The 53,491-nt window shown below is 35.7% G+C and overlaps 1 protein-coding gene across 5 annotated transcripts; it reads left to right on the forward strand.

The window, feature by feature from the left end:
- Window positions 1–4,589: 4,589 nt before the first annotated feature.
- Window positions 4,590–51,368, forward strand: sav (scaffold protein salvador). Of its 5 annotated transcripts, none has more exons than XM_081730861.1 (11): window positions 4,590–4,756; window positions 17,401–17,654; window positions 21,025–21,104; window positions 22,369–22,496; window positions 31,734–31,902; window positions 37,692–37,865; window positions 39,599–39,746; window positions 42,482–42,674; window positions 46,514–46,683; window positions 48,885–49,050; window positions 50,991–51,368. In XM_081730861.1, the coding sequence occupies exons 2-11, from the start codon at window positions 17,564–17,566 to the stop codon at window positions 51,115–51,117; spliced, it is 1,446 nt and encodes a 481-aa protein (XP_081586987.1). In that variant the 5' UTR covers window positions 4,590–4,756; window positions 17,401–17,563; the 3' UTR covers window positions 51,118–51,368. The 5 variants fall into 5 exon arrangements, with proteins under 5 accessions (XP_081586987.1, XP_081586985.1, XP_081586990.1 ...); XM_081730859.1 differs by having other exon boundaries at window positions 4,590–4,752; XM_081730864.1 differs by having other exon boundaries at window positions 4,649–4,667.
- Window positions 51,369–53,491: the final 2,123 nt, after the last annotated feature.

Genomic DNA, 53,491 nt, shown 5'->3' on the forward strand with positions numbered 1-53,491 from the left:
AAAAACAATTGCACGAGACACACGAACTAATGCATCACTCACACACGTGATATACTGCGCTTGGACAAATTGACGAAACACTATTACGATGTTGATCCTTCTTGATTACCCATGACTGAAATCTGTCTGTAGAGAAATGTCCTCATTGTGAAAAATCATCTCCGAGCAGGGAGAAGCCGGTGATACCTCCACTTCCTGGACAGCACTGGGCACTTTAAATGACAACTGCATACTGGTTTAACGTGATCCACATACGTAACAAATGTAGTAAGTACAGGATATGGGGTTATCAAAAATAAAACCAAGACTGGCTACATTAAATAACACATTGAGGAAACGCCAGAGAAAGCGTGTCCGGAGTAAATTCAATGGCATGGAGCTATATACACTTAAATGACATCTTGCTTCATCTTGACTTTTACACTACGTATATGAATGGAACTGTTCAGATTGATTATGAGGTTACAGAGGCATAAGTTGCTATAAGATAAATTCATGGTTTTCATGATGATATGTAGAAAATATACCAATACTGGCTGGTCACTAGACATGTTGCTTTGACTGCTTCCTAAAAACACATTCACAAAATTTAGCTTGTCCCTGTTGTGTTGACAATAAGATCTGTGGACTTCCATAGCAGAAAACAGAATTGAAGTAGGCTGATGATGAAGGCAGATGGAATACTCAACCATTGCGTTACTTCATTGACGACGTGGATGGGTTGGGGGCCCCGCTAATAAAAGCTTAACTGTACATGATAAGATTTATTTTATGCTGCAAACTGAATTTGCGTGCTACTACTGACATAATGACAAATTCACTCCACCAATAGCACACCAGATGTGAGAATATGCTTGTACGAAGCCACTGTACAGGACATGAAAAATTTCCACACAATGCCGACTCACGTGGTGGAATAAAGCGAAGACCTACGTCCCAACACCATTAAAATACTGCTTCAACTTATGCTAATCACATAGACTAAATAGCGAAAATGGTTCTACATAATACAATGTGAATTAAATCAGCTTTTGAAACGCAGATGAGCACCAGTAATAAAGATACACCGAAAATGTGTTGATAGGTATCTATCACTACAACATATTATACTTCCATCTTCTTGCCGGGTACCCAGAATCCTTTGCGCGCGAACGAGAGCATGATGTTTCTACAGGGTTGCAAACTACTATTATGTTACAAGAAGTACTTCGTAAGATACACTAGTATTACAATTCTAGTTTGATTATACGGGGGCGTTACAACAGCACACACCTGTAATGTCAGAATCTAAAAGCAGTTTTATCATGTCGATGTCAATGCCTCCTGCAGTCTGTCCACCCTGACCGCAGTACCTCTGAGTCAGCTAAGTTCATCTTTTTTTTCTTTTTTCTAAAACGTAGATTTTAAAGCGTGCCGCAAAATGTCCTCTGCAATTAGTTTCTTTTTATGTGGTTTCCATAAGAGGCCACGCATCGCTGAACCTTAGGTGGGTAGTAAATGTTAACGATGCATTTTGTGGTTCAATTCTGATACGTTTAGATGGTACGAAATTACTGCTAAACGATGGGTAAACTAAGTGGCGTAGCAAAGCGTAGAAAGAAGAAAGAAAGAGAAGAAGAGGTGAAGAGAAACCCTATGATGATTGATTCTTTTTTTTACGAGTGTTCCAGAAAATACAAGGAGTGATTTTTCATTAGCTTCTAGTAAGTAAAGAATTATACAGAGGAGCGTGTGAGTATGTTAGAGAAAAAGGGTAAATACTTGATGCACTGTCGATGTTGATCCACTGTTCTGGCGGAAGAAAGGTATCAAATCAAGAAAAACGTCCTCTTGAACTTTGGTTAAATGCAACTAGTTTTGGAGTTTCGGAGGTGTCCAAAGCGTGGAACAATGAATTCCAAAGACATATATTTCCAAGGGACTCTTCAAAGGGACTGTCAAATTGACAGTGAATTGATTCTTGGTTCGTCAGTCCCTTTGGGAAATCTCTTGTCCATGCATTGCAGAGTTTTGAAACAAGCATTTACAAGTAGATCAGGTACTACTTTCAGTGTGACGTTTTACTGGACAGCAGTCTCTACACTGGATAGTTTTTGAAATATAGGCTCTGAAATTCATTTCACCACGCTTTCGACACCGTATATCTCCAAAACTAGAGGCATCAACCTAACCAGCATCAAGTTTCCACTGTGACGTTTTCTAATATGGTCACGCGTTCACCCTATCCTTTTAATTGAGATAATCGATAGTTTTTTAAACTGAAACTCAAAAGAACAAAAAGCACAATTAAAGTGAAGTTCTAATTGTTATTGTAACATGAAACCGTTGTTAAACCATGCATATTAAGTTCTCGCTTACACACGTCAAAAGTGTATGTACAAAAGTCATGTTGAAATATTGTGACTTACGTTGTTTCTAAAAGGTATGACGGAGTACGAAAAAATGTATTTTGTCAAGTTCATATTGTAGAAAATAACGTAGATTGTATTAAAACACTCTAATGTATCTATAGCGAACTAGTTCAGTTTGTAGAGCGTTGGCTTCGCATTCGGGAGGTTGTGGGTTCGAATTCCGTTGCTGACTATTCTGATTAGGGTTTTCCTCAGTTCTATCAGTCAAATTCCCGAACGATACCTGTAAATAGGCCCTGGCTGATACCTACCCAAATCCTTTCCTTTGTTGTTACTGTTAAATACCCTGAGTAAAATGGCCATTTAGCTGTATGGGGTGATTGCTAAACAAATACATTTATACTTTGCGATAACTTTTCATCAAAATTTCGTGCAAGGTTAATTATTTCTATGTGTAATAGGATCAAGTTTTTTTTTTTTTTTACAGATCAACGTTCAAACACGAAAAAATCAACTTTGATCCCCCTCTCTAAATTCAGGGTAAAAAATAATTAGTTGTACTAATTTTCGGTGCAAAACTAATGTGAATGGAGTTATAGGATTACTTCTATCAAGTTTTAAGTTATTTCATCCTGCTTGAAAAGTAATTAATTTTAAAAAATCGAAAATTCTTATATTATTTTATTTAAATTTATCTATTCATATGAATTTCCCAGGATTAAGATTATTATCTTTTCTTCTGTCTGGTTAAAAAAAATTACAAACAATATGCAACTTAAAAACTATAAATGTTATTAAAATATGTACCTCAAAAAGGCACTGCTAAATGGTGTACTTGTATGTAAAAAATAAAAAGGTGATTATATGACCAACATTTTATTTTCTGAGGGGGCCCGAAGCAGATATTGGCCAAGGCCACTTGGCCTTATTATGCCACTGCTCTGAGCCCGAATACAATAAGGAACCGCGCACATCAAAGTCACACTACCATAGGGCTAAACAAGAGTTGAGTTGTTTTTGAGTTTAACGTTCCGTTCAGCAGCGAAGCTATATGAAACGTGGATCTGCTGATTAACTTGGAATCCGAACCTCAGGAGCTCCCGCCGGGAATAGAACCCGGGTCTCCCACGCCAAAGGCGCGTACGCTAACCGCTTAGCTACGAGAGTTCGGGCTAAATAAGAGCTCAGTAATACTTTTTATATACAAAATACCTGAGTTAGGATTTACATCTCTGGGCTTTCGGCATCTATGGCCATGTTAGTCCGTCACGTATGAGGGATGACGTCCCTCGGCGAGCGCACTATCCGGGGAAAGGGAAGGAAGGAAGTAGCCTGGAACCTATATGTTAGGTACGATCCGGCATTTGCCTGGTGTGAATGAGGAAAGCCCAGGAAAAACTCATTCAGGATGACTGGCCTGAAAAGCTTTTTATACATTTTTGACTGAGTAACCCCACCGAGAATCAAACCAGAGGCCTCTCGCACCGAAGGCGAGAGCGTTAGCGACTATGCTACAAGATACCTGAATATACATTTTGTTTTTTTAATGTTCTGTATACACACCCGCAGATGATAAAATTTGATGCATATGCTAACGAGAAAGAGCTCAAAAAATTAATATATTATAACTAATATGCTGTATCTTATGTAGGATTAAAGATAGGGGTTCTGGAAAGTAAGTTTTTTGCACATAACTTCAAAATGTTTTTTTTTTTTTTTTACTTTGTCAAAAATACAAAAAAAGCCGTATCATCCGAGTCATAAATGAAAAATACTACAGGTAAGCTGATTCCATTTTTGATATAACTGCACTAAGGGGGGAAACATCGAGTTAAGTCATTATATCATCAGAATTCATTATTCCCCTGCCTATATCATCACAACTCATTATCGTAAATGTTCAACCTTATTTTGATACAATATATGATCGTGTTTATTAGGCATTAGTTAGATTCAACTATCGTTTAAGCTAAGTGTTGTTATTGTGTGATGTTTCGATACTGTCCCGATTGATGTCCGTATTTTCTCGTGAAATGTCTTGAAGCTTGAAAGCTTAAATTATTCACAGCATATGAGATATTAGGAATCTTATTATTCCTATAAATACTATTTTCGAATATTTCTTAAGTGGTTATATGCATAGATTTGCATTTCTTCCTTGCTAAACACCTTAACACTTATGGAAAGTTGCTGTCCCTGTACTGCTCAAACCCTGAAATGACATGTTGACAAGGTCTTTCGTGATCCAATAGGATACTTATCCTCTATTCGTCATATCATTTCTGCTTGTGTCAGATGTTGAGATTGAAAAATGTTGTAGGTGTTTCTATCCTTTCGTCACACAGTATTGCATATGCTTGTCGTGAGATATGAATCCAGTAATTGGCGAAGTATTTACGCAGTATGTAAGACGATTTTTTGATTGTCAATTTGTGATTACAAACAACACATCACTTTCTAATCTGTCCTCCACTTTCATTTACAGTCCAAGGGATAACTTTTGTTATAATTAGCAGCATACCGAATATCATTGTCTTTAATTTATAGATAAGAAACTTATAGCATTTAATTTACATCTTTAAAAATTAGGTTTGAGTTAAATTATCATATTTTAAAGCTACAAATATGTTATTTTGAGTTCTTCCTGAGCACAGTTACAAGATTAAAAACAAAAGGTTAAGAAATACAGCCAATTTACAAGTTTTGTGCATAGTCAATCACACGTTTTACTTTCTAGAAGTGCAATAAAGTAGTAATATGGAATAAAAGTTATATAATCGTATCATCCATTAGAATAAATGCATTTGAATCCATTTATTGACATTGGAGTTTTGATTTAGATTTTATTTAGGAATGTAGTTACATATGAGACAGAGTTACATCTAAGAGGTTACAGCAAAAATGGGTTAAATTACGTTAAGCCCCATCGCGATTACTTATATCATGGTAAACTGAACCTAAACTAAATTATCCTAAACCTAACTTGTGTTTTACAAACAAGTGGGAGATGACGGAATTTGATAAAAATAGTGCACGGCATATATTAAAGTAAGTACTTCAGGTTAGCTTCTGATAGCATATTTTGACATAGAGCCACCTTATTGGAACTTGAATCATGAACTTGTCCGGTGCAGATTAAGAATGCGGGAATATTTTAATTAACATTTACAAGTAAAATATGTTAATTCCAAAAGGAAGAAGAATATTTGGATATTGTATACATGAAGCTGCATCAGTTCCCGAAGGAGCAGGACGCTCATACTTTTAGGGATTATTCATTGAGTATGTACGAACTTACAAGGGGGGTAACAAAGCGACTTTTATTTACTTATCGACTGATACGAAAATAAAAGAGAACGTTCCTGTACTTTATATCTGCATGTGTAGTGCCCTTGTACTTTATGACTGTGTGTGTGGGGGGCGGGGGAATTTAACGCATATCACATGTCTTGTGCACATGGATACTTCTTACTATTGCACTACGTAGAAAATTTATGGTACTTCATGTAGAAGTGGTAATAGAACACAGAAGAAACGCAGATCAGGGGGTTCTCATGTATACTATTACCGAATATTTAAAGAGAATTATGTAGATGGAGAAAATGTATATTGTCTGTGAATTAAAAACAGTATAAAAATGTGGTTCATTACTGTGCGATTGTTTTACAAAACTACCTTGTAGTTCACGTAGCACAGGTTGGTGTTTTTCGGGTAACTCTTTACTTTGGGCAAGGCAGTGATATTATGTCAGTACATAGTATTCTCGAGCGAGCGAAGGCGGGCCAGAGCCCCGCAGGGCACGTTGTTTTCTGTCTTTCCTTCTTGGGAACTGTAACTGTAACTTCAGGAACCGGTTCAGATGAATTGGTTATTGCCACTGCCTTGCCTAAAGTAAAGACTTGCCGTTTTTCGCATTTGACTCGCTGGCGTTTATACAGTTAAGCCCCACCAGCTGATGAACAGAAGTAACATAAAAAATTACAAAATTGCCTGCCACAGACATTGCCAGTTTTGGCTGAAAAGTAAGGTATCATACATTTCGTTCATAGTACTATCCTACTTTAGGGCGGAGAACACTTACATTCATGAAATATTATCATCTCTTACCAACCACGAAATGCGATCTTACTGCCTTAGAAAACGTTTCTAAAGGTGTAGGTGTTGCGTTACACGATGCAGACTCACTTCAGGAGGGCTGAGTATAAAACACGAAGCAACTTGTGCTACATGGCCAATAAAAAGCACAAATGCTATCTAACCCAGTCGGGGCAGGAGCGCAGCGCGGACCGCTTTCCGAGTGGTAGCGGAGGAATGTCTGTAGGGAATAGGTGCGTCAGCCATGGTGGGTATATGCATAAATGGTAACACAGCTTCGTGACACTTCTATGATCACCTTGTACAAGGCTTGTTGGAATCCCCCCTCCTAAAAAAAACGTTTAATTTGAAAAAAGAACACAACTAAAAAAAACTTCAAAAATATACTTGTTGGATTATCTTTAGTGTAATCATAATTAGTGTTTCTCAGTACACGCTTACTTTGAGAATTTGCTTTGAATATGTATTTATCAATATGAGATACCCAACCAGAACAGAATACTATTGAAAAAAATATGTTTGGGCATCATGCCCAACGAACTTATTTTTCGAGTTTGATCAAACTCGCCGTAACGGTGTTCAGCTATAATCTGGGACAAAAAGCAATGGACTACGTTCTTTTGTTTTTGTAGTGCATACTCGCGTATTAGTATAAACGACTAATAGCATATCTTTCACCATGTGTCAGTTAATTACAAATCAAAAATGCTTCATTTAAAAAAGGATTTCTCATCATTATATTTGGATAAGCACGCACACAAAAACCAAGAATAGTTGTATTAAAATGGAGACCTAGAAACTCCCGAATTCACCTTGAATATCTGGTGGAATGTGTGACGTAGGCTATAGTACGATAATCGCGTATTACAAATGTATATATATATATATCATAACTGATACGTCATTCTCTTTAGAATCAAACAAACTTTCAAATGATATTTTCCACATACCTATATGATGTACAAGGAAAATTTGGGGTAAAATAGGGAAATTTTAATCCAAATTACCACTTCCTTGAAATTTGGTGTTCCCTGAAGCGGTCTGGCGTACAGGTACCCTAACATACTGTAGCTTGTAAAATACTGTGGTCTAAGGTGTGTCAAGTTTCATTGCAATATCTACAATTGTTACGAGGGAAAAATATTTCCAAATTTCGTATATAAATAAGGAAGAAGTGGAATATACAAAATAAAATTTCCAAAAACAGGATATTTCTCGGAATACCATGGTTAATACGTCTTTCTCTTCAGAATGAAACAAGCTTTCAAGTGGCACCATGCACATATGTTTATAATATAGAAAAAGGCATACAGGTTTCGTGAGACACTTTGCAGTAGGCACTCGCTTATATTTCGATTTCTAGAAAAGAGGCAGTAGACAGTTTTGTAGAGTGACAAAAAACGTGGGTAATTCTCCTGACTGAAAATTTCTTTAACTTCCATCAAAACATGCTAATCAAATATCAGGATAGTACTTCAAAAGCCAGAATGGCACAAACGCTGACTCATGCACACATCCCGTAGAACCTATACCCATGCTTTAAAACTATTGTTTGTTAGGTCCAGAGCGTTTGGTGTTATAACAAAATGCATATTCCGCTTTTTGCGTTTGAAGGTGTAAAGTAATGACTTCCCTTCAAGTCACCTGTTATGGAGCAACGTAAAAATGTTGCTATCTTTGCTTCACAAAAGTGGAAGGAAAGGGAAGTTTAACAGCATTGTGTGTTGGTACTTTCGGTTCACAGTTCATGCGCATATATTAAGAAATGAACATTATAGCGTTGCATTTTGATTAGTGAATGTTAATTGGGTGATGTAATTGAGTGTAATGCGGGGTATATTAGAAGGGTAAGAATTGTTACTGGGTTCCATTTTCTGATGCTATCTTATTGTATTGTCAAACACAATTAAATTTTTTTCTTCTCGTAACTTCTAGATATTGTAACGAAACTTGGCATACGCATTACGTATAGACCATAATATTTTTCCAAGTAGATTATATTCGGTGCCCGTAGCCGGGACCGTTCCAGTTGGCACCAGATTTCCTATTTATTCCAAAATTCCCTTTTTTCGTACATAGTGAATACATGTGTATGGTACCATTTGAAAGCTTGTTTCATTCTGAAGAGAATGACGTATGAGCCATGATATTCGGATGAATAACACTATGTTTGGAAAGTTTAATTCTTGAAATAAATGAATCAAAGAATTTTGATAGAATTATTGGAATCAAGATTGGAATATTTAAAACAAACAAACATGTTAGGTAGTGAAAAAATCTTTTAAAGCAAAGGATTACCACAACTAACTTCACTTTACCAGAGGTCATACAAAAATGTCGATACCACTTTCTTTTCACTCTAATTTTTATTGGACTTTGCAGCTACTACAAACCAATCATCTACAACTATAGATGTCAACATGAACAAGAACCTTCCGGTAGTTAAAACACTATTTAAATAACTTAAGTCACTCTTGGCATTACTATAACCTAAACCTGTCTTGTACATATATAAGCAACTACCTAGCGAATTACGTACTTCATTTTTTAAACCGTCGTTTTAAATTTAATTACGCTCCTCTTTTGTTTATACATTCTATCTACTAACTTTTAACACTTTGCACCTCCAACATCATCTTGGGTAACACCTAGAAACGAACTGCACCAACTGACTCCCAACAAAACGCAACAATAAAATATTATGTTACAACAAAGAAAGAATACAGATCAAGAAATTGAGTGACAGCGTTTGAAAATTTTGAGTAACATATATTAGCTCGATAAATATCTAAAGAACTATTTGGCATGTGTCATTTCCAACAAAAGCAGTACGGTAGAAATAACACGAATAGTACAGGGTGTCCGGAATGGGATTAACGGTTTTTAAAAGTGGATAGTTTTAATATGGTCAGGGATAGAGAAGAAAGAAAAAAAAACATGCATTTTAAAGGAGAACTCAAAAAGTTTATTTGGTCTTACTTACAAGTTGTTCTAACTCAATGTAAGTCCATGTGAGCTCAATTTGTAACTTTTACAATATCTAGCCCGAACTCAATCTCTCTCCACGTATTCTGTAACACCTGAGGTGTTACTGAAGCAATCGCATTCCTACTACGGTTCTTCAGTTCATCAAGGTTACGCACCTTTTCACCAGAATACACAAGGTCTTTCACATACCCCCATTCTAAGACTGGGGGGTATAGGTCCCCGGCAGGAGCCACACTTGGAGGGCCCCATCTTCTCTTCCCATGTACCATGTAGGAGTCTTACAAAGTGTACTAAGTTTCATAATCTTAATTTTATTTATTCTGATTATTGTAATAACACTCTATTTCCAATGTGGTTTGATAAAATGCTTACTGAAACATTATCAATATAATCTGAAAGTAGAATTAATACTCACAGATCTAGTATTATGAATAGTTATAACGCAAATATGAAGTGGTTGCTTCACGAATGTTGTTTCAGTGGACGCACAAAAGCCTTCAATTATAAGTTGAAATATTTTAAGGTTTTACCTTACAGTCTATATGTCTCTGGGAAACCAAAAGCTGTTATAAGCATACAGGCATATAGTTATTATAAATATTAAAGTATATAAGACATATTATTGAATCATATTATGGCACTACTGGTGACTAAAAAAAAAACACAAGGACCTCTCTAAGTTAACAGTGCAACAAGCCTCCAGTTCTACAGAAGATTCACAGAGCTCTTCTAACACCTTTTCAACATCGATAATCATATTCCATTCTGATTAACATAAACGTTTCCAATATGTCCTGAGACAGGAGAGAGTGCAATTTTGTTTTAATTAATTTCGGTTTTGAGAATAACTCGTTCACAGTACTTCGCAGTGCACTTGCATACCTGGTAATGTTAAGGAATATTTGTAACAGACCGATTACCGGTTTGTTTACATTGGATCCGTATTGTTATGTGTACCGGTTGAAGTCGAAGTTGGTTCCCGCATAATATTACTGTGCCCAGTTTTGTTACGTGTAAGTTTACACTAATTTAATATTAATTCGTTCTGTATTGTTAGTACAAGGCACTTAAACTCATCCGGAAAGTGAAATTAAAACTTTGAGTATTTTTTTTTTAAATCTAGTTTTACCGATTCACTTCAAACCATGTAACCGTTTCTTTACAGTTTATACAGTATTTTGGAACAATTAATATAAGTAAAACTGGATACTACTAAATTTTAGCTTAAAAGCTTACCGAATATTTGATATAGTTGTGTTATTAGATTTCATTCATTTGTGAATTATCTCGACGTTCACTTGTTACACTATATTACTGCTGATATGGCGATCCCTCTGGTTATTGCCGCAAGAGGGCGTTCGAATCGCTATACGTGAAACTAACAGTTTAAAAGATGGCGGCTCGGCAGTGAAAAGAAGTCCTCCGTTGTCATGACAAAACCTAAACAAGTGCCTGAAGAGAATAATCTTTTTTTATTTATTTATTGAATAAGGGTTTTCGGTAAGTTAGATATTAAAAATAGATATAGAGATTCATGATTTTTACGGTTAGGTTCTTGTATTGATATGTATTTATGGTAAAATTGCGCGAATTATAATCAAAGATATAATATTAGAAACCGCGTTTATCAAGGCCTGGCTACGAGTGTAAGATGACGCAGTGAATTGATAGATTTCGGCGCGTAAGAACGATGGTCTAGGTCAGTCTCTTAAAAAGTCAGAAATTTCGCAACTAAAATGCAAATTCGGCCTGCAACCTAGTAAAAATTGTGATTTAGGATAACCCGAAACATTATTTGGAGGAAATAGATATTAAGGAGTTCTGACCGAAGTCAAAATTCGTTAAAACCTTTTTGGATGAAGACCATCGAATGTTACCTCCGCCATCATTAGGAATCTGAAATGATGGGTCAGGAGGTATAAATGGTTGAGATTAGTCTCGTCGACTTGTGGAACGACATCCTACTATGGTAGTATGTGGAGCCAACAATCCGGGTCACTTAAACAGGTTGGATAGTCTAGCCGAACCTGAGGAGTAAACAGGGACTCAGACCTGCTGATAATTGGGTAACATTTTTCCTTATTTTCTATAAACAGTATAGCATTTCAACTAATGGCATCTTTAAGAATCAGGATGGGTAACTAAGTTAAAAGGGCGTTACGCGTCTCTGAACTTATCAATCGTCATCGTCCACTCATATACAAGCATGTATAACTGAATTACTAAATCTTATGTGTGTCTCTACGTAAATTTGAAAATGTTAGGGTAATACTTTACTTTGTACGCACCTTTCGACGGCAATGTACCTTGAAAAGTTTGAATATTTAGGTTAGATAGGTTATGTTAAACGCATTACTGAATTAATTATGTCTTGTGATAATGCCTTATTTTGTGAAACATTTGTTGTAGGTTAGGTTAGGTTTAATTTGTAAATGTGTGATCCATAGTATCTATGTAGGTTAGGTTAGGAGATTTTCTTTTATCCATGTTTCTAAATTTAATACGTGCCTTTTCCATATTGCAAGGTGATATATTTTTTTTGGGGGGAAACCTTTACTATGAACGCACATTCTGTATCTGAGAATTTAAGTGTTTCGTAATTTATTTCATTTGATTCAATATTGCTTCGTGATGTATGTCAATTGTAAACATTATTATGAAATTTCTTTGAGAGTGCTCTAATATATAAATGTGTCCTTTAGTCGTATTTGTAATACGTGCGTGTAGGTTAGCTAAAATTTCGTTTCTTATGTGTAGAACCGGTAACAATTGTGATTTGAGCGTGATTTCCTATATTTTGTCGTGTGTCCCTTTGATATTAATTTTGTAATGTATTTTGTATACGTGCTTGCCATATTTTCTCGTGTGCATATTAAATACGTGTAATGTCGGTAAAATTGTATTTCGAACGTGTCTATTATTCTTATTTTGTCGTATGCCCTTTTATAGTATCTCTTAATACATTAGTAGTTTAAAAATCCTCTTTCGTATGTATGATCACACTGCGTTGCACCAGATATTTAGTTTTGTAGGTTAGGAAAAATTGAACATAACATGTCCTCCGATGTTGATATCGTATTGTGATGAGTGCTAGTAATAGATTTGTGCCGATGCGGGAGAACTTTACTCTGGACATACCTCCGGAGTTCGACATTACTATTGATAAAATATTATTTCGTGCTATGTTTGTTTATTTTCTGTTAGATATATATTTACTTTGAACGTGCCATAGTTACAGTGCAGAATTAAATGTTCGTGTATATATATATATTTGCCTCATCAAAACCAATAACGTTGGAATGTTTTTCAACTTGCTACTCTCACAAGTAGAATATGATTTCTCATGCGTATCCATCCCTCTATGAGTTTAATTAGTTGTAAACAAAGATAATAAGTCAAAAATGATAGTAATTGTTTACGAGGCGTTTCAGTAATTGGACCCTGTCGAGTATATGTAGTTTTGTTTTTTTTTTCGTGTTCGCTAGACATCTGTAAACATATCATTTTCATTAGTAGTAGTGCTTTCACAGTAGACGTATTATGCGAATGATGCATAGGCTAATGTAAAGTAATACATGATGCTACTCATTTTTTTTTTTTAACACGTTCGCTGCTGAGAACGCCCATCGGCATCCAGTACTGAATTTGGCATATGCGCCGGACGCCTCTCGGCGCTTGTCCATGCAGCTGATTCACTTGCACTTGCAACTTGCACCAATACCTGCACTAGCGCTGGCGGGAAAGTGAATCAGCTGCAGGGACAAGCGCCGAGAGGCGTCCGGCGCATATGCCAAATTCTGTACTGGACGCCGATGGGCGTCCTCAGCAGCGAACGTGTTAATTGAAAATGGAATTGTAGTAGCGATGATTCTGCCTATGTCTGCATAATTTGCATGTTGTTTGAGGGATGACAGGGACATTATAAGCAACGAACGCCCAATTAAAAAGAATCCTCTGTAAATACATAAGTAGAAGGGATGGATCGTCAATTCTTTGAATAATAATAATTTCGATATGTACTAACGAAATAAGTTTGAGAATCATGTTGGAGAATCTGGATATGTTAAAGAAATATAACAATATCATTTTATAAAGATGTTAATGAAGTATCATAGAGATACCACGATGGAGGCAAATGTTTAATGACAATTTTTTTTTTGAATCTGTTATAATGTAATCGTTAACTAATGGCACAAATAAACTAGTCTTGAGAATTTGACTTTATGATTTCAAATGCAATTTATAAACTTGAACTTATACAGTTCTAGTTGCTCATTTTTTTTATGTACTAATTAAGCTGAACAATGTTGACTCTTAACTCTTGGTTGGCCACGAAACAAGAATTTGGAAAATCTTCTGATAATAGTAGTAACTTTATTTTTTTTTTTTTTCCTTCTTCTTCTCTAAAGCTAACGCAACCTGAACATTAAGTCTAATATAACCTTGAATTTTATTTTTTTTTCAATACCCTGGGATGGTGTTGTTATATATTTATAGACGACAGAGAGTGGATTTAATGAACTCGTCTGTTGTATAAACTCAAAAAGAATAACTGCTGCAAAGGACAAGCATATGCCACAAGCTATATCAGTTTTCACATTTTCTTGCCCCTCTTTTCTTCGAAGTCTTTATCATTGAAATCTCCGATGCATCCCTGGTTGGTAATTTGTCTTTTTTTGAAGGTTACTACACCACTGATAAAGCTTCGTACATGTTAGCGAATTGTACAAGTTCTTTCGATAGTTGAACCTTATCGAGGTTTAACTTTGCTGCAAGTGCTGCAAATTCGTTCTCTGGAAACCGTTCTTTTATTTCGTTGAAACATTTAGGATCTAGCAACCGCAAATCCTTAAGTAATTCAGAAAGAGGTTCAAACCCTTCTTCCAACTGTTACTGCTAAATTCTAAATCTCATAATGACGTTCCACTTTAAAGATGTCTGATAGAGCTTTAAAGAGTCTTTGCCTCTCTCATCAGACGACTTTTCATCAGTCATTCTTTTCTTCTTCCATAGTGACGAACAGGAAAATCTTCAGTCTCAATGTCAGAATAATATTCCTTTAATTGCAGATTTTGTTGCTTTGCAAAAGTCTTTCGCTTTGTTACATACTTTCGCGTAGCTGTTCACGCAATTTTGCCGCTAAATTCCAAGCATTAGTGTAATTCAGAGCTTGCGAACTGTAAATATTTTGAGACTACGGTTGTTAATGCGAATAGGTCATCGTACACAGCACACATCACAATGGTTCGGAATTCACATCATTTATGCAACGAGACCTGGGCTTGAAACTTCGGTTTTGCATCGAACTGCCTGCTGGTTGTAACGTCGTTCAGGAACAGTAGAAAAGTCAGAAATCGGTTGCTTTGGAAGCCTGTTTCTCCGTGGTCTTTCCCTTGATAAATGTGTGTACCAGTGTGGCTTTTCTTCATAAATCTATCAGCTTCATTTACGCGTGGTAATGGGGCCCCAAGATGGGGACCTGTTCTGTTTCTTTTTTGGTGTTGCAGTAACTTGTCAAACGACTAACAGAGAACCCCAGCAGGACTTCATAAAAGCCAGTCTCGTTTCAACATTCATGGGGCCCCAATACACATTTAGACAGTATGATGCTGGGGCCCTATTCTTCATATTGTTGAAATATATTCTTGCTAGGCCACAAACAAAGGGCCTCAAATAGTACTTTATAATACTGTTAGTTTCATTCCATGATTTCAATAATGAGACCCCAAGACTACATTCAATGCTGGAATAACCGAACTCTGGGAACGGAACAAACTACAACGAATAACTATGTTCCAACAAAGCAGACATGTTTTACCTTACTTTCCATAGAGAGGGCCCCGGTAGGGATCCCTGCCCTCCTGCCCTGGCAGGCCGAGCCTGCATACCCCTACAGGAAGAAGTCCAGGGGGGTAACATCAGGAGAGCGTGGAGGCAACACGCATTGCGCCTTTTCGATTGCCGACGCTATTTCTGTTTATCGGCAATACTAGCGCCGTCACCGGTAGTTGTTCAAGTATGAGAATTCGCTGAACAAAACTTTTTGAGTTGTCCTTCAATATGAGTGGTTTTTTTTTCTTTTTTTTTTCTGTATCTCTGACTATATTAGAACTATATACTTTTAAAAATCGTCAGTCCCATTCCGGACACCCTGTATAATCGCTTCTGTTAAAAGAAAGAAAAAAAAAATCACTCGATTTTACTTCCAAGCAACTAAGTGACCATTGGCCTCCTGTTTGCAAAACAAGAATGATTAATCAAAGTATAAAATCCAGTCCCCTTATTAAAAAGGTGTTTATTGTTTCCAAACAGTTAAAATTTGTATGGATCTTGAAATAGCTATTTGATATAAAAGGGCGCATACGTAATATTTATTTAAAAAAAAAAAACTCAAAACTAATTGTGTACTTACCCAAATTACTAGTTGTGAGCGGCCTTCTTCAGCACAGATCCTTTCAGAAAATTAACATTATCTATAAATTACATGAAGTTCATTATCTTCTTCCGAATATTATTATTTTTTCTTACTTTTAGTAATACATAAAATTTCCCTTGTACCTAATTGCTACTCTTCATGAATACTTACCGATGTCTTATATAGGTGAGTAATAATGGTTAAAGAATCATTGATTCTCAGTCACAGACAATAGTTTTCTGAAAGTATATGTACTGAGGAAGCCAATAACGTTTTTGCCGAAATATTCACAATTAGTTAATTTGTGGTGCTTTTGAAGTAAGTACTTTTTTAATGAATCATGTGAAAAATTCACAGCATGTAGGCTACCTGATCATCTTATAAGTTCTCTCAGCGCATTAGACAGGTATAGCAGAAAGAAAAATAGAAATATATGAAAAACACCACTTAATTTATTGCGTAGGATGTTAAAAATACTCTACACGAATGGTTATTAAAAGTGATCTCTTGCTTTCATGCTTGCCTTCAAATGGCGTGGCCAGTCATCAAACGCAGCATTATGACATTCAAATCTAAATTGTTCACTGCTAGCTTCACTGCACGTGTTAGGTTCTCCAAATTTCGGTGTTTTGGAGAGCAGACATGTCTTCGAAACATCTCACAGTTTGTAATCCGACAGATGCAAGTCGGGTCTTGAGGATGGTCAGTCGGGAACGTTGTCCTTAAGCTACTGTTGCATATGTCCGGCACGATGAGCAGGTGTGGAGTGCTGTTGGAACATCCAGTGCTCATTTCAGAACATTGGTCTACTTAAGGGGGTATCTTTGTGTACTTCACTATTTGAAGAACAACTTGGTGAAGTTTCTTACTGCCGTGGGCGTACACTCTGTAATTTTGCTTTTAGTTTCGCTTTAACCATGAAAACTTTCTAGTAGGTAGGTCCGTAGCCCTAGGTCTTCATTAAAAATCCTGGGCACACTGCTTTTTGAGATTTTCATCTAATATGCCAGCACTTTTTGTTTCCGGGCACCATTTCTACGAGTTCGTACGAGGTTGACCATATCTTTTTCTGTCATCAACAGTATCAAGTTTGTCATGCCGCTTATTGCTTTGATAAAGAAACCTGGTGCTAAAATTAAGTGATTTTAGCAGCTTGAATATTGCGCTTGTGAAGTGATTGGATTTTTCTAACGCAATAATTGCTACTCTGTTCTCTTTTGTAAAATGTGTTCTCCATGATACCACCTCATAGTATTACTGACAACATTGATTATTTCACTTCGGTATTCCTCTCTTAACTTATTAGCGGTATTGGACGGCCTGCGCAGGGTTTGTTTGGTCAGGAATCGGTTAAATAAGCTTCTGACAGAAGTTTTGAGATTACTGCGTGTTGATGTGAAAACATAAAACAGTTTTTTTTCTTCTGTCTGTCTGTTGATGCACATTAGCGAAAGAGCTTATAGTATACTCTTTTAATGTTGTTGTAATGTGATTGTTTCCACTATTTTTGAAGTAATTCGTTATATATGTAATGTATTTATATCTTTACAGGGCGATTGGTTGTTGATGTTCATAAGTAATTTATGGAATAGTTATGGCGTAGTTAGTAATTTCTTTAGCATTACTAGTCAACACAGACAAATGATTTCTACAATGAAGACAAGTGAAGTATCTAGTCATTAGCTGCAGTCACATCTTAGTTAAATATTTCAATATGCTGTCAAGAAAAAACAAGGATCTAAGAACTATAAAGGAGGGCGTAGTGGGCAAATACGTCAAGAAGGAGACACCACCTGAGATGCCAAGTAAGTGAATGAAATTTTAGAATGTTAACAGCACTGATGAAGTCAGAAAAAAAGTCAACTACTTTTTGTGGTAATAATAAAAATAATAATAAAAGCCCAGCACTTGCCTAAGCATGCAAATAACAGTCTGATCACAGGTGTTTGAGCGGTAAATTTTCGCCATATCGTCTTTTCTTTCTTTCTTTCTTTCTTTCTTTCTTGCCTTGCTCGAAGTGCTACAGTTTTGATAAATCATCTTCCCTGTAGAAACAATGATTATCGGTTAGTGGAGCATTGTTCTTGAGTTTCCTTACGTTATAATTTGTGTTGTTTTCCTATTACCTGTATGCAGACTTCAAATGAGTAATGAAAAGACAACAGATTGTAAAGCAAGGAAACTCAAAAGCAACACTTCGAGCAACGTAAAGTTAAAGAATTAAAATAATTTTTTAAAAATCGATGATGGCGAAAATTTATTGCTGAAACATTTTCGATTAGACTCTTACTCGCATGCTTAGGTGAATGTTGAGCTTTAATTATTATCAGAAAAGGTAGTTTTTCAAATAGAGTGAAATATACATTTTCTAAAACCAAGAACAGAATATTATGAAAATTTTATTAAATGTGGTTGTGGCGACTTTGAAGTTAACACTTTAGTACAATTTAGCGGGTATGTTTTCATAATATCTTCAGAGGTACTTCATAAAATGCAATGCTTTGTGTATAATTTGTAGATCTCTAAATGAACATGAACATGTGACTGTAACTGTTCCCTCTTCATGTCAAAACTGTTGAGCTGACTTTAACATAGACATAATATTAAAACGATCAGCGATTTTCACAGTCATTCTGCTCACAGGTAATTGTAATTTCTTAAAGCCCCTTGCGCTACCTAAATTTCGACACAAGAGAAAAAACAATAAAAATACAAGTAAGTAAAAGGAACGGACTCACCAGAGTAGAGCGGTGCGTAGAAACACCTTGTCAAAGCTACTAATTACTCATGTAATGGAGAAGCAGCACGCTGTAAAATGGCGTATGCAGTTTGTATATTCTTTTGTTTAGACGTTGAAGGTTGCCAGCTCATGTAATTTTTCTTTTTATGTCAATATTTTATTTCCCAATTACCACTTCTCATTCCTTACTTAACCAGAGCCTATCTAAATTTAATTTTTAATTTCTTAAGAAGCAAATAAACAGATTTCAAAAAGGAATCTGTTTCACTGTTAGCTCCAAATAAAATTTTTGGATCATCAATATTATGTACTGTTTCTTTCAAATGTTTGAGCTCCCTCGTGGCTAAGCGGTTGGGCGTAGGAGAACCGGGTTCGATTCCCGGCTTAAGCTCTCGTGGTTTGAATCCCACGTTAAGCTGTAGATCCACGTATCATACAGTCTCGCTACTGAAGGGACGCTAAACTTAAAATCAAATTAAATCTTTGAAATTCTTCGATAGGCCCGAAATCGGATGTTCCGCTTTAGCGTCCCTGAAACGTCCTTTAACCCGTACTTTCACGTTTCTTTTTCTCATATCCGTGTGATCCGCCCGGCAACTGGATTTTATTTCGTAGATTTTCAGTTGGAATCAGTATAGTTGCTCTTGAATTGGATGATGATGTTCTCCAGTGTTTTGAAGGGGAGGGGTTCAACGCTGCACGAAAACTGTATTGTGTAAAAAGTCTATTTAATGCAGTTATCAATCTGGGGTACATAGGTAAGCCCAACCCACATAGGCTCGGAGGTTCCGGTTTTAGGACTATCGGAACGTAAGTTCCTTTTAACATGTTTGAACTAATTGAGGTGGAAATCGCTTACCTATTTATGTTACCGAGCTTCAGCAAATAGTCAGTCTCATTTTGCAAATCTGCCTCCAATGTATAACACGCAGGAAAAAAGTCTTCTATGTACGTATTTACTTTAGTTACTGCCGAATGAGCTGATTTGTAATGTATATACTGTGCTTGCAGTGGGCTTATGGTGAACACTTGTAACAAACTTATTGTTTCTCCTAATTTCTAGATCTCCCAGATTGACAACTGCATTAAATAAAATTTCCTTACAATACAGTTGTCGTACTGCGTTGAAACTTCCCCAAAAATTTTGTAATAGAACATTGCCCAATTCAAGAGCTACTACACTGATCCCAACAAAAATCAGGAGTTTATGAAATAAAATGCAGTTTCCGCGAGGATTACATAGGTATGAGAAAAATAAATCTCAAATCAGGGTTAAAGAACATGTCAGGAACACTAAAACGGAACACCTGGTTTCGGGCCGATCGAAGTATTTGAAAGAAACACACCATAATATTGATGGTTCAAAAATTTTATTTGGTGTTAAAAGTAAAACATAGATTTTTTTTAGGGAAAAATTTGATTATTTGCTTCTTAAGAAATCCAAAATTACATTTAAATAGGATATGATGAAGTAAAGAATGGGAGGCTGTAATTGGCAAATGCATACAACATTGGCTTAAAAATAAAAATTTCAACATGAACTAGCAATCTTCCACTCAACAAAAGAATCCATAAACTGCATCCGCCCGCGTGCTGCTTTTCTATTACATGAGTGACCAGCAGCTTCGTTAAAATGTTTCTACGCACTTCTCCTTCGTGCTAAGTCCGTTCCTTTTACTTTCCAGTGTTTATTATTTTCCTTCTTGTTTTTAACCTCCCAGTTGGTGCGAGCTGGAATTGAACCAGAGACCCCGAACATCAGAGGAAGCGCTCTACTACTGAGCTACCGCAGCCTTCATACTTTGTGTATGTACAAAAGTAGGCACGAGGCTCTTGTCCATAGTAATCAATATACAAGCATTCAGGAATATGAGTACTTTCATAAAAAGAACATACGTCTTGGTTGCAGACTTAAGTGAATAACGATTAAGAAGAAATGGGTGACTATACGTGTTAACCGCGATATTATCTATGAGATGCCTAAGATGGACAAGATACTTGTTCGTATGTGGGAGCGGAGGGGAGCAATATGCAGGGAGTGTAAAAGTTCTAATTGGGAAGAGTTTAAGAAAGATACTTTCAGCTGGATCTGAAAGAAGAGGAAGTCATTATTATTTTTTTAAATAATTTTAAAAAGCATGATAATAACATTTTAGTGGATTGACTATACACTTTTGGACTTTTGTTTCTGCGGAAATAAACTTCCAAATTCCTTTAGGCACGGAATCAGTTAATTCTTTGTCTTAAAGAGAATTGGGGCTTCGTTACAATAATATTTAAAGTAACAAATATATAATTATGAATCTTTCGATGTTCAAGAAAAGATGCAGCGTTAATAAGAAGTAGTAGATATATATATATATATATCTTTTTCTGTGTCTCATCATCTTACGTTTAGCCATTGCGAGATCTTAATTATGATATTTTCTTTTCAGTTATTAATGTTTGGACTACAGAGCCGGTTAAGAAAAGTCATAGTCGAAGCACTGGAGGCCAAGGACCATCTGTAAGTCCTGTAAGTACTTTTCTGTTTTCTTGAGTAAATAAATATACATTGCGTATGAACAATAATGTTAAAACTGATCTAACTATCCGTCTTTTGAAACTTTTAACATCTGCAGGTGGTATTACGTATTTAATTTCATTTATTTGTTTACTGATATATATAATTTTGACATTTCGTACTTCAATAATTATTGAAAGTTCCCCTAAATTTTCATCGGAATCTAGAAACAAATGATTAGACATCTTTGAAAGGAATGCATATCTTTGGTGTATACAGAGTTTGTCCGTAAAGTAATGAGACTGGATCTGGTAAAAATAATTTATTGATCCAATTGGTATGTATTGTTAAAATTCTTCAAAATAGACTTCTTTTGCATCGATACATTGCTGCCAACTAGATTCTGACGTTGCGAAGGCTCCCTAGAAGTCAGCTGCCGTAACCTTGTTCAGAAACTGTGAGAGCCCGTTGGATGACGGGAACATCTTCAAAACGGAGACCTTTCAGACTTCTCTTGCTTTGGGGACAGAAAAAAGTCTGGTGGGCTCACATCGGGGCTGTACGGTGGCTGCGGCAAGGTTGCAACCTCTATCCGGGTCAGGTGGGCGGTCACAACGAAGACAATGGGGGCTGGAGCGTTGTCGTCGTGGAGCTTCCAGCGATCGGCAATCTCCGCTTTTACGTTTGACGGCTCTGTGCAGACACGCAAGGATTCGTTGTAGAAAATGAGATTGACTGTTCGTCTGCCATGACAATAACTCAAATACAGCTTTTGCGCCACGTGTGATCCTCCTGCGTCAGAGCTAGGACACGACTGCCTCCCAGTGCGTTGCTTAGCTTAGACCCCACCACCACAAATGCCCCCTCCGGGTAGCGCGCTGCTGGCAATTGGAACGTCGCTTGGCGGCCAGTCTCATTACTTTATGAACAAACCCTGTATGTGTGAAATTGCCACAGAATCTTCTCGAAATGCCTTTTTAGAACATGATCAATCCCGGTAGCAAATTTAAACATAATCTAATAGTGTTGGATGGATAATCTATTCTAAGAAATCGATTGTAATAATTTATTTTGGATTCATGTACTCATAATTTCCGATGACCTGAGAAAATAGAAATAAAATATTGCTTAAGTCAGTAATTTGTACCGTAAAATTCCAGTTTGCTGGTGCGTTAGCAATTACCCATAATAGTTTATTTAAAGTGTATCGTGCATCTTATTGTGCTTATTTGCTAGCAATTTCTGCTGCATATTTATTTCATATTGTCTATTCTAGGTGGTGTCACAGTCGACGAGTATAGTACAGAAATTTGGTAATGTAAGAGTTCAAAGTGCCTTAGGAGGTCATGAAGGGAAATATACGCCGAATAGTTCAGTTACATCAGTGCCTGATTTAGCAAACAGGTAAAATTATTTTAAGTTTATGAATTGAGTTACGTTCTTTTACATGTAATTAATATATATATATATATATATAAAGTCACGGCCACCGATAAACGACCCTTACCCATACCCTTCGTAAGAAACAGTCCCTTCCGCAAGCATGACCACAAGTAACCACAAAAGTGTTTTCTGCACGTGCTGAGGGACAAGGCTGTCACATTTTTTCTTGAAAATGTCTGGACACAATATGTTCTTTCTTCTAGAGAAAGCCGTTGAGAAAACATTAGTAGAAACATATTGACTCGTGAATTGTGTAATAAAAAGTGTTCTAAGAAAAATGTTAAATAATCTAGTGCCAACAACATAATTTAAACTGGGCGAAAATACCAAAACTGAACACGAATTATTTATGAGTTTTTTCAAAAGATATACTTATATACACTATTATATTTAGAAAAATAAAAAATATTATATCTAAAGTGACTTACTCATCAATACTTATTATAGATAGAAACATGGATTTGTACAGAATATTCCGTTGTTCATGAAGCAAGTCACGCTCTCCTTTGTCAAAAAGCAAGAGCTAATAAAAGATTTTTTTAAAAATATATGTCGTATAGAAGAGTGAAAGAGAGTTTTTTTTTTTTTTTTTTTTTTTTTTTTTTTAACTAAGAATAGAATATATCATAAATCCTTGAAGTTAAGAAGATATAAATCTTCAGGATAAATTCTTCATTAAAATTAACCGAAAACATGTTTGAACGATTGCGAAAACTTCACTCCTATAGGAGAAAAGAGGGGGTTTGTATTAATATTCAAATTTCCGATTATTTGTTTAGAAAATGCCGAATGTGAGGATTCGCTTAAGAAGGCGTAAAATTCAGCACATATACATCTTAAAAATTACGACCGCGACCTTCGGATTTTCTTTCTTTTTTTCTTTATTTTTTTTAAAAAAAAAATCCTTTCCTTAGAAGGGGAAATGGGGACAATTTCTATAATATTATAATTTTAGTTTTATTAAAGAAATATCCTCAGGTAATTAGAAACAAACATTAGTGCAAAATATCAGCAAAATTGCTAATTTGATTAGCACTCGGTTGATAAATCTGTCAGTACCGAAACTTAAAATAAAATTGAAAACAAGCTGTTGAGAGTGATATCTGTACATACTTTACCGTCGTGAAAACGTATCTTAAGATTAGTGACGTGGGCTGGGTATATGGCTTCATCATTGAAGCCAATAAGGTGATATTAAATAAATGTTGTTTAGAATTATTTTATATTATTCCGATATGTGATCTCCTTTGATTAAAGTAAGGTTACTGGTTTTGGGTCGCGCAAAAACGATTTAACCCAGCCTTGATTAGTGACTAGTTTGAAGAAGTTTTGTCTTCTCTCGATTCTCAAATAATTCTTTATCCTCTCTTTCGAAAATTTTCTCGTTTTTTAAGTAATTTTATATCTTTGACATTTGAAAGTAATGTACGTCAATTTTGCACTTAGTAATAAGAAAATTAAATGCTTTATGGCGATAAGTGTTGAATAATTAGCATTAATTAAAAAAGATACATATCGCCCGGATTTCTTAACCAATGTTCATATCGAAACCAGACCCTAGTTAGGGGTAGCTAGGGGTTGAGCCCCTTTCGACCACCTTCAGCGCCCTGAAACTTTCATGTTTTGTTTCCTCTGCTTTCTTCACTTCCAAGCACTCGATTCTTTTATTTGTCACTTAGACTTCTCTGGCCAGAAGGACCAGGCTGCTTATCATCTGGTACCGCCGAAAGAAATGAGATATTTCCAAACAGCGAGAAAATACCTATACACCACCAGCATACTACAATCTCTTCGAACAAAATCTCAAGGGAAAGTAGAGAACTAAAACTTACCAGATGACAACTGTGAAAAACATTGATGGTGATAAACAATAAATTGAAGCGTTCTATAAGGAATGGCATTTTTTGAGAAAGCATTCCAAGCTAAGATTTTCACTTCCTTCTCTTCGTTTCTTTAATTTTCAAAACAACACAAAAGAGTTTTAATTTTTAACTTCTTTTTGTGTTGATACTCAAATCGTGGATGAAAACGTAATATATACTGTCTTTCTTTTCTTTTTTTTTATATAAACTTCAAAAAATTCATGCTTAAATTTACAAATATATGAGTCATTTTATTATGGTTTGCAAAAATCGGAAAACTATAAAGGGGGAAAAAAGGAAAATCACCCTACTACCTGCCTTAAGTTATAAACTATAGCGCCAAAAGTTAGGCTCTTACAGAAATTGAAAACAAATGTTTACCTTTTATGTGCATAAATTTTTCGCCTTTCCATACTTTTTTCCTTTTAAAAAAAATGTTATCCTGAAGAAAATAGAATCCGTTTTAAAAAATATGAGATTCTTCGTTAGCTCATTTTCCCTACAGATCTTTTATGGACAATAAATAAACATATCACTTTATCGAAAACGTTCGAATACTAACATAATGCAAGTTGGGTCTGGGTTGAACTAAAAAATAAGTTTTTACTTCTGCTGTTCCCATATGACAATCTGCAATGGAAACCTTCAAACAGAGAAACAAGTTCATTCAGTTTAGAAATCTGGCAGCATTGAGTCCTTCGCGACCTCCAGTGCAGTTTGCGGTTGCTAAGCCACAAGGGGTAGAGGAAAGTCTTTCCTCTTTCAGGAAAAATAGTCGTTTATCCATGTCCCCGATATATATATACATGATAATTCAGTAGAACTTTTGTTTATAAGTGTGATTGAGAATTTTGTTAAGAAATTGAATGAGAATAATTCAAAATGTCATTTTTTATGTGCTAATTTTATTCAGAACCCCATACTACATTTCCGGCTCAAAACTATTTTTCAGAGTACTATTACTGGAACTGGATTCATTTCACTAAAATTCAAAGTACGATTGATTCTGTGAATTAAAGAACATTATTTTATGGAACATTAAACACATTGCTTTAATGTAAAATTGGTGTTTTTTTTTTTTTTTTTTTTTTTTTTTTTAAATTAGAATCACGTAAGTGGGCCTTATATTATTTCCTTATTTTATTATCATGTATTAGTGATAAATTCATTTTATGAAAGCAAGTATGCGGTGCTCAGTAGTAGAATCCCTGACTCGACCCCAAGGTGAGTTTGTGGTCATATCTATGGGTTTTCTCGGGTTTCTCCCGTTTTCTCATTTACTTTCATTAATCATCTGTTTCCTTTAGCGTAAACAGCATAACCATAGGACGTTAAATATGAAATTTCATTTCATTTTTCTTATTTCAACCAACAAGAGAGAAGCGAAAAGTTCTGAAATAGGAAATTTGTATCAAATTTCTTCCTAGTGGTTGGATAACAAAACATTCAGTATATACTGTACAACATAGAACATGCATGCGACTAATATAAATTTTTGTACTAACAGATAGTGCTTCGAAAATCGTAAGGGGGTGCCGACATTTCGAACATATCGTAGTTCTTTTCCGGGCATTTTACGCTATTGCTATTTAATTTCTTCTCTGCATCTTGAAGAAATCACTTGATCAGTACATGAAATAACAAAAGAGTTTATAGAATCAACAAACACTATTTTGTTAATCCATATGAAAATGAACATTATTATGCCATTATTATTATTCAGATAAAACTTACAATGAAGATAAAAGAACGAAACAAAAAATGAGTAGGAAAATACATGGCTCATCTAATGAAGTGTTCTGTTTGCTCCACAGGTGCCTATGTAGCCCAGAGAGTCGCCCGAAAATTTTAAATAATAGCAAAGTATTTAATTTTTAATTATAGATAATGGGAAAACAAATATCTTTTTTAGGAAAAAAAAATCGTATTCGACACCGGTTACGAATAGGTCACCATTTAATTGTGAGCTCTTGCACATTCAAATAAAACGTCCAGTGCTGATAAATTACACACAAATGGAGATAAAAGGGATGAAACAAAATGAAAAAGGAGAATGTCGGACGAAGTGCTATGCTTTCTCCACAGTGTCCTGTATCTTGGTGGTTCGGAGGTCTATCCGATAATTTTAAATAGTAAGACTTGTAATCTGATACAGCATTGAAAGTATAATGGAAAAACAAACAACTTTCGACTGTTGATCTTTCTCTCCATGGTATGTGAGGGACTGAGCATAAGAACTTTAACTTATGTTTCTTTGCCAGATATAAATGTTGCACAGTTATGCAATTCACGATCGCAGCGGAACGTTGTATTACCCTTACTCTTGCTGTTTGAGACATTGGGATCTTATGTCGCACCAAAGAACGCTTTTCTTAGACCACATTGGAAGTACGCCCTACCCTCCGATATCTAGGATGCCCAGCATTGGAGGGAATCAGCAACAGCTGAGGTGCTTGTTTTGTTGTTATTCATCTCAACGTTAATCCCTTTCTTTGACACACTGGAACCTTTTGTCATAGACAGTTTACTTATTTTGTTATAAATAATTAATGCTGGAAAGAGTACAGTTTTCGGAGTCATATAGTCAGTCACACACACAGTTGTCTTCCGTAGCATTTTCGAACTACGTGCAGTCGGACCTGTTCATGTATGCTCCTACCTAGTGATCGAATTCATTACCATAAACCTGAAAGGATCTTTTGTATTTTTGTTAAATATTCCCAGTTTTACTTTTGAATTATTAGTACATTAGTCGGTAATGCTCTCATGACATTTTCATATGGTATAACGTTAATATATTCCATACAGCGCCTTTCGAACTGATGTAGTCGAATTTTAGAAGTGTGATTCCAAATACCAGGTTGTTATAAAATAAGTATCGCTGTTCAGAGAATTCTGAGACGTAACCACTCGACAGAATGCAACTAAACCTGGTAGGAGTACATTTGGGAACATGCAGAAGCGATTGGTGTAGAAAACAAAATTAGTTCCAATTTTCGCCACCAGAGGTAATTGTGGCGCTGTACAACACCAAGTAAGTGCAGCGTAAAAGAGAAACGACACTAGTGAAGCTAAATGATAAGAAAGGCTGTAATTACCCCTCCTGTGGGTCTCGTGGCATTGATTACCAATGCTGTTAATACCCCGTGGTCAGTGGCGGATTTACGGGGAAGGGTTTTCCGTGTGTCTTCACCGGAAATCGAACCCCTTGAATACAAGGCAAAGAGTGTAGGAAAAAAAACAAGCAAACATCGGATCACCATCAATTCACTTCTGGCACATAGTGCCCCTCAAACCCGTATCACTGAAACACATGCAGGCGTGAGTAAGTGTCTGGAGAGGTAATTACAGTCTTTCTTATCATTTAGCATCATTAGTGTCGTTTTCCTTCCACGCTGCACTTACATGGCGTTGTACAGCGGCACAATTACCTCTGGTGGCGAAAATTGGAACTAATTTTGTTTTCTATACCAATCGCTTTTGCATGTTCCCAAATATGCTCCTATCAAGTTTGATTGTATTCTGTCGAGTGGTTACGTCTCCAGAGTTTTCTGAACAGCGATACTTATTTTATGACAAACTATTATTTACCAGTTCCTGAAAAAGTAAAGAAAATATTCATAATTGTATTTTAATACTCAAAGATTGTCTCAAAGCAACTATCAGTGGCACTCATATTTCCAACGACAAAGAGACCCGACAACGAACGAGGCATGTAATTCAACTCGCTGTGTAGCCATAAAAATACGCCGAACGTGTTTTTTTTCACTAAACTGCACTCAGTAACGATGTGATGAAGGAGTGTTGGCTTTTACACTAGTTTGTTTGTTTGTTTGTTTGTTAGTTAAACGAGAGGAGAATATTTCGTTTGCATAAAGCGTTCACCGAAGGTCCGGAAAGCGTATCCGAAGAAGAATTTAGGAAAACTGCTTATCAAATGGCAAGGAAGGATGCGTTTGTCTGTTAACAGTGCAGGCCATCACTTCGAGAAGGAGCAGAAATATAGTGTTACTGACAACGATAGAGAATAATTACTGTAAACCTACTCATAGAATAAATATGTATGGTTAAATTTCTATACCACCGAGAATTCTTTACATAACCTAAACTAAACTGCCTCGCAGCTTCTCTCTATCGTTAGCTTATCAGTTGAACTACACGCCTAAATCGTTTTCTGGTTGCCTTTTGGCATAGTTTGGAAATAATACGAGTGCCAGTGACATATATTTTACGACAATCTTCGTAGAGTTAATATATAATGCTTATGTGATATCCTGAGTGGTATCCTAAATTACTTATTGTTAGATATTTTTTTAGTTTATATTTTTATTTTTATTTATTTTTACATTTTACTCCTCCGCTTTAGTATTTTATTTATTTATTTATGTTAACATTTTATTCCGCCACTAATCACAAATTACAAAAGCATAGCAATATTAACTTCGCAAAATATAGTTTCTCAATTACATATTTGAGTAGTTAGCTTAAGAACATAACCAGTAAATTGATTAGTTGATATTATTATTATTATTATTATTATTATTGCAGATTCAAGTTGTCCAACTTTTTGTACTTTTTAGCAGGAAAGGTCCTACTTTTAAAAATAAGTCTTACTTTTCAGTTAGAAATACCGTATTTACGCGATTCTAAGACACTTTTTGTCGATTTTTTTGCGTCTTAGATTTGAGTTATGCAAATTTAGACCAGATTAGATGGAGTTTTGTCAAAAATTGCTAATCCCGTTAGCCATGATTCTGTAAAGAATGTGTATTTTGTGGGTACGAACAGAATGCAGAACTAAAATCATGCATTTTACGCGAAATAAAAACTCTTTAAAATTAGCGCGCAGACCAGTGACAAATGAAAAGAGATGAATCATTCTTGTGAATTTACGACAGCTGAGATTATTCCTTCCTTTCCCTCATACCGTGGCTGGTGTCTTCCTTTGTTTGAAGAGCATAAACAAGTGAATCACATATCTTGAAGCACGACAATTGATAATAAAATAAGGAGTTTAGAAATACTGCAAATCAGGAAGTTGGAGGCACAAACAGGTTTGGGAGGGAGGGAGGTGGCGCGGGTGAGTGAGTCATTGTTTGGGAATGACAACCTGCTTCCCCTAAGATTTGCAGGTGTAGTTTTAAAGTTGACGCCTTCCGGCATTGTAACCCATTCGAAAAGACCTGTTTGTTCATGATATGGCTACAATTTGTTCCTCGCCAAGGGTGTGTCGTACATTCGAGGATTTTTTAAAAAATTTTTCCTTCAAAAATTGGGGGTGCGTCTTACATTTGAGGGCGTCTTAGATTCGCCGTAAATAGCAAATCGTGAAGTTGACGTTGAATGTTAGTTGAAACACGGCGGTTGATCTTGATCCGAGCTGCCTAAAAGATTTAACTCAGTGGCCAACAATAGAAAAAGTATTATTTTGTCTCAGAGCTTCTCAAATAAGACTAACAGCTAGAACAAAACTATCGATGTAAACAGACATTTCAGTGTGTATAAAGATTCTCCTTTGAGAATTCTCAGCCAGTTTCTTCTAGGATGTGTGTCATTACCATTGAGAAGTTTTTAAAGCTGTTTCAGAAAAAGGAGCTACGAATTTGTGTGCTTTTAAAAGGAGCGTGTACCCTGGTCAAGAGTTTAAATCTCTTTTTAAACGTCAGTGGCTTTAGTATGAAGCATGTTGATGACCTAATTCACAGACATTTCCAAGTTCATATCAAGAGTTGAATAATACTGAACTTGAAGCACGATCATATACAACGAAAGTTATATATATATATATATATATATATATATATATATATATATATATATATATATATATATATATATATATATATAAACCGAAGCACAATATGTTCTCTTGCACGGAATGAGAAGATTTTATCAGGTCACAGAACATGCCTTTTCAAAGCTACCATCCTGTTTTGAAAAGCAATATAAGTTATTATGTATTACGTAAAACATTATCTTCTACAACCATTAATTCACTTGCACAAGCTATTTTTGAGTTCCATCTTTGAATGAAGATCTGGTATCTGATGAATGAGAGATACTACAATGTGAATAAATCACTTTAGAAAATAATAATAATAATAATAATAAAACTATGAAAAATCCTGGAATGAGGAGGTAAGGTGTTAATGAGCTACACCGACAAACTGTAAGAAGTAATTCCTCACATCAAAATAAGAGAAAAAGTTCATATAGACCTGTAGGGAAAAGTGCATAATTTCAGAGCTAGAAATGTCCAAAGGCGTGGAGTAGCGGTCCATATGAGCATGAAGGAAGTCACACGTGCGCCATCCAAAAGTTATATGTATAGCAATGTGCAGTGGACGCGCAAAGAATTCCCTAGGGGACATAATTCCCCAGATATGCTATCACTTCAAGGTAGGTAAAAAGGAGGCAAGAGGTAAGCCTTGACAGTGAGCACGCAATGCTTCGGAAGAAAGACAGAAGTGTTTGGAACTGCCAGCACCACGGTCCCTCGTGTTTTCGGAATAACGGGTGCAGCGACGTTTTTTTTACGCTTATACGTGGTTAAAAGAAAGAAAAAAAGTGAAATATATTTTGACGAAATACATCGCAGCACGCGTTATTTCGAACACGGGGGGAACACGAGAGCTAGTAGTCTCTGACACTTTCGGCTCCCGTGTCCACTGCTGTCAAGGATTATCTTTTGCCTACTTTGGATTAACCTTGAAATCAGAGCATATATAAGAATTATATTGGAAGCATGTCTTGTAGGAATTATGAACTATACGAAATCCCTTGGGCACCCGTTTCATATTGCTGAAATGTGAGTGGCGTATGTGCTACTTCTTTACGCTGATATGAGCCGCTGCTTCACAGTTTCTCGAGTTCGAAATAATACGTGTTGAAAGGTAGTTATTCCACGATTTTGGACAGCCCTAGCTCTGAAACTATGCACTTTTCCCTTCAGGTCCATATTAACTTTTTTTTCTTACTGTTATGTGTGGAATCGCCTCTATCAGTTTTTCAGTATAATTTATTAACACCCACCCTGTATATGCCTCCAGAATAAAAAGTAGCCAGAATTTATTACGTCTGGACAAACATAGCCATTAATTAATAATATACAATTTACGGAACCACCTCATATTTATTAAAAAGAAGACCATGTATGTAAGCGTGTGTAGAAAGAATTATGCTAGTGATCATACTTCTACCTTTTAACCGAAAGTTCTTACTTGTGTTATTTTAATTTTAATTATTAAAGGTCGCTTAAATATCTGTTATTATTATTATTTTTAAAGCAACTGTCCTTTCATTCATAGGTATTGCATGATGATTTTTCTATTTGCAGATTTACAAATTTATCACTTAATAGTAGCAGTAACAGTGGCAGCAGTGAGCAACTGGTAAATCCAAGGATACCCTCTCATTCTGTTTATGAGAGTGGGATGTATCCCGCCATGAGTCACACGTTCATTAACCAATATACGGGGTCAGAGTACAATTTAGACAAAGCACAGGTATGTCGTTCTGCTGGTATACCAGCAACTGTTCTTTAGATATTTTAAGAAAGAAATGAAATCTTTACTTTAATGGCTGTACCATGTAGGCTAAATGAGACGGATGATATTTGCAAGTGTGATAGCGAAACAATGAAGATAGCGGGAAGAAACACGAGAATTCTGAGAAAAAACACCTGAAGCTCACATCATCTGGGACCCAATGCACCAGAGGTAATCGCTTCATACCGGACAAACGGTATTCCGTTAGATATTTTAAATATTTGTGAAAAACAGAAATAAGTGAACATGTAAGAATATGTTGCGGATTTCATGTTTTCGTAACTATGTTACGAATAAATAAAAGAATTTACTTAACTTTTATAATCCTTTTATTATTTTAAATATTTCGCTCACTTTTGCTTGTGTGAACTTTTTCGGAAGAATAAATTTCTAGAGGTTAAATCTTAGAACATTCTATATGTTACTCTTTTCTATATGTTACTTTACATATTCTTCTGTAAGAAAGTAAGATCAAATGTTTCTGCTTCTAAAATTGTATCGAATAAAATTTAATTTATAATACGACGTATAATATATATACATATATATTCTTTTACAGTGATGTTACAAATCAAATCTAATTCGATCCAATTCTAGGACTAAAAAGAAACATTTGTTCTTATCTTCATACAGAAGAATAAAAGTAATTTGTAGGAAAGACAAAAGGATAAGATTTAACCTCAAGAAATGTATTCCTACGATGAAACTAACAGAAGCAGAAGAGAGTGAAAATTAGAAATAGTAAAAAAAAAAAAAAAAAAAAAAAAAAAAAAAAAAAAAAAAAACTCGCACCATAGAATTAAAATGATTAAACTTTCTCTGACATAGAAAGTGTAGTTGGTCATATTACTATCATAAAATCGCTTTAGTTCCAAAATATGAACAAATTGACCGCTAATTTATCTTCGTAAGTTCCCATAAATAGGTTACTTGAACTACCCTGGCACAACAAATATAAACCTTTAAAAGTGGCACGTTAGAATATAATTCCTACGTATTTGACTTTCTAGTTTCTGTCTTGCATTTTTGTCCAATACTCCTAGATGAACATAATCCAAATTTTAAAGCCCAATTTCGCAATATTAGTAAAAGAAATATAGTGTCTTTTTAGGTTTTGTCAGGTCTGGAATCTATAGTGAAACCTCATTATTCAGGAGCGATTGGTATAAGGGGGCTTGTGGAAAGTATATTACGGTCTTCCGATCTCAACCCTATGATATTTACCATACGGACAATTTTGAGGTCTAAGGTATATACTGTGACAGCCTTTCATCCGGATCTCCGAGAAAAGATAATCATAGTAACAGCTTCTAATATGTTGAAAAGAATTTAAAGGGGGGAAACATGGTATATTAAGCTAATGTTCTGGTTATCGGTCCTTCCATTGGTTCCGGACTTTAGAGCACGCTATAGAGAGTATCGAATACTTAAAAGTTTCTGAGCTATGACAGAATTGCTATGTAGCTGCAAGATATTGTTGAATTCCAGAAAGATCAGTGTGGTTTAATTCTCTGTGATAAAAATTATATTACTTTGATTGTTTTGCTTTAATGTGTAACTTAATATTAGTGTAGATGTATAATAGTGTCCTTACTTTGTAAAACTATCAATTAATGAAGTAAATCATCGAAACGTTTCAGGAGACACGTATAGTATACTATGACTGTACGTGTATAAAGGTGTTCTTACCTTGTAAAATCATAAATTATTGAAGTAAATCACCGAAATATTTCATGTCTCAAGCGGTGTCGTGCTTAATAATACAATGCAAGGATAGAGAGACGGCGATAGCTACTAAGTCGTCTTCAAATCATAAAATTCCGTATGTAGTTTGTCTTGGTACTTCGCCTAAACCTAACGCAATGTCATTCCTTCAATAACTTTCAGCTTTTTTGCCTCTTTCATTTACTTTTATGGGTGGTTGTTTAGTGTCCCGTTCAGCATCGAGGCTATATGAGTTGGACTTACAGCGTAGCGTGGGATCTGAACCACACGAAGGCACGTGCGAGGATCTTAAGGGTCTCCACGCTGAAGGCACGTGCGATATTACTCATAGCAGTTCATATATTATCGTGCCTTAAGTCTCTGCAAATATCTTCGGATCTGGGTCCGCTATTTTTGTACAGTGTGTTCAAAAAGTCTCTCTGCAGTGGATTATGGCAAAGAAGTGCATGGAAACACTGGTTACAATTTGACGTACGCTGCCTTTATTGCACACTATGTGTCTCCTTTGAGGTTAAGAATGAAGTGTAGCCTCATTCATTCTCATAACATGAAATACATACACACATACAAAAGTGTATGTTTCAATTTTTTCCTTACAGTACAATAACAAGTACCAATAATGTATCGGAGTGAGACTTTTTTGAACGCACTCTATAATTACACCTAAGGCTCTTACTTTGAACTTATATCTTACACAGCAGCAGGAACTGAACTTGGCAGCGATAACAAGTAACCTGTGTAACAACTTAATGAACTAAACTGACGCATGATTACAAGTAGTCACTGGGATTAGTCTTAGTATACGTCTATCATTTAGTAATTGCTGAAATATTCAGTGAAAACTCACATCTTTCTCAGTAGCATTTTCTTAAAGCTTGTACAGCAAACTCATCACATCAGATCGCATCCATTTGTGTATAGAATCATCAAGTGAATATAAGTAAGCTGTGTATTTGGCATATACATGTAGACACCCTAGACATAATTCTTGCCATGTTGTTTTACATCCAAGCTTGTGTATCTGCACAAAACATTCAGCACTAAACGTTCCCAACAAGAATATGTTAAAATATGCTGAGTAAAAATATAGGATACTTACAAACCAATTTTAAATATTGTAGATAAAACATAAATGCTTAATATCCGCCCAATGAAAGACAAATAAAGGTGCTAAATGTTGCCAAATGCATGTATATGTATACTTATAAATATCTAATGATGTCCGTTACAAAGTCTGTAATGAAATAGGGGAACAGTTGTAAAGATAATTTAATATTTGGCTATGAGAGACTTACAGATCACCAGTCACTTGTTGAAATGGTCAACTCTGACGTTCACACATTCCATAATTCTTTGAGGCCAGTCGTCAGTCTCGTCACATACGGTCTCTTTGGAAAAATCCGCTATTGCTTGTAGAAGAGCACGTTTGAGATTCTCAATTTCATGATGCCTCTTCTGCAGACCATGACCTCAAGCACGGACTACAACTGGTCAAGTGGATTGAGATCTGGACTCTTGAAAGGCGAGTCAGCTGGTGAGATGAAATCAGGCACATTTCCCTGAAGCCATTCCTGCGTTTCTTTTTTTGAGGGCAGGTGCTGAGTTCTGTTGGAAGCTTCACGGCTCTTTAAGGAACATGACCATGGTCAGGTTTCACAACAGGTTCCAATACTGTCTCTTAGTACACTTTGGTCGGCGTTTTAACACCACTTTTATAAAAAAAAAAAGTGGAGCTTAGTTGAGTTGTTATATGACTGCCAACAAACCATCACTGAAGCAGGATAATGACTTCTCAATATCCTTGGCGTTTTCGCACGACCGGACTGATGTATGGAGGCATATACCATATAATTTAGATGCTGAAAGAATATTCAGTTGTGAAGATCATCTCATCAGTAAAGAGAATCCTGATGTAGTTACCCTTTGTGTAACACTGAAAAGGACCCTCTTTACCGTAAGTTGTAAAGTGAAGAAATGACTGGTACTTTGCCTGTTAGTTCTTAATTCTAGGTCACTTCTCGGCACACAAGACATCGACATTTTAGAGATGTTAGCTTACAAACTTCGCTGCTTTTTTCCTGACATAATTTCTTCGAATACACACCACCACTGCTTTCACGATCTTCTGGCTCTTAGACCTCACCTGGAGCGGTCCTCTGTGGTCCCTGTATCTCATTGTCTATTGATGGTCCGAAAGACAAACATCTTGCTGATCTTAAGCTCGTTCAGGGTACGGGAGATGATAATTTCCTTACTTCATGGAGAGTTATAGCTGCTAGACGCTTTTCATAAACACTCCACTCCATAAGACTCGTCTTGCAATTCACACGCTGTCTACCACAGCCCAACACAATGACGCTTGTTGCCTGCTATCACGTTGAAGGGTAATCTTCAAAACCAGCGTTGCAATCCCTATCAACAATTGATAGCAGAATTTATGATATCACTAGATAGAATATAGTAGTAATTGATGTAATGTCATAGGTGATTTTAATTTGCAGTTAAGATAATTAAAGGGAACTTTCGAACAAAGAGGAAAGATTAATGAAACACATTTTTTGATAACACTAAGAAATAAGTCCTTTTTACTCGATTAGTTAAAATATCATATTTTGTCAAGGTACTCACGCAGCTGTGAAAACTATGAAACCATGAATAAGCCGTCGATTTCGTATATATATAATCTAAATATATACGAAATAAAATCTAACTCTGTGAATTAACCCTTGAAAATCTAGAAAATTTTCTAAGCAATAGAAAAATGCTTATTGGAAGTAAGTAAATTTCGAAAGAAATTATATTTTTTAATGTTTATTCCGTTTCTTGTATGTACGAGTGACATCGTAAGATGAACGACAGCAACTTTAATTATTCCACTGCCGACCGCCGCGCCGTTTTGATCCCGCACTGGGTGGTTTTTGTTATCTTTCTGCAGTCAGTAAAGATTATTTTTGCAAACTTTCCGAACGTAAAATTGAAACTTTTTGGACCGTGGAGGTTGTGAGAAAGTCGTGAATTTAATTATTTAGTTTGAATGGGAGCTATGCGTGTGCATATTTCGTTGCCAGTAAGTGTTACTTATCCATGTTAAGATTATACTGTATATTATTAAAACAATTACAATTACTGTATATTATTGAAACAATTTTGTACCTCTTTGTAGCCAAGAAACTAGCGTGAGTACTTTGTGTACACGAGTTCGTCTCCTGATGGAGGTGCTAGCCTCGGATAAAATTCCGAGTAGTTGTGTGGGTCACTGATTTAAACTTCAATCCGTCAAAACATTTTTTAACTAAAGTTACTGCTTGTCTATTAATATGCAGATGTAGTTCGACGCATATTTGTGTATAAAATAATTACTTCGTTTTAATTGTACTATACTATTTTGGCAAACACTGTCATCTTCATCGGTAGTTTAAGGTAACTCACATGTAACTGTTGTCACTTCTTAGACAATTTCTTTCACTAATTACACGTATCTAATTGAACAATAATGACATTAAAAGTTTGCATATCTTTAATTCGAGTAGCGTTTTCTCACCAATTTTTTTCTCTACTTGGTACTTTGAATAATTTGTAGTAGACCTTTTGTACCGATTAATGTAATGTAGAAATAATTTTATACAGTTGTGCTAACCATTCAAAAACACTTGTAAGATTGCTGTTATAACCATTAATAATTCATTGAGGTTTAATGGGGACGTCAGCATCGAGGCTGTTTGTCCCTGTCACGAAACTATTAAATAAATTTACACACTTTTTAACTTATTCTAGTTAAGCAACTATAGAACATCATTATAAATCTAAATTACACTGCCTTCTGCTTGGATTTGTGTGCGCGCGCCTGGTCTCTTGTGGTTCAAGTACGTATTGAACTTCTAGTTTGTAACCAGATTTTAACACTTTTCACTATTCATTCCTAGACATCTTATTTTCTTAAGTTTGTATGTAATTAATTTGCAGTGCAATTTAGACTCAATAAGTAATTATTTTTTACACATTATACTATTTGTCTATTGTAGGCTTCACAAATAAGTCCAGCCGGTTATGTAAATATAGCTGGTGGATCAGACATACGAGACCGTGTTGAATGTCATCATGCTGTACATGAAGATGTGGATTCTAGTGATGTATCAGCAGCGTACCAAAATCATCAGCTACATGTTGATGAATATAGGATAAATCCTTATTTTCAGGTAATCCTCAATGGTCCCCTACATACTTATAAATACCTCTGATCTATAAAACACATCTTGAGTAGGTATATAAAAAATCAAGATAAAAGAAACTTTATGTGAGAGTTGTGAGCAAAAGCACACTGAAAAGAAATAAATATAAGACCAGGATATGCTCGACAATGACAAGTAACCGAACTTCTGTCTTTAGTATTCCTTTTCTTTTATTTATTTTGTACATCTTTATGAAGATGTGGATGAAAGCTAGTTGTCTGTATTTAGTTTCGATCTGTTTTTACTTCTTAAGTATCATATAAGGAGCTTTATTTTGGTTTTCGTGTGATTTACAAAAAAATATAAAAAAGTATCTAGCCATATGTACCGAAGATTATTGTTAAAAACATTTCAGTGATCAGGCCGATATTTGTGCAGCTATCCAAGGTACTGATTCAAGTTCATTGATAGTATGCTTAATGCTTCTAATATTAAAATAATAATGCCTATTGGAGTTTCATCTTAGTTTGATTTCATCTTAGTATACCTACTCAAGCTGTAAAGCTAAAACAAGGATTAGTTGAGAATGTCTCAAGAGAATTAGATGGAGTTTATAGCTGGAAATGTGCAATATTAAAATTAAGATGCCACTAGTTAATATAAGTGAAAAACTAAATTAATGGTATTTTAACACTCATCTTCACGCTCCCTAAAGACATATTTGTGGATAATCATCTGCAATACTTTAAAAGAATAATCGGTATTCTTCTGGCGGCGTCAAAGTGCTAATTTCTACATGTCTCTATTTCTTACATATTTGATTCATTCGAAACCTTTGAGGGGTATATCTCCTATCAGACTTAAGTAGAAGCTTATAAAACGTATGGAAACATGAAGGTGAGTGCTATCTTACGTTCTGTAAGCAACTATAATACTGATATTGACAGACAGTTACACCAAATTGTTTGTTGTGTCTTTTATTTTGTATTAAACGTCTGTGTCCAGCAAGCAAATGGGGAGAGGTTTCACCGGAAATCGAACTCGATAATCAAGCGCAATACAATAACCACTCCCTGTGCGTAAATCCTGTTAGATAGTATATTCTACATCAATGATACTGGAATTCCCTTTTTAAAACACCCGTTATAAAAGTTTGTATTAAAGATTAATTATTTCAGTTATCTTTAGAGGATGATAGTTTTGTGTATATATAAACATAAATAATAAATTAAGTGGAGATGGTGAACGTATTGTTCCAGAAAATGAAGAGAAACAATTTTGATTTCAGAGGATAAATTGGATGTTCCCGAAATTTCAGGAAATTTCATTTACTGCATGTCACTATTAGCCATGTTGAATGTTGTGCTTCAATATTATGACGAAAGAAAATGTGACTAAACTGAAATCTGAATAGCTATCAAAAACGAAAGGATAACTCACCAGGAAGGAACACAGTCAAAAGAAAAATACTACAGAACTATTAAGAATTAAAGAGTTATAATTTAATTAATTCAATTTAAAATTATAATTTAATAATAAATTAAAATTATTGTTACAATTTAAAATTAATTTTACAGTTTTGGTTTGGTAGGCCATTTTAAAGCGAATTCATAATCTTCCATAGTTCGTCAAAATGCTTGCTGTAGTTACAAAATGGTATCAGTTTCAAGACCTGTTCTTCAAGTTATAACAATTTACATATATGTTATTCCTAGTTGTGTGATTATAATATCGCAAGAAATTTCTTTTTCCTGTTTCAGGTTCCTGTTTCGAGTTATAGTCAGCATGTTATTTCATTACCGCCTCAAAATCTTCATCTTACAACTCATAGCCCATTACATAGTTCCTCTCATTCTCCTCAAGAGCAGCAGTCATCACAGACCCAGAATGTACATTCTCCTGCTGTAGGTGAGCAGTATGTAACTGAATATTTAGATTACTAATTATTGTTAAAGTAATTGTCGTGATTATAGGAAGCATCGTAATATGGGAAGAAAATAGACTAATCCGTCTTGTGAGATTATTTGCACCACCAAATTCTCTCCATTTTCTAGATACTAGAAATTACCACTTGGATCTCCCTCATAGCTAAATGGTTAACTTTCCGTCTTAGGTAAGAAACAATAAAGTTGGATTCTCTGTAGATGCTCATATGACCGGGACCCCACATTATGCTTCCATAAGCACTTCATAAATTGCAATTTTCCAAACGTATCCATTACAGATCTCTGGAGAAGTTCCCCACACAAGATTTTCTCACTAAAATTAATTTTACTTAGCCAAACATGGTCCACACGATGCCCTGTCTCAAGCTATCTTCCGGCTTTCATGACATGGAGAGTGTATCGAGATTTGCATAGCAGTGATCCTTTTCTTGTAAGCATTAAAGCCTTACCTGCTCTCATCCGCTTATTGTCCAATGCAAATCCAAACATTCTTTTTGTCCAACATTTCGGGAGGTTAGGGAATAGGGAATTTTATACTCCCGATGTTTTCCCTGTATGTGCTGCTGTAGAGGTATTCGAGCAGACTACCTACACTACCAACAATTCCGTTCCAGAATGTGAAAGCAGCGATTCACGACGTCAAGTTACAGGATGGTCCAGGGAAATACGTTAGGCCATCTTGATCCGTCTGCGTGCTCTTTACCACTTTTAATCGACATCCAACTGCCTAGCATCCCCAGCGATTTTGCATTCTACGAGCTCATGCTAATCTTGGAAGCGCCCAAATTAGAAATATTGTGTACTATTACTGCTGTTTGGTGTAGGATTCGCTCAATAAATGGCCACTATTCGAGTGCTAGTGTGCATGCACTATCAGTAAACGGGATCCTGGAGACTAGTCTGTGAGAGAGAGCCATCATTTTTGGCCCGACGCTTTTCTTTGGTGTCTGACTCAGCACACCATTTATAGTACTCATACCGAGCGAACCCTTTGAATTTCCGTAGCGCTAATATTTAGCATTATAATGATGTTCTCACCACGATTTACAATTTAATTCTGCCTTACAATGCCGGTATTTGAAGCCACCAAGTTGAGCAAGTGTTGGATAGATTTCACATTTTCAGGTCAACTACAGATAATCTTACTTTTTTTTCGAAAGCCATTTTCCATCGGAGGCATCTAGTTGTATATTCCTTGATCTAGACAAGGATTAAGACACAACTTGGCATTACGAAATATTAAAATAGTTGTATGAATGGGTTTTCGTGGCCATATGACGTTATTTCAGCGAACTTATTTTAGGTGTGTTTACACACAGTTTCTCTCTGAGCGATTTCTCCAGGAAAATGGTGTCCCTCAAGCCAATGTTGTGAGTTGCATACTGTATACTGTCGCTGTCAACAGTGTTTGTCGCAAATTCAAGCTCCTCTCTGTGTTAACGATCTTTCTATTTGTTGTCCGTCAACTTGGCTGAAAAAAACTCAGTGTATACACTTTTGCTACTAGTGAACTTGCCTTCTTGATCCTGATCTATATCTCGGTAGCATTTCTCTCTCTGTTAATGCAGGGGCCGCGGTGGCTCAGTGGTAGAGTATTCACCTCTGGTTCATGGGGTCCCAGGTTCAGTCCCAGCTCCCGCCAAGTGAACTTTGTGGTGGATAAACACCGTGTGCGTGGGTTTCCTCGGGGTTCTCCCGTTTCCTCCAACTTTCTTCATTCCACCATTTCATTCGTTTCTCATTATCATCGTCTCCTTTAGCCTAGCCGGCATAACCGTGGGACATAAAACTTAAAGATTTCATTTCATTTAATTTTTCTGTTGATGCAACCCAATTTCCAGGTTTGAATGCTGATCGCCACACTTCTGTAATCTTCTGCTATGATTATACTGTGTCTAATCCGGCTCAAGGTAGACTGGTTGTATTGTTTGTATACTCCTTTCTTTCTTCTAAAGTAGCATGACAGTATTCATCACCCGGACATTCAGGTAGCTACAGGCGCTTTTCACACTAGCCTAGGTGTAAAAAGCAAACGAACTACCGTTGACCTATTGTAAGAATCTCCTTTAGAATTATACAGCCCATGTGCGTTGTATCACTGAGCACCCCAATAGCTTTTCAGTTTGTGGGAATCAGGTATACAAGTGGCATGCATGCAACACGTCCTCGAGCTCGTGGATGATTTTTTGTGACTTATTATTCGCTGGTGCTATTCCATCGTGGCTGGTGCCCCCCCCCCCCCCCCCCCCGAAGATTCGAATTTCGGTTGTTGTCGCCAAATAGTACTCACAAGTACCTAGGAGAGAAATGATTAACAAAAATGAATAATTGTGAAATATTTTTTTGTGCTTCCACCTGGAATCGAACCTGCAATCACGTGCACCAAAGGTGTACGCACTATTCACTAGACCAGCGAGAAGGGGTATAACAGTCAGCAACATGAGCTTTTTTCTTATATTTTGTGGCAATGTATCAATTTTGTAATGGTGTAATCGTAATTATTATTTTAAGATAAGATTTTTAGCTTTAGCAGTTTTATAATGATAAAAATACTGAAAGATTACATTTGTAAAATTTTAATTTTTGCCATTTTTTTTAAATGTGAAAATATGCTTTTAATTCAATCAACAATCATAATTAATACATATAGAATTCATTAATTTGAAGCAACTGAAGATAATTCTTCCTCTTGAATAGGAGGCCGACTGCAACAACCAGAGGAGTTACCGCTTCCTCCTGGATGGTCTGTAGACTACACTCTCAGAGGTAGAAAATATTATATTGATCATAATACAAAGACTACACATTGGAGCCATCCACTAGAGAAGGAAGGTCTTCCAACAGGATGGGAAAGGATTGAGTCACCCGAATATGGTATCTACTACGTTAAGTAAGTGTTCATAATAATTAAGGAGAGCACGCTTGTTCAGTAGTAGAGTACTCATCTTTGGTGCAAATGATTCCTCGTTCGATCTCGAGCCATGTAAACTTGTGGTGGATAATAACATGCTCATCGATTTCCTCCGTCATTCCACATTCTCATACCACCAATTCTTTCATAGTAACTCGCTTTCATTATTCAAAATAATCAATTAAAGAAGGTCGTCGTCATGATTTCTTTAGATTTATTTATTCAGTTCGTTAATTACTTGTAAAAGTATATAGTACATTATTAGTATGTATGTATGTATGTAGTACTAATATATAGTATGTAAAAGTATCATCCTTATTATTGGCAGGTCACTTGCTGCAGCTGAGAAGCTTCCATGGTCCACGGTCTTCCGTAACCCTTTGTGTCTTCACGTACGATTTTTCTGTTTTGATATCGTTCATTAATTGTAGTCTTCTTCGCCCTCTCCCTCTCTTTTCTGCCACCATACCCCTTAGCACGTTCCTCATGATACAGTTCCTTCTTAGAGCTCCCTCGTGGCTAAGCGGTTAGCGTACGCGCCTTTGGCGTAGGAGACCTGGGTTCAATTCCCGGCGGGAGCACATGTGGTTCGGATTCCACGTTAATCAGTAGGTCCACGTCTCATATAGCCTCGCTGCTGAAAGGGACACTAAACTAAAATCAACTCAATTCAACAGTTCCTTCTTAGCCAATGTTCCAACCAATTTCTCTTCCTCTTCTTAATAATACCTAAAATTATTATTTTTCCTTCCCACCATTTCCAAGACCCACTCATTCGTTTTCCGCTTGACCCAGCTATTATCTCCATTCTTTTCCACGTCCACATTTCGAAAGCTTCTAGTCGTTTTTCATCATTTTTGCGTAATGTCCATATTTCTGACCCATACAGCACAATATTCCACACGAAGCATTTTATGACTCTTTTTCTCAACTCTTTAAAGGTCCCATATATAAGATAAAAGTATATAAGATATTTAACATATACATGTTCTGTTGTCAGGCAGTTATTTGCAAAATTTCTCGATTAATTTCAGTATACTCTTCTGTGATGTGATGGTTGATATATCGACCACTAGAATTTCCCGTTTGAAAAAATTGAGGTACACGGTGTATATAATAGCGATTTAAGTGACGTACAAGTAGCACATCAACATTGATATAACTTTCCAGTGGTATTTGGCCCAGTGATCTTTCAACCATCAGGTCTCAGGAGGATACAGAAGTAGTTTTCCTTAAGTAGAGATATTATTATTTTTGTATTCCTGTTCAGTCCAAAGTTATAGGCAAAAGATTATATAATGAATAGAGATACTTTGTGCTTTTGCTGATGATTGTATTTATGTATGCCATTTCGGCTTATACGTGAAAGATGACTGATACTTCAAATCTAAATATAGATACAAGTAACTAATGAAATTAATTTTTGGGAAGAAGCAAACAATATCGTACTTATACTTATGTATTAGGTAGATATTTTGGAAAGGTAATAGTAGTAATGGGTTGGTGCGTTTGAAATATCCGATTAACATGTGCCATTTTCAACGGTGGAAAATATCTCGTTAGTCAAAGTAGTATCCGTCTGCAACCACGTATTTTTGCCACCATTCAGACAACGAATGAATTATACTACTAATGAAGTCTGGAGTCTTAGATTCGAAGAAATTCTCAACTGCCTGTTGCACTATCCTGTCATCAGAAAAGTTCTTCCCTGCTGAGTTGCGATCAAGATACTGAAAGAGATAGTAGTCGGTGGGAAAGACGTCAAAAGAATACGATGTGTGAGAAAGGAGGTTTCATACTGCAACTCATGGGGAGTCTGTATCATCTTTTGAGGGACATGTAGACGTCCATTGTCGTGTAATATGAAGACACCATATCTGTTGATCTTTGCTGTTTTTCGGGTATTTCAATCGCACCAACCCAATATGTTACATTGACTAATATAATAGTATCCGAAAGGAATACAGGTACGTAATCACTAAGTTATATTTTTGGAATATTTATTATTGTTATTATTTTAAAAAAATAATAATTCATATTGTTAATTAATGAAATTAAACTTTTGCCTTCCTATGTTTATGCTCTTTAGACTTAGAGAGACAGATGAAAATGTAAATGATTGATAACGGAATAATTGATAGATTGAAGATGATAGAAGGAATCGGAATAGTCTCGAGGGAAAAACCTTAGACATGGTGTTGTCTACCATACTCATATAGAACAAACATCGTGTGTGGGTTTTCTTGGAGTTCTTCCGTTTCTTTTCACTTTCTTCATCTTAAAATTTCGTTTATTATTATAATCACTGTCTCCTTTGGCCTCAGAGCATAATCGTGGGACGTTAAACTAAAAAAAAAAAAAAAAATAGCTCAAATCGAACCGAAAATTATTACAAGTGGTGAGCGTTTTACCATTGATTTCCCATGTTCACTGTATTTAGCTGTGTTTCTGTGTTAGATAAACCCTATAGATGTAATCCGGTACACAAACTTAAGAAAATAAGGTAAAGTTAAAATTATTTACAGAAAGTAATTTCAGATGGTTATTACTATGAAAAATGCTCCCTAGTCAAATTCTAGTCATATAATATAAATAAATACATTTATTGTTTTGAGATACATCTATTTGCTTCTGCTTTCACCAGTCATCACCTTTGCATTTATCATACGTGAGACCGTGAAATGGAAGAAATACGCATATTATCAATAATTGATGTATGAATTAATATCAGATATTTTTTGTACACGTATGTGTGTGTCCCCTCCCACAAACGAGTATAAGAGGTTAATATACTAATATACTTTCATAAAAGAAATCCGGTGACCACGTAGGTAGAGCTAGGTACACTGGCTATAAAGTTGTCAGAGTGAGCTTTACGAAATTTTTTTCTGCAGCATACACTGAAATTGCATCAAACTAAATCCTCTCATGACAAGACGAAGCAGTGATAGCACCGCTACAATGATCATAGGTGACATTAACTGAAACAAATTGAAAATTCTGTTCTGATATGAGGTGACGAGGTGTTAATAGCTGCCCGGGGCGATGTAAGAGTATAAGAGTAATTTCAACATTTTAAAGAAGTCGAAAGTGAATAAAAATTTTCTTCCCTAATGTTGTTCTTGCCACTATGGAAACCAAAGAGGTAGTTACCTACTAAGAAAGTGTGCTTAATACTTTTCGTTAACTCGAAGTCATATTACTCGATTTAAAATAATTTCATGCCCCAGAATTAAACGTTCTTCCTAAAGTGAATTTTCCATATATATATATTAAATACCAGAATTCAGGATAACAAAGATTGATAGACTTCTTTCGAAAAGTGAAATTTCAGGTATAAATACAGTGTTAAATTTATTCTATAGTTGATCAATTAAATGAAAAATATTTGTGCCTATTAAATATAGTTTCAAAATTACGATGTTAATGGTTACTGTTTTCTTCACAAGAATAAATATACAGTGATTAATATTATTGCGCTATCAATATATGATAGTAGTAATACTCTAGCATTAACTGCAGTAGTATCACTAACTCAGAAATATTACTTTTTTTTTCTTTTCTCTGATTTGTTCTAGCACTAAGAATAGGCAAGATTTTTATTTCTATAATTTGAATATGAATACAGTTTAAATTTTCGAATGTACTTCAAGATGTTAAGTTCGAGTTAAAGTCAGTTGAATTGGTCTAAAGATGAATGGCATAATGACATATGTGATAATTGAAAGCATTTATCAGAAATTTTTCTTGCTAGTATCTGTAGGATTATGTTAAGTGCTTCTGTATGATAATAAACACTTTTTTCTTTCCCATTTCAGCCATATAACGAGGCAGGCTCAATATGAACATCCGTGTGCTCCCCATTATATCTATCAGCCTGATATAAAGTTTCAGCTGGAAGCAGCCCCTCGTATTTCTCCTCCTCCAAGGCACACGCACTTCCATCCACATAGTGTTCTAGTTCCTGCAAACCCTTATTTAAATGAAGGCAAGTATTTTCTATTTATTAAATTTTTATACATCGTTAGTATTCCTGACACAACCATGCGAAAAATAAGCAGTTGGCCAGGACCTATATATTAAAGATAACCATCCCTTCATCCATCTGATAAAAATGAGGAAATTCCTGAAGAAAAAATAAAAAACAATCATCTACCTGGGACCTCTCAATTGCTAAAGCGACTTTGTTAACTTGCACCACGTCAGCTCGGTAAAGCTTATTTAAAAATCGGTTTTGAGCTTAAAAAAATGTACTTTATTATCTTGTGTGAAGCACCCAGTACTATTGCTTCCCTTTCTTTATAGCAGTTGTTCATATTATTAAAAGCAACTTTTAATGTAATTTAAAAAGTTGCCTTGTGGAAATTATTCAGAAATCAAATCAGACTTTTATTGTTTCGAGGAGTAGTTATGAGGTTCCTGGCTTTGTTCAGAAAGAGTAGGGCTAGGGGGATTAAATTACGCGGCTATTCAACATCATATTCCTTGAAACTGATACACTTAGTACAGCAATGTTGTAAATAAAATCCCTTTTAGTTGGGTCTGAATAAGTGGGGACACTTTTCATCGGATGTGATACTCCATTTCAGGAAACTCACATCACGCGGGTTTTGTAGCACTTAATGGCATACATCCACTTTCCTCACAGACTGAGCTGGGGTCAATTCATGTAGCACTATTTGGCAGCTCCTGATGGCTTTTCCGAGTTCGGGAAGGTGATGCACTATAGTGGACTGGAAATGCCGAGTTGGTTTGACAGTCGTTGTGTGTTAGTTGATGTATTTTCCTCAATAACGTGTCATATGGCCTCAGAATCTATTAACCCTGGAATGGCCGGACCTTGGCTAATCTTCGACAATTTTACAACCTGCACGAAATTTCTGAAATCTATTTTTGCTGTGGTGTGGTTCACGTTATCAGACTTTGTTAAACACTCATCGTCGCTGCCTCTAAAAACTGATTGAAGATATTGACGGAGTGACGGCCTCCGTATTAAACATTCGCTTGCCACACTACCCCTTTGGACCAGTTTGATCTTGCACTTATGGTCGATACACGCGCCTACTGTTCAGGTTGTGCAAATACTACAAGACGTATGACTCATCATTGCATACGTGAGTGTATCAGAATATGGTACATACTCGTTAAAAAGAGATACAGAGCCAGGTTTAATCCTTAGTCACTAATTGAATCAAAAGGTCCTGAACACCTCAAAACGGGGTGAAACTGTCTTCTGAACACTTGTGATATTTCGGCATTCACTTTGCTGAAAGCTTGCTTTCATATGTCCAATATACTGTAAATAATGAATGAATGTATGAACATTTTGCTAAGAAAGCTCATATACAGTCTATAGCCAAAGATAAAGGAATCGAAGTATATGTGTCCTCTACATTCAACGACGCTAATTTTATATTATCTGCACTCGCGAATGATGTAATTTCTTTGATTATCACGCTGTAAAACGCTGTAGGTTTGAAAGATTTTGTGAATGGTTTAAAAAAATTGGATTAAGTATTTTGAAAGGAGATAAGGAAACTAAAATTTCCTGAGCTGACCATATATAGGAAATTAAACGAATTCTTCATCAAAGTATATGACAAAGATACTTACAGCAGGCACCCGGCATACACACAAATTTATCACAGTCAAATAAAACAAAAGCTATCATTTGGGAGAATATCTTTTCAGTTCTCCAATTTTATAGTTCATTAACAATGAAACAATAACTGAAATCAGCAATTTATTTAAGCACCAGAAAAAGAAACGGTTACAGTATCGATTCTTTGTAAAAAATAATTACATCAGGTTGAAACATCGCTTGAAAAGAATAGTGCCAAAACAAAGGATGATACTACGAAATGGAGAAGCATGCTTTTCTTTAATTTGTTTTCAAATGAATTCCTACCCTCACTAAACTTCTTAGTCTCAATTTTTGATAATGGTGATAGCAGTCTGGAAAACTTCGTTGATTAAAACTTTTTTTTTCCCCAAGGAATCGTGACAGAATAACAGAAGGGCAGGCCGTACCTTTTGATTTTTATGTGATAAGCTTATTCCCTTTATAGAGAAAAATGCTTGAATACACTTAGAATGTGATTTTTGCTCTTTCTTTTGTACTAGATTTATAGTTCTTCCTGTAATAGAATGAAAGTAGTATGTAAGTAATTATTTGTTCCTGTATTTCAGAAATACCACATTGGTTGGTAGTATACTCCCAAGCGTCACAGGAATTGGACCATAAGCTTCGTTGGGAAATGTTTCGTCTACCCGAATTAGATTGTTTTGATGCAATGCTGAAGAGACTGTGCAAACAAGAACTGGAAGAAATAGTTATGCGATACGAAGCGTACAGGTAAAGTATTAATCATCATAATTTATGGGCTACGAGTAAACTCTGTGCTTTAAAGCAATGAATTTGTGTTTGATTGTTTAAATGCTTTAATTGCAAATTGGAACAGGCCTAACAATTTTCATGAAATATGTTGAATCTACCATTGTAAGTTGAAAAAAAAAAGTACCTAGAGAAATCTAACGATTTTTATGAAATGGAATAAATCTACCAATCGCGGAATGCTGTTTACCAAGCTCTCGACTTGAGAAGAAGCTATCTTGCAAAATAGTATTTGGGCGAAATGTCATGATTTTCGGAAAATTAGTTTATAGGACCTCGCGATTTCCATAAAATGATTATTTATTTATTTATTTTATTTTTTTATTAGGTATGAGATTTTCGTGGAAAATAAGTTCATCTTTCTGACCTAAGCTTGCGTGATTTTAACCTACCGTATTGGTGATCAAGTAGTGAAACATTCTCGGTTTGGTAGCAGTTGAATTGAATATTTGTTAAGTATAATTTCGTGCACTCCAGTTCCAGTAATGAAATTACAAGAAACCAAATTAAAAACAAGGGTAAACTCATGTAACAGATGCATCACCCGTCACATCTTTAAATCTGGCACCAGAAGATAGTGCATTGTATAGTACCTCCTTATAGTAAATTAATAGTGCTTTTTGTTGAGGCATCTAGTTTTTCTTTTAGAAACTTGAATTTGACATAACATTTCTACGAACTGTAATTTGTATAGGTTTTTGTTATTTCCTGTATTATATAGTTATTCGTTAATATCTAATGAAAAACGTTAAAATCTATATATCTACATACATTAATCAAGATTCACAATTTGTATTGTCTCTTTTCTGTTGCAAAACCTATAGTTCGAAAAAACTGAATTCCCATATTAAATTATATTTTATTGAAATAACTAACCCACTAGCTCTATGGCCTATGGAACCCGGAGGTTCAATGCCGTCAGTCACAAACTACTAAATGCGTTTATCGTGTAAGATTTAATTTGGAGAGCATGGAATACTTGATATACTTGTTTCGAACGTGATGACCTTTGATCTGTATTAATAATAATCGTCGTTACATAATAAGATACACTTGAAATGCACATTACAGATAACTTGAAATTCCATTTAGGTAATGGATAACTTTTTTCTTTTTCACGTCATACTCTCTATATGTGCGAAATTAATAAAATTCAGAGGGAAAATGTTTTATTGAACCGGGAATCGAACATATGTCTCCGGTTTAACGTGCCTCTGCACTAACCACTGCATTACTGAAACCGTTTCCTAACCAGGTAAACATTTTTACTCTTCAAAATTTTTGTAGTTCCTCTCTGGTGTAAAATCTCACGGCATCTAAACTTGTTCGCAAAACCGTGCTGGTGTATTATTAACAGACGGCGTAGAAGTGAGTATAATAATAATAATAAAATAATAAATAAATAAATATATCGCAACAAATTTAAGAATTAAATTAAAGAAACTTGATTATTGTGACAGCTCTTTTTGTGTGTGTGAATAGAATCATGAAGTGACAGCTCCAGCCAATAAGCAAGGCGCACTCTTGTCACTCGACAAGAAAGAAAAATCCTTCTATTTGCCTTCTAAATAAAAGCACATGAGTGAATTAATTTAAATGATTTCAAAAACAAAGTTTTAATTAATCTGAGTTTTGATTTAAATACAAAGAACATAAAGGTGTATCACTTGTTTGCACACTAAAACCAGTTGGGTTTTCTGCGGTTTTTCTTTCTGCTACTACTTGATATGTACATGTTGGAATATGCAGTACAGCACTATATTTGCGAAGCGAACGAGGTGTCAGAATTTGCGAGTTCTTTTAATTCTCTGTAAGTGCGTATTTAGATATCCTTCTGTGGTTGATTTAGAAAGCCATAACAGTAATCACATTATTCTTATTTTACTCCACGTTCCATTTAGGTCTGCTCTTCTGTGTCAGATGGAGCGGCACTTAGCTGCCCAAGGCAAAAGAGAAGACCCAGAAGGTGAGGCAACCGAAATTCTAAAAGAAGCAGCTCTTTCACAGCACATGGAAACCAAAGTGTGAATGTTAATCACAAACTTGTTGGACTGTCTTTCAATTAGTAATGGCTGTGAGGGATCAGAATTATAATGAAGATGTTACAAGGAATATTTTGTACATCCTTTTAGTCCTGTTTTATATCCTTATAATTAGAAGCAAATTGTAAATTATGTGATACATATATTAAGAAAGCCTGTTATAATAATGAGTTATATTTATAATCTGATTTATGATGATAATATATTTCTGTACACAATAAATGAATGGTATATAAAGCAGTTTGCGTATAATGTCTTAAGAACCATTATCCCCATTTTAGTAAAGAGGGTCATACCAGACTAAGGGAACCAGATGATAAATCATACAGTAAAATATCAGTATAACTAAATTTTTAAGACCTCCGAAATTAATTTGTTGTAGTGAGATTTTGTTGTAATACTAGTATTGCACTGGTAAGAACGATTCTTTAATTTCCCTGGATCTGTTTTTTTAATGGGATGTAGTAGATTAGTTTGAAGTACATAACTGAACAACAAAAGCGTGTAAGTGTAGTAGCATGGAGTGTAATATCTCAGGATTTATTCTCCATTCATTGAGCAAAAACTCTTTATTTAAAATAAAAGTACGTGTTGAAGAATTTCTAAGGGGGAATGTTTCTTTGAAATCAGCATAAGCATAATATAAACGAATCTTTAATAATTACAGTTAACTTTTATTATTTTCCTAGCACAGGGAGAATAGGTTTATGGCAAATATTTGAAACACCTGTATTTCAATGAAAGTGTAATGAAAAAAAAAAAAAAAAAAACTCATAAGATACACTACTTTTAGCACATTTTTAAACAATCTACTCCCCCTAGAGTACACTGTTTAATCAAATTGATGATTAAAAATCCACCTTGAAGTGAATACCATGTTCCAAAAGTCATTTAAAACGAGTCTGCTGTTTTCCCAACCCGGAGGTGAAAAACTATGAATAAATCTCAGTCATATTTGAAATTCTATTTTTCATCCCCTCCCGCCGATGGGGCTGAACTTGGACGAAGCGTCACTTTCATTTCAGCGACTCCTAAAACTATGGAGTGCACACTAATATTGGATTATTTTTACATATGATCCCTTCCAACTTCCACCCTTTTGGGTGTCTCACTAACACATCATTTTTTTTCCAGCTTGTAAATCATAAGTGTGCCAAGTTCGATTGAAATTGCTTAAGGCGTTCCAGTGTTACACTGCAATTTCATTCATATACAGTACATACATAATAATTATACAGGGGTTGGACAAAAAAATCTAAAAAAAAAAACACTTCATACAGAACACATAAGTTTGGCCCTCCACTGTACAACACGTGTTGCTGTTGCCGATCGTTTTTTGTTTTCAATGTGTCATGTGGACCTTCCTCTTCCGTCAGCAGTAATCAGTTCACCTGTGAGTGTCGTCGTGTAAAACTGGTGTAGTAAAATGGGCGACCTGACAAACTTCCAAAGAGGCATGATCGTTGGTGCCCGTCTGTTGGAACTTCAGTGGCAACAGTGGCGAACATTGTGGGGGTATCGAAAGGCACTGTGTCCAATGTCACGAGGGCATACACAATTCATGGGCAAACAACGTCTGCAAAGCACAACAGTGGTCGAAGGACAATCCTGTCAGATAGGGACCGGAGGGCATTAAAACGGATTGTAGCAGCTAAAAAGACCACTGCAATGAATATTACGTCTGAACTCAATTCCGGCCTACAGAAGCCGGTTTCATCGAAAACAGTGCGACGGGAACTTCATAAAATGAAAATTCATGCCAGGATCGCTATCGCCAAACCCCTGGTCACAGCAGTAAATGCGAAGAGGCGTATCCAGTGGTGCAAGGACCACAAGGCGTGGACTCATGAGCAGTGGAAACACATAATGTGGTCCGATGAATTGACATTCACCTTGTTTCCAACAATCGGTTGTGTTTACGTATGGAGAACACCGTCGCAGGCCTATGATACAGACTGTCTGCTCCCAACTGTAAAGCATGAGGGGTGGTTCTGTTATAGTATGGGCAGTGATATCGTGGTTTTCTGCAGGTCCCATCATAGTCCTGCATGGAATGATGAATGCTAAGGCGGTATGAGGCCATTTTGGGGGACCAAGTTCTACCCATGGCCCAAATATTGTTCCCTGATGGTGATGGCATCTACCAACATGATTTGGCACCCTGTCACGCTGCAAAAACGGTGAAATCATGGTTTGAGGAGCATGACCAGGAGCTATCACACCTGCCCTGGGTCCCACAATTATCAGATCTGAAAATCATTGAGCCATTGTGGTCTGAGTTAGAAAGGAGTGTTCGGTTTCATTACCCTCCACCAGCATCCCTTAAGGAACTGGAGCATGTTTTGGAGGAACAATGGTAC

Source organism: Thermobia domestica, chromosome 11, assembly GCF_964235325.1.
Source record: "Thermobia domestica chromosome 11, izTheDome1.hap1.1, whole genome shotgun sequence".
Classification (NCBI taxonomy): Eukaryota; Metazoa; Arthropoda; class Insecta; order Zygentoma; family Lepismatidae; genus Thermobia; species Thermobia domestica.

Bases quoted from the DNA above. Each gene is read 5' to 3' on its own strand.
- sav (XM_081730861.1), top strand. From the start codon at position 17,564: ATGCTGTCAAGAAAAAACAAGGATCTAAGAACTATAAAGGAGGGCGTA. The intron at 21,105-22,368 runs GTAAGTACTTTT...TGTCTATTCTAG, and splicing joins AAGGACCATCTGTAAGTCCT to GTGGTGTCACAGTCGACGAG. The intron at 37,866-39,598 runs GTAATCCTCAAT...TTCCTGTTTCAG, and splicing joins GGATAAATCCTTATTTTCAG to GTTCCTGTTTCGAGTTATAG.